The 72,089-nt window shown below is 43.1% G+C and overlaps 2 protein-coding genes across 6 annotated transcripts in view; one reads left to right on the forward strand and one right to left on the reverse strand.

Annotated features, from left to right (window-relative positions):
- The first annotated feature begins 2,126 nt into the window (after positions 1–2,126).
- On the forward strand, positions 2,127–49,064 carry ETFA (electron transfer flavoprotein subunit alpha). Its single transcript, XM_060755719.2, has 12 exons — positions 2,127–2,246; positions 8,709–8,858; positions 11,198–11,279; positions 11,374–11,456; positions 15,023–15,122; positions 19,154–19,264; positions 19,601–19,702; positions 21,822–21,890; positions 24,368–24,450; positions 35,356–35,421; positions 43,490–43,570; positions 48,790–49,064. Exons 1-12 carry the CDS (start codon positions 2,214–2,216, stop codon positions 48,823–48,825), a joined length of 996 nt encoding a protein of 331 aa, XP_060611702.2. The 5' UTR covers positions 2,127–2,213; the 3' UTR covers positions 48,826–49,064.
- A 4,374-nt stretch (positions 49,065–53,438) lies between these two features.
- The window catches only part of TMEM266 (transmembrane protein 266), a 112,244-nt gene continuing 93,593 nt past the window's right edge, over positions 53,439–72,089 (reverse strand). For all 5 annotated transcript variants that reach the window (XM_067471277.1, XM_067471280.1, XM_067471276.1 and 2 more), the window contains 3 exons: positions 70,823–71,012; positions 57,847–57,909; positions 53,439–54,783 (listed from right to left, as the gene is read on the reverse strand). In XM_067471277.1, coding sequence (XP_067327378.1) covers positions 54,143–54,783; positions 57,847–57,909; positions 70,823–71,012 — 894 coding nt within the window. In that variant the 3' untranslated portion in view covers positions 53,439–54,142. The remainder of the gene's footprint in view (positions 54,784–57,846; positions 57,910–70,822; positions 71,013–72,089) is intronic.

The raw sequence follows: 72,089 nt of genomic DNA on the forward strand, positions 1-72,089 counted from the left end.
CAGGGAGCTCTGGCGTGGACTGGTCCATGAGGTCACGAAGAGTCGGAGACGACTGAACGAATGAACAACAACAACACCACTATCTATATATATAAATTTGTTAGGGGCATCCAACGAGGAAACAAAACTCAAAAACCCCCCAACGAAACTTAACCAAAATTCCCATGCCCATAACACAACCCACAAGGTACAAACATATCTACTCAAAATGAAAAACAACACAACAACACACTCACAAAACGGCAAAACAACAAAACTCAAAAATCCCCCAACGAAACTTAACCAAAATCCCCATGCCCATAACACAACCCACAAGGTACAAACATATCTACTCAAAATGAAAAACAACACAACACACTCACAAAACGGCAAAACAACAAAACTCAAAAATCCCCCAACGAAACTTAACCAAAATCCCCGTGCCCATAACACAACCCACAAGGTACAAACATATCTACTCAAAATGAAAAACAACACAGCAACACACTCACAAAACGGCAAAAGAACAAAACTCAAAAATCCCCCAACGAAACTTAACCAAAATTCACTCCCCCAGCCGCCGCACACACACACACAACCCCACGCTCCATCACTCCCCCCACCGCCGCACACACATGCAACCCCACTCCCCCAGCTGCCGCACACACACACGCAACCCCAGGCTCCATCACTCCCCCCGCTGCCGCACACACACACGCAACCCCACGCTCCATCACTCCCCCCACCGCCGCACACACATGCAACCCCACTCCCCCCGCCGCCACACACACACACGCAACCCCAGGCTCCATCACTCCCCCCGCTGCCGCACACACACACGCAACCCCACGCTCCATCACTCCCCCCACCGCCGCACACACATGCAACCCCACTCCCCCCACCGCCGCACACACACACGCAACCCCACGCTCCATCACTCCCCCACCCCAATCTTACCTCCTTTTACTTCACGCCACCTCCAAACCCCACCCCGCCCCTTCCCGCCCTGTCAAAATCTAGGAAAGACAGGAAGGAAGGAAAGAAGGAAGAAAGAGAAAGGGAGGTAAAGAAAAAGGGGAAGGAAGGAAAGTTAGAGGAAGAAGAAAAGGAAAGAAAAGGAAAGATGGAAGGAAAGAAAAGAGAGACAGCAGAAGAGAACGAAAAAGGGGGAAGGAAGGAAAGAGATAGAGAAAGAAGAGAAGGAAAGATGGGAAGGAAGGAAGGAAGGAAGGAAGGAAGGAAGGAAGGAAGGAAGGAAGGAGGGGGGGAAAGAAGGAGAGAAAGAGGGAAGATTGGCCACAGCAACACGTGGCGGGTAAAGATTGTTATTTCTATTATTATTATGATGCTATTCCTCCTATGAGACCCTTTTAGGGGGAATGGGAGAGGTGTCAGGTCCCAGAGGCAATGCATTGCATTATTGTTATTGTTATGATTGTGGTGAAATAAAAGGAAATAAAAAGTGAAAGCAGGAAGCAAACAGGGAGGGAAGAAAGGCAAAGGAAGGAAGGGGGAGGGAATGAAGGAAAGAGGGAAGGATGAAACCAAGTAGTGAAAGAAGGAAAGAAAGAAAGAGGGAGAGAAGGAAGAAAGGAGAGAAAGGGGGAGGAAAAGGGGGAAGGAAGAGGTAGGGACCTCTCTTTCATAATAGTCCAGATATCTACCTCAACTTTGATAAGTTTTACTATAGGCCACAGCAACGCGTGGCAGGGCACAGCTAGTACCATTATATTGTAATATTATTAGTGACATTACATGTAATGTAAAATATATTATTATATTATTATTAGTAGGATTGTATTGCATTGCATTATAATATTATAAATATTATATGTATATACAATATGTTATATTGCATTATATTATATTTTTATCATAGCATATTAACATAATATTGACTCTTCACTTGATGCGTTGAAAGGAAAAGCAGCCAACTTTTGGGAACTTTTGCCTTCCCACCTCACTCTCTGATTGGCCAACGCCTCCCAGCCAATGAAAAGCGAGAGTGGGCGGGGCGATGCAAAGGAGGGCGTGGCGAGAAGGTTGCACTCCTGTCTTGCCTACTTGCCTTTGATTGGCCGGCGCTGCCGACCAATTAAAATCAAGGCATCGTCCGGGACCTCCCTTTTTGGGGGAAACCTCGCGAGGAGAGTGGAAGGCCTCGCGAGAGTTCCCCCTCAGCGTCCTCCCTGAGGTGAAAGTCCACTCGGGACGGAAGAGGCGACGGCGGAGCCATGTGGGCGGCGCTCCTCTCGCGGCGGAAGGCGGTGAGTGAGCAGCCCGGAGAGGCCGGAGAGAGGCCGGAGGAGCCTCCCCGCTTGGGGTCACAGACCTCGCCGAGAGGGAGGCCTCCTCGCCAGCCAGGAGTCACAAAAACAACAGCCCTGCGGAGTAGGCCGCACGCCGACCAGGCCTCAACCTCAGAACAGGCCGCGAGGGTGAAGAAGGCCAAAAGGGCCTACCGTCAACATCATAACAATATCATATAAACATAATACAGGATGTATTGTCGAAGGCTTTCATGGGCGGGATCACTGGGTTGTTGTAGGTTTTTCTGGGCTATATGGCCGTGTTCTGGAGGCAATTTTTCTCCTGACGTTTCGCCTGCATCTGTGGCAAGCATCCTCAGGGGTAGTGAGGTCTGTTGGAACTAGGAAAAATGGGTTTATATATCTGTGGGATGACCAGGGTAATGTTTCAGCTGATCACCTTGATTTGCATTCAATGGCTTGGAAGCGCCTGGGGGGAATCTCTTCTTGGGAGTGAATTGATGTGCCTGATTGTATATAATCAGCTGAAACATTACCCTGGTCATTCCACAGATATATAAACCCATTTTTCCTACTTCCAACAGACCTCACTACCTCTGAGGATGCTTGGCATAGATGCAGGCGAAACGTCAGGAGAAAAATTGCCTCCAGAACATGGCCATATAGCCGGAAAAACCTACAACAACCCAATAATACAGGATAATAATATTATACACACACACACACACACACACATACTACATGAGCCTAATATTGTAGTATAAATATGATACATTAGAGTAATAACAGAATTATAATATAAATATAATACATTATTATAATACAATATTATATTAATATTATATTATAATATTGATATAATACATTTCTATATCTTCTATATAAATAAAGGAGTGCCCGGTGGTGCAGTGGGTTAAAGCGCTGAGCTGCTGAGCTTCTTGACCGAAAGGTCACAGGTTCAAATCCGTGGAGCAGCGTGAGCTTCTGCTGTCAGCCCCAGCTTCTGCCAAACTAGCAGTTCAAAAACTTGCAAATGTGAGTAGATCAATAGGTACCACTCTGGCAGGAAGATAATAGTGTTCCATTCTGGCTACATGACCTTGGAGGTGTCTATGGACAATGCCGGCTCTTCAGCTTAGAAATAGAGATGAGCACCACACCCTAGAGTCGGACATGACTAGACTTAATGGCAGAGGAAAACCTTTCCTATATAAATAAAAGTGTAATGTTCGTTTGCGGTATTAATATAACTCAAAAACCACTGGGTAATAGTATGATAGCTGGGTCCGGAAGCTCTGAGCGTTCGAGAGCGTTGTTTGCACATAAGACCTAATGTAAGCCAGGCCGGAGACTGATAACATAGAAGGAATGTAAAAGTTCTTTAATGGTGAAAGCCTTTCCCTAACCCTGAACCATACCTAAGCCTAACCCCTAACCCAAACTGTAGACCTCTCCCTAATCCTTACCCAAAACCATACCTAAGCCTAACCCCTTACCCTAAGTGTAACCTAAACCCAAACTGTAAACTTTGCCCTAATCCTTACCCTAAACCGTTCCTAAACTTAACCCCTTATTCAAACCGTAAACCTCTCCCTAACCCTAAACCATACCTAAGCCTAACCCCTTACCCTAACCGTAACCCAAACCATAAACCTAACTCTTACCCCAAACCTTACCTAATCTAACCCCTTACCTTAACTGTAACCCAATCTGTAAACCTTACCCTAACCCTAAACCGGACCTAAGCCTAACCCCTTAACCTAACCGTAACCCAAACCCAGACTGTAAACTTTGCCTTAACCCTTACCCTAAACCATGCCTAACCCTAACCTCTTACCCTAACCGTAACCCAAACTGTACACTTTGCCATAACCCTTACCCAAACCGTAACCCAAACTGTAAACTTTGCCCTAATCCTTACCCTAAACCGTTCCTAAACCTAACCCCTTATTCAAACCGAAAACCTCTCCCTAACCCTAAACTGTACCTAAGCCTAACCCCTTTCCCTAACCGTAACCCAAACCATAAACCTAACTCTTACCCAAACCTTACCTAATCTAACCCCTTACCCTAACTGTAACCCAAACTGTACACCTTGCCATAACCCTTACCCAAACCATAACCCAAACTGTAAACTTTGCCCTAACCCTTACCCTAAACCGTACCTAAGTCCTAACCCTTACCCTAAGTGTCCCCTCCTTTCTATCCTTCCTTCGCATATCTAACACTCGGAGCTTCCGGACCCAGCTATCATGCTATCACCAACCACTGGACGAATGGACACCAAATTTAGTCACAATACACCTATCAGGCCAACAAGTGACCATCACTCATAAAAACACTGAAAAACTCAGCAGAACAGACTTAAAAGCCAAAAAACAAAAATTGCATTACAACGCATGCACAAAACCACATATATATATACACATATACACATACAGTATACACAAATATATAAACACACAAAACACATATATGCAGACTGGGTCACAGCAATGCATGGCAAGGGATGGCTAGTTATATAATAATAATAGGTAAACGTAAAGGTTTTCCCCTGACGTTAAGTCCAGTCGTGTCCAACTCTGGAGGTTGGTGCTCATCTCCATTTCCAAGCGGAAGAACCAGCATTGTCCATAGACACCTCCAAGGTCATGTGGCTGGCATGACTTGAATTTACTATGGAAATAAAAATGTGAATAATAGCAACTGGTACTTAGTGGCAAACTGGACTTTATAGCCACCACTAATCAGCATTGGTATGTGAGAACAATCTGCCGGAGAATTCAAAACATATATTAACACTTTTTTATATTCTAAGACCCCACAGATTGTAATATGCACACTAATTTCAGTTCCACCACCCTCAAAATGATATCTAAGGTCCACTCATGATTCTAAGATGCACCCTGTTTTCAAATATGTCTTAGAATAAAAAAATACGTTGGAAAATGCACCATTATAGTCATCTGTCTACTTCCTCTGCAGCAAACACTGGATTGAATTTTAAATGCCTTTTCCCCCTCTGATAACGTATGTCTGGGCACTTCAGCAAAACTGTGCATGTTGCCTTGTGACAGACTATAAATTTTGTCAAGTTTGGGCTTTTTGCCACCAAAGCATGGATTCATTTGTCACACGGTGCCTACAGCCTTGTAATTTTTATAGAAAATGAGGTCTGAAACATAATCAAAAATACAGTTTGTGATCTATGTTGGTATTAAGTCATTTGTTACTGGTAATTCATTTCAAATGATTTAAAAATCTTATATTCCATAGCATGATTTATTCTACGTAACATGGAACATGAATTGCCTTACAGGAACCCATCATGTTCTGGTCATTGTTACAAATTGTAGTTTAAACATTTGCTCCTGTAACAAATTATCTTCAATGTCTAGAGTTAGACCTCTATGTTATGTCAGTTTCCAAGAGGACAGTTGAATTAACCTGTTGGAAACAAGAAAAACTTCAGTACCTAAAATACCAGCAGATAGTGAAACTGGTAAAGTCCCATTGGTCTCAGTAGCTTATCACAAGAGTGTGATAAATTTATTCTTTTCTTACTGGAATATTTCATTTCAAAATGTTTTTGATTTATATTAATGTTAAAAAACTGTTTAATGCTCCCAATTTCAAAGAAAGTTGCAAAATATTAGGATGAAAAGGGGGGCTGGAAAAGTGAGAAAGACCCCAGTCTACAGTGGGGGGGGGGGGATTGGGAAACGCTGGGGAAATTGGAGTGGGAAAGAGGAGCAACTGGAAAAGATTGGGATGGGGGAAAGGAAGATTGTAAAATGAGCAAGACTGGGCTGCAAAAGGTGGGCTGGAAGGGTGGAAAGATTGGAGTGGGAAGGGGGAAAGTGGAGAAGGGGAAAGATTGTGGTGGGAAAGGGGGCTGGGAAAGTGGGAAAGACTGGCGTGAGAAAGAGGGGCTGGGAAAGTGGGAAACAGAGAGACAGGGCCTTCTTGGTGGTGGCCCCTCAGCTGTGGAACAACAACAACAAAACTTTATTTATATACCTCTCTATCTCCCCAAGGGGACTCAGAGTGGTTTCCAAATAACATAATCAATACATACAAAGAAAACAGCATAAACATAAAACTAACAAGACAATATCAGCATTAAAAACTACAATAGCACATATATTTAAAATAATATATTTTAAAATAAAATATATATTTAAATATATATATAAAATATATTTTAACATAAAATAATATATTTTAAATAATATATTTAAAATTGAATGTTTGCCATGTATACGCTGTGCTCCGCCCTGAGTCCTCTTTGGGGTGGGAAGGGGGAATATAAATGTTTTAAATAAATAAATAATCCTGCCTAGGGATATTAGATCAGCCCCTTTCCTCCTGACCTTCTGAAAAAGAATGAAAATTTGGCTCTTTGGGCAAGCATTCAGAAAAACAGCATGATTAGAGAACTGAAATTGGAAATGAACTTGGAAGGGCGATGAAGATGGAACGGCTGAGGATTTAAACAAGAAGACATAGTTTTTTATAATTTTATAATTTATTGCTTTTTATAGTTTTTAAATGTATATGGCATTTATATATTTGTTTATATATGGCATTTAATAGTTGCCGACCTGTACGTCGCCCTGAGTTGCCTTCGGGCTGATACAGGCGGGATAGAAATGATGTAAATAAATAATAAATAAATAAAAGGGGCAAGGCTGAAATAGGAAAGAGAGGCTGAAACCTGGGAAAGGCTGGGATGGAAAGGGAGCTGGAAAAGTGGGAGAGAGGGGCTAAGGGTAGTAAAGACTGGGGTAGGAAGGGGGATATGAGAAAAGGAAGACTGGGAAAAGGGTTCTGGAAAAGTGGGGAAGATAGGAAGTGAGAAGGACTGAGGAAGGAAGGAGTGCGGCCTCTCCTCCCCCCTTGGCACAGCGAACCAGCTGCGTTGCTATGCAAAGAAGTGAGGGTCTTGGTGGGAAGGCATGGGGCTGAAAGAAGAGCTTTTTTCAGCTCCATGCCTTCCTGCCAGAAACCTCTAATATAAGCCAAGTGGGAGTTTTTTTGGCCCTAAACAAGGCTGAAAAACTAGGCTTATACATATATATATGGTAAATTTAAATCAAATGAACATGCCCAGCCAGAATGCTCTTTCTAAGACCTTTGGAATTTTTCCACTCAAAAATGTTCTGGAAAACTCAAACAACTGTCAATAGATAATATTTTCCTTGGTTAATCTTTGAGTGCAATTCCGTTTGTGAATGGGATTTCATCATTTGCAGAAGATTTTGCAAGAAGGAGACGTTCTGGGATCTCTCTTCAGGCTCCATGTTCTGAAACGTTCTTCTTGCTACGTTGCCTTGGGGGAAAATCTGGGGCACACATATCCATCCATCCATCCATCCATCCATCCATCCATCTATCTGTTTATATATGTGTGTTTGCATATATAGATAGATAGATATAGATATATACACTAGGACGCAGAGACTAGGATGCGGAACAATGGCTTCAAACTACAAGAGAGGAGTCCTCGTGGACAACAAGTTAAATATGAGCCAACAATGTGATGTGGCGGCAAAAAAAGCCAATGGGATTTTGGCCTGCATTAATAGGAGCATAGTGTCTAGATCTAGGGAAGTCATGCTACCCCTCTATTCTGCTCTGGTTAGACCACACCTGGAATATTATGTCCAATTCTGGGCATCACAATTCAAGAGAGATATTGACAAGCTGGAATGTGTCCAGAGGAGGGCGACTAAAATGATCAAGGGTCCGGAGAACAAGCCCTATGAGGAGCGGCTTAAGGAGCTGGGCATGTTTAGCCTGAAGAAGAGAAGGCTGAGAGGAGATATGATAGCCATGTATAAATATGTGAGAGGAAGCCACAGGGAGGAGGGAGCAAGTTTGTTTTCTGCTTCCTTGGAGACTAGGATGCAATGGAACAATGGCTTCAAAATACAAGAAAGGAGATTCCATCTGAATACGAGGAAGCACTTCCTGACTGTGAGAGCCGTTCAGCAGTGGAACTCACTGCCCCGGAGTGTGGTGGAGGCTCCTTCTTTGGAAGCTTTTAAACAGGGGCTGGATGGCCATCTGTCAGGGGTGATTTGAATGCAATATTCCTGCTTCTTGGCAGGGAGTTGGACTGGATGGCCCATGAGGTCTCTTCCAACTCTTTGATTCTATGATTCTACACACATATACAAACACACAAAACATATATACAAACTGGGCCACAGCAACGCATGGCAGGGGACGGCTAGTATTACAATATAATGATATCGTACAATATAGTAATATATAATACTGATATTATGCTATGCTAATAATATAATATATTGTATGTATATATATCTTGTAAGCCACTCTGAGTCCCCTTTGGGGTGAGAAGGGTGGCATATACATGCCGTAAATGAATGAATAAATAAATAAGCAGCTGGTGCGAATAAACCTACATTTTCCTTTGCTCATCTTGTTTTAAAGGTCTTGTTGCTTCGTCGGTGCCAGAGTACCCTGGTAATAGCTGAACATGCCAATGAGACTCTTACACCTATTACATTAAACGCCATCACCGCAGCCAAACGTATTGGAGGCGAAGTGTCTTGTTTAGTAGCTGGTGCCAACTGTGAAAAGGTAAGCACAAGTTATATGATTTCTCTATGCTAAGTAATGGGAGGAAGGGACTCGGGCGCAGGTTGTGGGCTCGGGCGATAAGCAGCTGGTGCAGGTTGGAAGATAGAACTTGGTTTCATCTTCAGTTTGGGCACAAGCACTTCATTGGTATTCTGAAGCTCATGACAGATGTTCTGCTTTCATTGGTGGTACATCGATTTGTTTGGCAAACCATTCTGACAAAAAAGGAACGGGCAGTGCCATCACATTGTGCACTGCTGCATTTGACCTTTGTTGTAATTCGCAGCACACTATAACTGCAAAAGCTATTTGGAAAATGTGAGAGTAATTGCCTTTGCTTCCAAGAAACTAAAAAACAAGATATAGACTGAAAAGGGGATTCCCGACTACATTAAAAATGGATAGTCAATTACGGTATATTGGCTCTGAAACATAACATTGAAAACACCAAAAACATTAAATATGAGAATGCAGTATGAATATTCAGTTTGGGCTGTAGTTGAATGTTAAGATATTTGGGTGCAGATTTGACCCTGAGAAGATAGGCATTGAAGTCAGTCTGATTAGAGTTTGGTTCCTTTTTTTAAGAGTCTTGATACAGTACTTACCTTGTCAGTGAATAAGTTGACCCAGGTTTTGGGGAAATAGATTTTTTACTAACATTTCTTGACTTTGGCATGAAAATAATAATAATAATAATAATAATAATAGAAACAACTGGAAAAGCTAACACAGTACAAGGATTTAAGGGTTGAACTGCAAAGACTCTGGCACAAGCCAGACAAGGTGGTCCCAGTGGTGATGGGCACGCTGGGTGCAGTGCCTCAAGACCTTGGCCTGCACTTAAACACAAATGGCGATGACAAAAACAACCATCCGTTAGCTGCAGAAGGCCACCTTATTGGGATCTGTGCGCATTATTCGCTGATACATCACACAGTCCTAGACACTTGGGAAGTATCTGACGTGTGATCCAATACAACAGTCAGCAGAGTGATCTTGTTAGCTGTGTACTAATCCTGTTGTATATCAAATAATAATAATTTTATTTCTTACTCACAACTCCTTGTGACTCAAAGTGGATTACAGCATAAGCCATAAAGTTTTTCATGAGAAAGTATGGGACTATTTGTTGTGTACTAACCTTGTTTTGTATTATTATTATTATTATTATTATTATTATTTGATACAAAACAAGATTAGTACACAGCAAACAAGATTACTATACTGGCTTTTGTATTCGATCATACATCAGACACTTCTCAAGTGTCTAGGACTGTGTGATATATTGGCGGATAATGTGTGCAAATTCAAGTAAGGTGGCCTTTTGCAGCTGACATGGTAATATTGTCAATGCCAATTGTTTTTAAGTGCAGGCCAAGGTCTTTAGGCACTGCACCCAGTGTGCCAATCACAACAACAACAACAACAACAACAGTAGTAGTAAGAAGAAGAAGAAGAAGAAGAAGAAGCACAACAAGATGAGTCCACAGCAGACACTCTACTGGCTGTTGTATTGGATCACATGTCAGACACTTCCCAAGTGTCTAGGACTGTGTGATGTATCGGCGAATAATGCATGCAGATCCCAGTAAGGTGGCCTTCTGCAGCTGGCAGGTGGTAATCTTGTCAGTGCCAATTGTGTTTAAGTAAAAGCCAAGGTCTTGAGGCGCTGTACCCAGTGTGCAGATAACCACTGGGACCACCTTTACTGGCTTCTGCCACAGTCTTTATTATTGTTGTTGTTGTTGTTGTTGTTGTTGTTTTTGTTTTTGTTGTTGTTTGCGTCTCTGCGCATATATGTTATTATCTCAGCATGGGTCAAAAAGTTTTGCCTCCTGGGTCCTCAAAACGTTAGAAAGGAAGCTTAAGCAGAAGTTGCTCCAGATCCTGACCTGAACTCTCCTCTACACACAAAACTACCGAAATACAGGGAAACCATGATTTCAAAACTGTTTGAATGTCATTCAAGTCATTGAATCTTTCCCCTTGTTTGGACCTCTGAAACAAACAAACAAACAACAGATTCAGATTGGATGATATATTATTATTATATTAATATAATTATTAATATAATAATTATTAGTATATTTCTTACCTGCCTCTCCTTGAGGCTGTTTACAGAATAATTAAAACACATAAACATTGTAAAAATACCACAAAATACACGTTAAAAGTAAGTCTTTGCTGCAACCATTTTCTTCTCTTTTGTGGGGCGGTTGGCAGTCCTGTTTCACTGTTTATTTTAAAAGGCATTATTCCAGCCTTCAGCATCTGGTCCCTGCAATAAAGCCTAGCCTGTGCAAATGTATTCCATAATGATGCGCTTCTTGTCGCAGGTGGCCCAGGAGCTGAGCAAAGTGCAAGGGGTGGCCAAAGTTCTCCTGTCCCAGCATGACGCCTTCAAGGGACTTCTGGCTGGTGAGGCTTGTTGACAAAATACTATTTGCCATTTCAGACTCCCTGCAATCAGCTCTGTTTTAGAAAACTCTAACCGATCTGTCTTATTCCCCAGAGGAGTTGACACCATTGATCCTGGCAACTCAGAAGCAGTTCAATTACACCCACATCTGTGCCGGAGCCTCTGCCTTTGGGAAGGTAAGCAGACATCCAACCCACCCCCAGACCTTGTGTTCCAAGAATAGCGATCCCTAATAAACCAGTGCAAACGTGACTCAGAGTTAATGCAGGATTTTGTGCAACTTTGCTTGTTTGAAAACTGTAAAAAATTGGAGAATGATGACCAGGTTTTCCACATAGCGCTTAATGATTTTGGAATATTAGTATGATTTCAGTCAGGCCGCTCGTATATTTATTCCTCCGTTTTCTTTTCTGAAAACATTTTAATGCTACACCGATTGTGTAATTGCAACATACTTTATATAAAAAACAGATTTTAATGTTCCTAATGTAACAATGATGCTGTTATTTGACTATTGGATTACAACACTCAAATATTCCCAGATCAACTACTGAAATGGTCAAGTCACATTCTCTCAGTTTCGAAGAAAGGCAAGCAAGTCTGTTTATGTGCCCCCAAGGAACTTTGTTTACTCTGGGAAATATTCTTCTATTTTTATATTTTATGCTTCTTTTATGTTTGTTATGTCTGATATAATAGATTGTTAAAATTTTATTCTTATTTGCTAAGCTATAATTTGTTTTTATATGCTGTGGAGTTTAATTTTTGTTATTATGTGTCTATTAGTTATGTTCAGGCATTGAATGTTTACCTTTTTGTACTTGGAATCTGTCCAGAGTCCCTTTGGGGAGATAGGGTGGAATATAAATAAAATTGTTGTTGTTATTATTATTATTATTATTATTTATTATTTTACTGTCACAAAATCACAGTACGTCACAGCAAATGAGATATCTATGCCGGAACATACTACTACTACTACTACTACTACTACTACTACTACTTCTTCTTCTTCTTCTTCTTCTTCTTCTTCTTCTTCTTCTTCTTCTTCTTCTTTTATTATTAAGTTTCCTATCTCAGAAATTTAATTATAGATATTTGTTGATGATTTTAATAGTTTTAATCAATTGCTAGTCCCAGTTAGTGCAGACTCTTTCATAAAGCCATCATTTTGTAGGTTATGTTGATACAATAATAATTATTAATTATGATTATTTAAAAATTTTAAATTTTAAATTTTAATTTTAATTACATTTGGCCTACCCATAGATTTTAAAGTGCGTTGTCCTATTGTTAATGCTTATGTTATTGTTTTACTGTCTTGTTTGATTTTAATTGCTTGTATTGTTGTTGTTATTGCTTGTATTGTTGTATTCTGGACTCGGCCTCATGTAAGCGGCACCGAGTCCCCTGGGGAGATGGTAGCGGGGTATAAATAAAGATTATTATTATTATTATATAACGGGTCTGTTCTATTTGGGACAAGATGGATGGATGGCATCCTTGAAGTGACTGGACTGACCTTGAAGGAGCTGGGGGTGGTGACGGCCGACAGGGAGCTTTGGCGTGGGCTGGTCCATGAGGTCACGAAGAGTCGGAGACGACTGAACGAATGAACAACAACATTCCTTGGGTTGTTGTAGGTTTTTTCGGGCTGTATGGCCATGGTCTAGAGGCATTCTCTCATGACGTTTTGCCTGCATCTATGGCAAGCATCCTCAGAGGTAGTGAGGTCTGTTGGAACTAGGAAAAAGGGTTTATATATCTGTGGAATGACTAGGGTGAGACAAAGGACTCTTGTCTTCTGGAGCTAGGTGTGAATGTTTCAACTGACCACCTTGATTGGCATACAATGGGCTGATTGTGCCTGGAGCAATCTTTTGTTGAGAGGTAATTAGATGTTCCTGCCTGCTTCCTCTCTGTTGTTGTGCTGTTGCAATTTTAGAGTTTTTTAATACTGGTAGCCAGATTTTGTTCATTTTCATGGTTTCCTCCTTTCTGTTGAAATTGTCTACATGCTTGTGTATTTCAATGGCTTCTCTGTGTAGTCTGACACGGTGGTTGTGAGAGTGGTCCAGCATTTCTGTGTTCTCAAATAAAATGCTGTGTCCAGGTTGGTTCATCAGGTGCTCTGCTATGGCTTACTTCTCTGGTTGAAGTATTAAGCCTGCTTAAAAATCCATGTTTTTAGGCTGGGTTTTAATAAATAGACATGTTTTTTGGTGGTGCCTAAGTGAAAGCTAAAATTGCCGTCTATTAGGGAACACCACTTGACAGTTGAGGTGCCATGGCTGGCAAGGTCCAATTCTCAAGCCTATTCAAACAATAAGCAATAAAATGGGAATATCAATCAGTGAAGTTTTTCCTGAATTCCTAGCTCATTAGCGTTATATTATCATGTAATACAATATAATACTTGTAATAATAATACAATATTATGATTATAATTATATATTTATGTTACATGTAAATTAATAATAATATTACAATTTATTTATTTGTCGTGTCAGAGCAACCAGTCAATTATATTACATTTCTAACAGAACAAAGCAAACAAACAGACAAATACAAAACTTGTGAGTTTGATAGTTGGTTAAATGTCCTTTGACCAGTATCTGGCCACTTGGAGTGCTTCTGGTGTTGCTGCAAGAATGTCCTCCATTGTGCATGCAGCAGGGCTCAGGTTGCATTGCAGCAGGTGGTCAGTTGTTTGCTCTTCTTCACACTCGCATGTCGAGGATTCCACTTTGTAGCCCCATTTTTGAAGGTTGGCTCTGCATCTCGTGGTGCCAGAGCGCAGTCTGTTCAGTGCCTTCCAAGTCGCCCAGTCCTCTGTGTGCCAAGGAAGGAGTCTCTCATTTGGTATCAGCCATTGGTTGAGGTGCTGGGTTTGAGCCTGCCACTTTTGGACTCTTGCTTGCTGAGGTGTTCCAGCGAGTGTCTCTGTAGATCTTAGAAAACTATGTCTAGATTTAAGTCATTGACGTGCTGGCTGATATCCAAACAGGGGATGAGCTGGAGATGTCTCTGCCTTGGTCCTTTCACTATTGGCTGCTGCTTCCCGGCGGATGGCAGGTGGTGCAATACCGGCTAAGCAGTGTAATTTCTCCAGTGGTGTAGGGCGCAGACACCCCGTGATAATGCGGCATGTCTCATTCAGAGCCACATCCACTGTCTTAGTGTGGTGAGATGTGTTCCACACTGGGCATGCATACTCAGCAGCAGAGTAGCACAGCGCAGGGGTAGATGTCTTCACTGTGTCTGGTTGTGATCCCCAGGTTGTGCCAGTCAGCTTTCGTATGATATTGTTTCTGGCACCCACTTTTTGCTTGACGTTCAGGCAGTGCTTCTTGTAGGTAAGAGCCCGGTCCAGAGTGACTCCCAGGTATTTGGGTGCGCTGCAATGCTCCAGTGGGATTCCTTCCCAGGTGATCTTCAGAGCTCGGGATGCTTCTCTGTTCTTGAAGCAACCAGCATAATACAGGGTTAGTCAAAATGCATAGGCCAAACATACATACAATTGTATGTATGTTTGGCCTATGCATTTTGACTAACCCTGTATTACAATATAGTGGTATAGTGCAATATAGTAACCTATAATACTGATATTGTACTATGCTAATAATATATTGCATGAAAATATATCTTGTAAGCCGCTCTGAGTCCCCTTCGGGGTGAGAAGGGCAGCATATAAATGCCATAAATAAATATGTTACTAAATATATATGTTTTTCATGTTTAGAGTCTTCTTCCCAGAGTAGCGGCGAAGCTCGATGTGGCTCCCATCTCAGACATCATTGACATTAAGTCTCCCGACACTTTTGTCAGGACAATTTATGCAGGTGAGTTTGGGCAGACTGGATGTCACTCTATAAAGAGATATTGAGGTTCGTCCGAGTGAATGCAAACCTCACTTTGATAACAGGAACGGAGCAGCCAGAATGGCTCTTCTGACACAACTAATAGGATCATCCTTGGTACTATAGGATTGTAGTTCAAAGTCCCGAGAAACCAGATATAGCTTCTTAATTAGCAGAATCTGCTGACGTACTTCAAATGTATTATATTTCTGTTAATGTACTTTTGATAAGATTTTGCCAACTCTCAGGCATTGAGAGAGTTCTCTTTATTTAATATGGGTTACATTAGTTCTGATTGCAGCTATCCGCAGGGTTATTTTTCTTAGTTAAGAAAGACATTGATACAATTATTTGTAATATTTAATTGACTTTCCCTAATTATTTTGCGGCCCTTGTTTGTCTAGCCCCCATTGTGCTCATCTGATCCTATAATTTAATTTGGACATGAAAGCATTAGCCTTTATGTCTTCTAAATTTGTTATGGCAGGATATTCTTTTTTTTTTCTTTGTCGATGTAATCCTACCCTCAGAGATTGATGGCCTGCTTATAGGTTTTGATTTGCATTCTAATAATTCCCTTTCTGGAGTAATTTGTGCTCTATTACTGGCTTCCCCCATATCTTCCTATTCCCTGATTATGTCTTTGGAAGACATGAGAGGAACTATATCGATCAAGAGTTTGGTATAAAATATTTAATCGAGATCTTAACCTCTTAGTTTTCTCACTTTATATTCAGGATTGGTTTGCAATCCTAAGCATACATATGGTACATTCTATCCGGAAGAAAAATATATGGAAATCTGGCGACATCAAGGTTTAGGATTGAGTGTTAATCTAATGGCGAAATATCACTTACGACAAGCTTATCTATATAAATAAAAATGTAATGTTCGTTTGTGATATTCACAGAACTCAAAAACCACTGGGGGAATTGACACCAAATTTGGACACAAGACACCTAACAACCCAATGTATGTCCTTCACTAAAAAAAAAATGATTTTGTCATTTGGGAGTTGTAGTTGCTGGGATTTATAGTTCACCTACAATCAAAGAGCATTCTGAATCCCACCAACAATGGATTTGAACCAAACTTGGCACACACTTCTCCCATACCAAGAGAAAATACTGGAAGGGCTTGGTGTGCATTGACCTTGAGTTTTGGAGTTGTAGTTCACTTACATCCAGAGAGCACTGTGGACTCAAACAATGATGGATCTGGACCAAACTCTACACGAATACTCAATGTGCCCAAATATGAACACTGGTGGAGTTTGGGGAAAATAGAATCTTGACATTTGGGAGTTGTAGTTGCTGGGATTTATAGTTCACCTACAATCACAGAGCATTCTGAACCCCACCAATGATAGAATTGGGCCAAACCTCCCACACAGAACCCCCATGTGGGCAACAGCAATGCATGGTAGGGGACGGCTAGTCTAAAATAAACTCTTAACTGCTTCATAAGAGAGGTACTGTATATACTTGAGTATAAGCCGACCTTAATATTTATTTATTTCCTATATTTATACCCCACCCTTCTCACCTCTGAGGGGGGACTCAGGGCGGCCTCACAAACACCATACAGTGTCTTCATAATAAAACAACCAACAATACATTGAAATATTAAAAATATTAAAACAATAATTAAAACAATTGATTAACAAATGCCTATTAAAATCAGAGTCTAAAATCCAGTCTGGGTCAAATCATTGCCATAAGTGTTAAAATCTTCTTTTGCTTGCTGCTCACTAATCAACTGCTTGGTCCCAAAGCCAGGCACCTAATTTTACCACAAAAAACTGGGAAAGTGTATTGACTCGAATATAAGCCGAGGATGGGAAATGCAGCAGCAACTAGTCAATTTCAAAAATAAAAATAGATACCAATAAATTTACATTAATTGAGGCATCCATAGGTTCAATGTTTTTGAATATTTACATAAAACTATAATTTAAAATAAGACTGCACAACAATGATTGAATCTGGATTGTTGTAGGTTTTTTCGGGCTATATTGCCATGTTCTAGAGCAGGGGTCGTCAAACTAAGGCCCGAGGGCCGGATATGGCCCTCCAAGGTCATTTACCCGGCCCTTGCTCAGGGTCAGCCTAAGTCTGAAGTGACTTGAAAGCACACGACAACAATAACTATCCTATCTCATCAGCCAAAAGCAGGCCCACACTTTCCATTGAAATACTAATAAGTCTATATTTGTTAAAATTGTTCTTCGTTTTAATTATTGTATTGTTTTTAAGTGTTTTTGCACTACAAATAAGATATGTGCAGTGTGCATAAGAATTCATTCATTTTTTTTTTCAAATTATAATCTGGCCCTCCAACAGTTTAAGGAACTCTGAACTGGCCCTCTGTTGAAAAAGTTTGTGGACCCCTGTTCTAGAGGAATTCTCTCCTGACGTTTCACCTGCATCTATGGCGAAACGTCAGGAGAGAATGCCTCCACAGGGGTTCTCAACCTGGGGTCCCCAGATGTTTTTGGCCTTCAACTCCCAGAAATCCTAACTGCTGGTAAACTAGCTGGGATTTCTGGGAGTTGTAGGCCAAAAACATCTGGGGACCCCAGGTTGAGAACCACTGCTCTAGAACATGGCCATATAGCCCGAAAAAACCTACAACAACCCAGTGATTCCGGCCATGAAAGCCTTTGACAATACAATGATTAAATCATTATTCTCACCTTCAGTGGAAATGTGCTTATGTATCCTTCCAATAATAATAAAGGGAGTAAAATAATAAATGTAAGAAACATAATAATAAAGTAATGTAAATGTAATAATAACAATAATAAATAGATAAAAATAATAAATGTAATAAAAATAATAAAGTAATATAAATGTAATAATAATTAGAGTAAAATAATAATAATAATAATAATAATAATAATAATAATAAACTTGTGCACCAGCTGCGCCCGTACCTTGGGAAGTCTGACTTGGCCATGGTAGCTCACGCTCTGGTTACATCCTGTATAGACTACTGCAACGTCTTCTATGTGGGGCTACCTTTGAAGACTGTTCAGAAGTTTCAAATGGTGCAACGGGCAGCAGCCAGGTTGTTAACAGGAGCGGCATTCAGGGAGCACATAACTCCTCTGTTGCACCAGCTCCACTGGCTGCTAGTTTGCTACCGAGCACAACTCAAAGTGCTGGCTTTAGCCTATAAAGCCCTAAACAGTTGTGGCCCAACTTACCTGTCCAAACGCATCTCCCCTTATGAACCATCTAGTACTTTAAGATCCTCCGGGGAGGCTCTGCTCTCGATCCCACCCTCATCACAAGTATGTTTGGCAGGGACTAGAGGCAGGGCCTTCTCTGTGGTGGCCCCTCAACTATGGAATGCCCTCCCTGAGGAGATTAGATCGGCACCCTCACTCTTAACATTTTGGAGACAAGTTAAGACATAGTTTTATGAGCAAGCATTTACAAATATAGATTAACTGACATAGGAAATGGAATCACTCGACAATGGAACTTGGACGATGTTATTTAAGTAGGATATGCTGGTGATAATGCTGTTGGTTTTTATTGTTTTTATTGCTTCTATTGTGGTTTTATACTGTTTTAAGGTTTGATTTGTATTTTGTTGTTATGTGTAGTGACTTGTAAGCCGCCTTGAGTTGCCGATAAGGCTGAGAAAGGCGGTATACAAGTATAGTAGATAACAAATAAATAAATAATCCAGTAAAATAATAAATAACTTTGACTCAATTATAAGTCGAGGTTGGGCTTTTTCTGCCTAAAGAAAGGGCTGAAAAACCCGGCTTATACTTGAGTATATATGGCACATTATTCCAGAAAGTGGGTTGTGAGGATGTCTGCGATAGATGCAGGCAAAACATCAGGAGAGAATGCTTCTGGAACATGGCCGTACAGCCTGGAAAACTCACAGCAACCCAGTGATTCTGGCCATGAAAGTCTTCAACAACCTAGAGATTATTTCAACGTGCAGTTTGCAGTTGTGTTTTTCAATATTATTTGTGTGTGTGTTCCTTTTAGGCAATGCTCTGTGCACTGTGAAGTGTGAGGAAAAAATAAAAGTGTTCTCTGTGCGAGGCACTTCCTTTGAGGCTGCCCCAGTGAGTGGTGGCGGGGCTAGTGTAGAAAAAGGTGAGTGTTTTTGCTTCTTTTGTTGGAAGTTACACAGTTGGGCATTCACATATGTGAACCCTGGGCTTGACTTTTCTATGTTTGATTAATGGTGTTTTCTCTCGGAAATTTTATGTTCGCCAATGTGGTTTGTTGATAAACTTCCACCGGGGAAGGGTGGGATATAAATTAAAATAATAATTGAAAGATTAAACTTCAGAACTACAGTGTCGATGACTATGTTTGGATTGAAGACTTTGCCTTCGGTGAGGGTTTAATCTTCAAGGCAGTGGCTGTAGGAGGACTTTGCACCTTCGAGAAGCTTATGGAGTGTTTTTGTGTTTTTGATCGAAACAGTATCTGCTCCTTCACCGGTGGGTCAGTCTGAATGGATTGAACAAAAGCTGACGAAAAGCGACCGTCCAGAACTGACCAGTGCAAAGGTGGTTGTATCGGGTGGTAAGTGGTGGCTAATTAACTCAAATTGTGGTAAACATTTCCAGAAAAGCAGAACTTTCTTCTGAAATGAAAAAAAAAGTAGTCTCATAGTTTAAAAAAGCAGGGAAATGGGGAACCAGCTTATCAAATTGATAAGCTGGAAAATAACTGAAGACGATCGGATTTGTCTTTTGTCAGTTTGCAGTGGCCCTCCCTCCCTCCAGAACCATTAAGTAACTTTGACAAAGTCAGCCTAAACAAACAGTTTTAAAATCTCAGTTTCCCTTTCCTGTTAGTTTTAAAATCTCACGGTTTCCCTTCCCTGGTGGTGAGCTGCCATGCAGAGGGATGAGGTGGGCGTGGCTAAGCACAGCTCTCCTTGAAGGCCACGCCCCCAGCGACCTTCAAGGAGAGCTGTGCCTAGCCACGCTGTTGCAACCCAGAGCAGGAAACGAGACCCTAAGACAACAATCCATCACACTTGACTGTGGGAAAAAACAATCCCTTTTTATTGATGCAAAATGGTTACAAAATAGAGGAAAATGCAAAGTCAAAAAGCCACAGTAAAAATCAGCAATCAGAAATATCCATGAACTAGATCAAAAACCAAAAGCAACACTGTAAAATCCTGGAACCTGTTAGCAATCCACTAACCGTACTTGGAGCACTAGAAGCCTCTTGGGATGAAGGCCACGGGAAAAGGGAGATCTGCCAAGTCTAAAATGATGCCTGATCTAAAGAGTCAACCCGGTGAGAGGCACTTAAAGCCGAGGAATCTGTTTCGTCACACGTCTCCAGGCTTTGAAGCCCTTGTTTCTTTTTCTTTCAATCTGGCTGACCTTCGCAAACTCTGTGATTCACCCCTGTTTTGCCAAATCTGTCCTCTTCTATCCTCATTAAGGATCCCAGGTGTTAGCTTCTCTGGAGAGCTATCACTGCTTGGCTCTGAAACATTCTCATGAGAATGTGTACTTTCACTTTCCAAGCCTGCAGGAGTTTCTTCTACACTGACCTCAGAATCAACATTTTCATTAGCATCAGGAAATACATTTTCAGTAGCATCAGGAAATACAATCAGAGAATCAGGTTCAGGTTCAGGTTCACACCCAGGCTGAACCCCAACACACGCCCACCTCGTCCCTCTGCATGGCAGCTCGTCGCCAGGAAAGGGAAAATGCGAGATTTTAAGCAGTTTTAAAATCCCGCAGTTTCCCTTCCCTGGTGGCGTTGAAGAGGGACGTGGTGGGCCTAGCTAAGTGACAGCTCTTCCTGAAGGCCACTGGGGCCGTGGCCTTCTGGAAGAGCTGTTCTTAGCCACGTCTACCTCGTCCCTCTTCAGCGCCATGTTCACCGCCAGCCGGGGAAGGGAAACCCCGAGATTTTAAAACTAACAGGGAAGGGAAACTGTGAGATTTTAAAACGTGGCCTTCAAGAATGGAAACTGCGAGGCTTTGCCAAAGTTGCTTAATTGTTCTAAAAATCAAAATAACTGTGGGAGACATCCGAAAATAATTCCGAACAATGGGTAAGTGTATTGTCGAAGGCTTTCATGGCTGGAATCACTAAGTTCTTGTGGGTTTTTTCGGGCTATATGGCCAGTATCCTCAGAGGTAGTGAGGTCTGTTGGAACTAGGAAAAAGGGTTTATATATCTGTGGAATGACCAGGGTGGGACAAAGGACTCTTGTCTGCTGGAGCTAGGTATAAAGGGTTTTTTCGGGCTATATGGCAAGTATCCTCAGAGGTAGTGAGGTCTGTTGGAACTAGGAAAAAGGGTTTATATATCTGTGGAATGACCAGGGTGGGACAAAGGACTCTTGTCTGCTGGAGCTAGGTGTGAATGTTTCAACTGACCACCTTGATTAGCATACAATGGAGCTAGGTGTGAATAGCTACGGCCATGCCTCTAGAACATGGCCATATAACCCGAAAAAACCCACAAGAACTTAATGAGTAAGTGGTTTAAATTCGGAAGTACTCCTCCCACTATTTCTGCATGGCTCAAAATTGGATCAAAATTTAATTTTTTCTGAAATAATAACGATTTAAGAAGATAACAACTGTACCTACCTATGCCTAGTAAACAGTATATAAATCCCGTGTTGCAATGCTAAGAAATGTTGGTATTTTATTTTTTTAAGGCCGAGGCTTGAAGAGTGGAGACAACTTTAAACTGCTTTATGACCTGGCAGATCAGCTGCATGCTGCAGGTAAAAAGTGCTGGTTTGTTTGCTTTTTATTGTTGGTTCACTGAATATTTTTAACAGAGCAACTCATGGTGTTGATGCCAGTTAAAATTACTGCAAAAGTGACTTTTGCTGTAAAAATTATTTTTATTAAACTTTATTTGTAAAATTATTAAAATGCATAATAAAAAAATATATTTTTAAAAAGAATTACTGTCTCTCCCAAGGAAGTGTAAACTTAACTTTTGGTTTATTGGTTTATTGCTGTGACATTCCCCCTGTGGCCAAAACCAAGCGCAGCCTCCAAAAGATGCCGAATGAGGAGAAAAAGCCTAAATATACCTCTGTCTGTGGTCTGTCTTGTCATTGTATCATCGGCATTGAAAGCTTGCTGAATATGTGTTCTGTGATCTGACAGTTAATCTGCCATATATTAAAACATTAACATATAATATTATATGGCTTATATTATATGTTAATGTTTTAAATTAACAACCTGGATGTTCCAGTGTGCTTTGATTAAGCAGCTCACCAGTAACTTTCCTGTCTTTACTTGAAGTTGCACACTTTACACTTGTATATGATCTACCTCAACATGTGTCATGACAGTATTTCCTGCCCAGTTTACTGTATTGTAATTATATATTATATATTGTGTTTATATTGCTTTAAATTGTGTTGTATTTGTTTTATCTGATGTTTTAATTGGTTAAAATATTTTACTTATGTGTTTTAATTGTAATTTTGGGCTTGTCCCTTGTAAGCCACCCCGAGTCCCCAGGGGAGATGGATGGCGGGGTATAAAAATAAAGTTATATTATTATTATTATTATTATTATTATCTGCCCAGAGTCCCCTTTGGGGTGAGAAGGGTAGAATATGAGTACTGCTAATAAATGAATAAATAAATAATATATTGCACTCAGTGAGCCTGTCCCTCAGATATGTTCTTTTCCCCAGCCATATTGTTTTGATGTTGTTTACAATTGTGATTGTTTTTATATCTTATCTGATATTTTTAGTTGGTTGTGTTTTATTTGTAATTTTCGGGCTTGTCCCACTCTGTGGCCCCCTGACTCTGGAACTCATTGCCCGGTGAGATTAAGAAGGCCCCCACCTTAGAAACTTTCAAGAGGGATCTCAAAACCTGGCTTTTTCAATGCGCTTTTGGAGAGTAGCCATACTATCATACACAGTTGCTCCCCCTCAACGTTTTTTTTCTCTTTTGTCCCAGAGTATATTTCCCCACCTGTATTGAGGTCCATTTTTACGACCCCATTCCTTTATGAGTTTCTCCCTCACAAACAATCTTCTTCATCTGTGTCTCATCCTGATTTTAGTATTTTTAGTGTTTTAGTTTTTTATCTTGCACATGCAGCCCGTTCATTGTTATTATATTGTGTATGATTTTGTTTTTTCGTTTTTTGTACTTATACGTTGTATGTTTACTGCATTCTTATTGTGTTTTGGTTTTATTTTATTGTAATATGTTGTTGGGCTTGGCCTCATGTAAACCGCCCTGAGTCCCCATTGGGGAGATGGTGGTGGGATATAAATAAAGATGATGATGATGATGATGATGATGATGATGATGATGATGATTATGCTGCCCCGAGTCCCCTAGGGAAGATGGTTGTCGGGGTATAAAAATAAAATTATTGTAATTTAACAAAATGGCATAGTAGTTTTACATATGAGAGCGAGTAAAGAGAGGGGCCGTGAAGGCAGTTCCATCTTGCCTCCAGTGTCATCAGTTGGGAGCCCCCCCCCCCCCAAACACCAACCGCTACTTTGAAATCAGAGTGAAGAGAGGGGCTAGGAAGGCAGTTCCATCTTGTCTCCTGCACTGTGCTTATAATGTAATATAATATATTGTATGTACATATAATATTGATAATATAATGTAATACAATATATTACTACTAATAATAAAATGATACTATATCTATATATTTTATATTAAATGTAATATTACTAATAATATTACAGTATAATGTTCTAGTGTAATGTAATATATAATATTAATATTGTGCTATGATAATAATATAATATATTGTATTTATTTTTTTACTTGTAAGCTGCTCTGAGTCCCCTTCGGGGTGAGAAGGGCGGCATATCAATGTCATAAATAAATAAAAATAAATAAATTTACTTGACTCTGACATCTCATGAGGCTTTCCATCTTTCTTTCCACTCCTGTGGAAAACAACCAGATGACATTGGAACCCAATGAGATATGCTTTGTGGTGGAAGCTCCTTCCTTGGAAACTTTTAAACAGAGGTTGGATGGCCATCGGTGAGGGGTGCTTTGATTGTGCTTTGCCTGCATGGCAGGTGGTTGGACTAGATGGCCCATTTGGTCTTTTCCAACTTTGTTATTCTCTGAGATTCAGCCAAAATCCATTCCCCCATTGCCATTTGCGAGAATAAAGGGACATTTGGGGGGGCGGATTTACTGTTCATTTCTATTGTTCTTGAAATACTTTTTTGTTTGGCTCTAGTTGGTGCTTCTCGTGCAGCCGTGGATGCAGGTTTTGTCCCCAATGACATGCAAGTTGGACAGACTGGCAAAATCGTAGCTCCGGTAAGCATACAAGTGGCATTGATCAAAGATTACCAGAACAGATATGTCTTGCATAAGTAAACAAATGTTGTTATACCTTTAGAGACCATTTGAACGCTTCCTCCAAAATGCATTCCAGGATAATTTGTTTTCTTTCAAGAACCCCTATTTTTCTTATGATTTTCATTTTAGTATTTATCTGTGCTTTTTCAATACCTCAAATTAATCATTGAAGCAGACTGACTCCTTTCCTCCCTTCTTCCTGGTTTTCATACATGCCCAGTAAAAGCCTGGAGGCAGCTGCTGTTAGTTTTGCCTGCTGTACGTCAACACACGTTGCTACAATTGGGTTAAGTTAGAATACAGTCCCATTCTTTCTGATGAAAACTTTATGGTTTATGCTGTAATCTGCTTTGAGTCACAAGGAGATGTAAGAAATAAAATTATTATTATTTGATACACAGCAGGATTAGTATGCAGCAAACAAGATCACTATGCTGGCTGTTGTATTGCATCACACATCGGACACTTCCCAAGTGTCTAGGACTGTGTGATGTATTGACGAATAATGTGTGCAGATCTGAGCAGGGTGGCCTTTTGCAGCTGACAGATGGTCATTTTGTCAGCGCCAAGGTCTTTAGGCACTGCACCTGGTGTGCCGATCACCATAATAATAATAATTATAATTATAATAATAATTATAATAATAATAATATAATAATAATTCTTACCTGCCTCTCCTTGAGGCCCAAGGCTTTTTGGAGCTGACAGATGGTAATTTTGTCAGTACAGATTGTTTTTAAGTACAGACCAAAGTCTTTAGGCACTGCACCCGCTTTGCCGATCACCATTATTATTATTATTATTATTATTATTATTATTATTATTATATTTCCTACCTGCCTCTCCTTGAGGCTTGAGGCCTTTTGCAGTTGACAGATGAAAATTTTGTCAGTACCAATTGTTTTTAAGTGCAGGCCAAGGTCTTTAGGCATTGCACCCAGTGTGCCAATCACCAATGAGACCACATTTGTTGGTTTGTGCCTGAGTTTTAATGATGAAATTATTATTATTATTATTATTATTATTATTATTATTATTATTGCAATGTTTACTGCAGATATACTTCTGCAACCCAACAGTAAACATCTGTTTTTCCCAGCCTTTCTTCAACATCATCCTCCCAATGCCAATTCACATCTTTCTTTTGAATATTTTAAATGATGCCCTTCAGAAGTTTGAATCTCAGTTCTCATAATGCCTGATGACTGGCTATTCTGTTAGGAGTTACAAAAATTGTAGCCAGAGATACTTGTAGAGTGACAGGTTCCATATCCTTCTGGGTTGTTGTTGGTTTTTCGGGCTGTGTGGCTATGTTCTAGAAGCATTCTCTCCTGACGTTTCGCCTGCATCTATGGCAAGCATCCTCAGAGGTTGTGAGGATGCTTGCCATAGATGCAGGCAAAACATCAGGAGATAATGCTTCTAGAACATGGCCATATAGGCCAAAAAACCTGCAACAACCCAGTGATTCCAGCCATGAAAGTCTTCGACAAACCATATCCTTCTGTTTGTACCAAATACACCTGACAATATTCATGCTTTGTCTCAACAAGATTTAAATTTTTTCATTGACTGCTTCCTGCTGGAAAATCAGCTGGAATCTGCATTATATTTGATGGTGATTTTTTACTTTTTGTAGGTGTTTTGGCACAAACATGAAAACCAGTTGACTAGAATAGATCTATTTTTCCTAGTAAAACCAGAACTGAACTCTAGATTAGGCCACTATCTCCAACTGAATAAATACACGAAGAAGCAAATAAGGAGCGAGTAGACTATGAGAGAGGGTCCTCTTTGCCTCTCTTTCAGATGGTGGAGGGGGGGGGGTGTTTGTTACTGATGCCTTCTTGGCGTATTTATAGACTAATAAACTGGCCCAGTTGGGAATTTGGCTGGCTCTTGAGTGGTGGCTGCATTTGAGGTGGGATGGATGGAGTTTTGATTGATGATGCAGATTATCTGGCTTCATCATTGGGAAGCAGCTGAAGTAATAGTCTAGACTAGGAGTGAGCAATGGGGGATTTTTTTTTGCCCCTGTTAGTTTACACTGCTGTATTTTTACCATTTCACCATTTTATTCTTTCACTGTGATTTTGTGCTTCATTTTGTTCCCACTCAAAAATCATAACTTTTGGGTTTCTGTGTGAGGTGGTATATACGTCTGAATTAGTTAGTGACACTTTGGTGAGCGTTTTCACCTACGGAAAAGCTGAGTTGAGGAACACGTGACCCTCCAAAAGTGACCCCCCAGCCATAACATTATTTTCGTTACTACTTTCATAACTATAAATTTGCTACTGTTATGAATCATAATGTAAAAATATCTGATATGCAAGATGTATTTTCATTCACTGGACCAAATTTGGCACAAATACCCAATATGCCCACATTTGAATACTGGTGAGGTTTTGGGGGGGGGGGTTGATTTTGTCATTTGAGAGTTGTAGTTGCTGGGATTTATAGTTCACCTACAAACCAAGAGCATTCTGAACTCCATCAATGATGGAATTGAACCAAACTTGGCACACAGAACTCCCATGACCAACAGAAAATACTGGAAGAGTTTGGTGGACATTGATATAGAGTTTTGGAATTATAGTTCACTTACATCTAGAGAGCACTGTGGACTTAAACAACAATGAATCTGGACCAAACTTGATACAAATACTCAATATGCCCAAATGTGCACACTGGTGGAGTTTGGGGAAACTAGACCTTGACATTTGGGAGTTGTCGTAGCTGGGATTTATAGTTCACCTACAATCAAAGAGCATTCTGAACTCCACCAACAATGGAATTGAACCAAACTTGGCACATAGAACTCCCATGACCAACAGAAAATACTAGAAGGATTTGGTGGGCATTGACCTTGAGTTTTGGAGTTGTAGTTAACTTACATCCAGAGACTCAAGCTAGGATGGATCTGGACCAAACTTGGCACAAATAATATGCCCAAATGTGGACATTGGTGGAGTTTGGGGAAAATAGTCCTTGACCTTTGGGAGTTGTAGTTACTGGGATTTATAGTTCACCTACAATCAGAGTATTCTGAACTCCACCAAAGGTAGAATTGGGCCAAACTTGGCACACAGAACTCCCATGACCAACAGAAAATACTGGAAGGGTTTGGTGGCCGTTGACCTTGAGTTTTGGAGTTGTAGTTCACCTACATCCAGAGATCGCTGTGGACTCAAACAGTGATGGATCTGGACCAAACTTGGCACGAATCCCGAATATGCCCAAATGTGAACACTGGTGGAGTTTGGGGAAAATAGACCTTGGCCTTTGGGAGTTGTAGTTACTGGGATTTATAGTTCACCTACAATCAAAGATAATTCTGAACTCCACCAATGATAGAATTGGGCCAAACTTGGCACACAGAACCCCCATGACCAACAGAAAATACTGTATTTTCTGATGGTCTTTGGTGAATCTTCTGATGCCCCCTCGCAACCCCCCCCCCCAGGGGTCCCGACCCCTAGGTTGAGAAACACTGATCTATGGCAAGCATGCTCAGAGGTTGTGAGGTTGTGAGGATGCTTGCCATAGATGCAGGTGAAGCGTCCTTTACACTTGGGAGTTGTAGTTGCTGGGATTTGTAGTTCACCTACAATCAAAGAGCATTCTGAACCACATCAATGATAGAATTGGGCCAAACTTCCCACATAGAACCCCCATGACCAACAGAAAATACTGTGTTTTTCTGACAGTCTTTGGTGACTCCTTTGACACCCCCTCGCAACCCCTCCAGGGGTCCCGACCCCCAGGTTGAGAAACACTCTACTAGGGGTATATGCTTTGCCCCTAGGCCTGAATTCTTCCATTTCAAAGAAGGAGGGTTATTCTTCCATGCCTGGATCGTGTTACATTGGGAATGAAGGTGTGTGAACTTTCTTGCTAACTCCAGCTAAGTCTGTTGGATCCACACCTGCACATAATGAGGAGTGAGACATGTAACTAATATAACTGCAAATGGTGGCATTTGGGAGTTACTATCTCTGGATTTGTTATTATTGACAAGTGGTTTATTTATTTTTAAAAGAAGAGTATGTTCTGGAGCAAAATTATTGCAAATCTCAACTTGGATCAGCTCCATATATCCTCAGTTTGGTATTAAATCTACCCATTTGATTAATATTGGATCATGGGTCAGTGTGAGTTAACATGGTTAATTAAGCCAGTGATGTTAACTAGCTAAGAGTTTTGCGCAGAAACTGGCAGCGATTGGGAAACTGGCTGTTTCCTCTGAGCGCTTGGCAGCATTGAAAAGCAGTGTTTGAATCCCAGACTTCAAAGGGCTGTTTGTATGCAGCCGTGTCTGAATTTTCAGCCCCTTTTCTCTGACTTGCGAAAAAGCTGCCGACTGACAGCCCCTTTCATCCTGCATTATCCAGTGCGGCTTTTAAGTCCAAGAGAGCCGTGTTCTCAAATTGATGCTCTGCTCCTCAGGGGTTGGGGCAGAAACATTAAATTGTACTAAAATATTCATATGAGAGTGCATTTAGCTGAAAGCAATTGATGTGCTGCTCCCGGGAGAGCCCAAAAAGAAAGGAAGGGGGGAAAAAACTATGGCAATAGATGGGCCTGCACTCAAGCAGACCCCCTCAGCACACTTCTGAAGAGGCATCACGTGGCGCGGCTGATCAAAGGCCCCGATAAGTTCTTAAAGGGAAAAGGATTAGAAAGGGATGGAAATGCTTGACCTGCCGGTAACGTGAATGACTTCAATCCATGGGGTTAGATGAGTCTCTTCCAGGGCAACAAGAGCACACTGAACGTCCTTGTTTAGAGAGGACAAAATGGCTTAATTGCTTTTGATTGCATTTGTGAAATCCAGAGGTCTCTGCCACGTGTTTGGACCGTAGAACGAAGAGAAAGGCTGGTGGGAAGCTTACAAATCTTGCCTTGCTTGTGGTCCTTCTCTGGGACAGGATCTAGCTAAGGGTAGGCATGGCTGTGGAAGGAGGTCCAAAGATTTTGACTTCACTCTTTGTTTATTATTTGGGTTGTTGTAGGTTTTTCCGGGCTATATGGCCATGTTGTAGAGGCATTTTCTCCTGACGTTTCGCCTGCATCTATGGCAAGCATCCTCAGGGGTGGTGAGGTCTGTTGGAAGTAGGAAAATGGGTTTATGTATCTGTGGAATGACCAGGGTGAGAACACAGAAATGCTGGACCACTCTCACAACTACCAATTTGATTTCCTATATTAGCTACTCTGTATTGTCAACGCTTGCTCAAATAGCCATGTTTTAACTTGCCTCCAAAACGTCAAGAGGGAGGGAGTAGATCTGATCTCCTTAGGGAGGGCGTTCCATAGCCGAGGGGCCACCACTGAGAAGGTCCTGTCTCTTGTCCCTGCCAAACGTGCTTGTGATGAGCAGGGCCTCCCCAGATGATCTTAAAGTCCTCAGTGGTTCGTAAGGGGAGATATGTTCAGACAGGTAAGTTGGGCCAGAATACACAGAGAAGCCATTGAATACACAGAGAAGCCATTGTCAGAATACACAGAGAAGCCATTGTCAGAATATACAGAGAAGCCATTGAAATCCACAAGCATGTGGACAATTTCAACAGAAAGGAAGAAACCATGAAAATGAACAAAATCTGGCTACCAGTATTAAAAAACTCAAAAATTACAACAGCAAAACAACAGAGAGTAAACAATCAGGCACATCAAATCACTCTCAACAAAAGATTCCCCCAGGCACTTCCAAGCCATTAAATGCTAATCAAGGTGGTCAGTTGAAATATTCACACCTAGCTCCAGCAGACAAAAGTCCTTTGTCCCACCCTGGTCATTCCACAGATATATAAACCCATTTTCCTACTTCCAGCAGACCTCATTACCTCTGAGGATGCTTGCCATAGTTGCAGGCGAAACGTCAGGAGAAAATGCCCCTAGAACATGGCCATATAGCCCGGAAAAACCTATAACAACCCAGTGATTCCGACCATGAAAGCCTTCGACAATATATTTATTATTTATTTATTTATTTACTGTATTTGTATACCGCCTTTCTCAGCCAATCGGCAACTCAAGGCGGTTTCCAACAAATCAGTATACATAAAACATAATATAGATAAAAAACATCAAAAAATATAAGATATCACAAAAGCAATAAAAACAACATCATCAGCGTCTCCTTATTCTCAAGCATTGTCCTATTCCATTGTCAGGTCATTCGATTTCCTATATTAGCTACTCTGGGATTTGTAAACGCTTGCTCAAATAGCCACCTTTTAACTTGCCTCCGATATGTCAAGAGGGAGGGAGCAGATCTGATCTCCTTAGGGAGGGCGTTCCATAGCCGAGGGGCCACCACTGAGAAGGTCCTGTCTCTTGTCCCCGCCAAACATGCTTGTGACGAGCAGGGCCTCCCAGATGATCTTAACGTCCTCAGTGGTTCATAAGGGGAGATACGTTCGGACAGGTAAGTTGGGCCAGAACCGTTTAGGGCTTTATAGGCCAAAGCCAGCACTTTGAATTGGGCCCGGTAGCAAACTGGCAGCCAGTGGAGCTGGCGCAACAAGGGGGTTGTATGCTCCCTGAACACCGCTCCTGTTAACAACCTGGCTGCCGTTCGTTGGACTAGTTGGATTAGTTGAAGCTTCCGGACATCTTCAAAGGCAACCCCACATAGAGAGCATTGCAGTAGTCTATACGGGATGTAACCAGAGCGTGGACTAACGTGGCCAAGTCAGACTTCCCAAGGTACAGGCGCAGCTGGCGCACAAGTTTTAACTGTGCAAATGCTCCCTTGAAACCTGGGGTTCTAGGCTCAGCGAACCTGTGTCTTCAGGGGGAGTGTGACCCCATCCAACACAGGCTGTAACCCTATGCCCTGTTCGGCCTTGCGACTGACGAGGTGGACCTCTGTCTTGCCTGGATTCAATTTCAATTTGTTCGCCCTCATCCAGACCATCACAGCGGCCAAGTTCAGGACCTGCACAGCCTCCTTAGTAGCGGGTGGGAAGGAGTGACCGAGTTGGACATCATCTGTGTACAGATGACACCGCACCCCGAAACTCTGGATGAGCGGCTTCATGTATATGTTGAACAACATGGGACATCTGTTTGTGCTTCCCATCCACCTCTTTCCCAGCTTTGTGGGATGTGCAGAGAGATTGGGGGGGGGGGGGGGATAAAAATGAAATGCAAAGATACAGGTAGGGTGTCTTGAAAACAGTCCATGCGAAAGGGAGTTAGGAGTCTTAGGAGACCACAAGCTGAACATGGGTCAACTGTGTGATGCAGTAGCTAAAAAAACCAATGTGATTCTAAGCTGCATCAAAGGACTTTTTTTTATGTCAGGAGCAACTTGGGAAACTTCAAGTTGCTTCTGGTGTGAGAGAATTGGCCGTCTGCAAGGACATTGCCTACGGGATGCCTGGATATTTTTGATGTTTTACCATTCTTGTGGGAGGCTTCTCTCATGTCCCAGCATGGGGAGCTGAAGCTGACAGAGGGAGCTTTTTTGTCATGTCAGGAGCGACAAGGAAACTGCAAGTCGCTTCTGGTGTGAGAGAATTGGCCATCTGCAAGAACATTGCCCAGGGGACGCCTGGATATTTTTGATGTTTTACCATTCTTGTGGGAGGCTTCTCTCATGTCCCAGCATGGGGAGCTGAAGCTGACAGAGGGAGCTTTTTTGTCATGTCAGGAGCGACTTGAGAAACTGCAAGTTACTTCTGGTGTGAGAGAATTGGCCGCCTGCAAGGATGTTGCCCAGAGGACGCCAGGATATTTTTTGATGTTTTACCATTCTTGTGGGAGGCCTCTCTCATGTCCCAGCATGGGAAGCTGGAGCTGACAGGGGGAGCTTTTTTGTCATGTCAGGAGCGACTTGAGAAACTGCAAGTCACTTCTGGTGTGAGAAAATTGGCCGTCTGGAAGGATGTTGCCCAGGGGACGCCAGGACATTTCTGATGTTTTACCATTCTTGTGGGAGGCTTCTCTCATGTCCCTGCATGGAGAGCTGGAGCTGACAGAGGGAGCTTTTTTTGCTATGTCAGGAGCGACTTGAGAAACTCTTCCAACTCTGTGATCTGTGACTGGTGCGTACCTGTTAGCCGCCCAGAGTCCCTCTGCGGAGGTGAGATAGAACAGGATATAAATGCCCTATATGGTTCTGGCCCGGTTTACCTGTCCGAATGTATTCTCCCCTATGAACCATCAAGACAATTAAGATCTGGTTGGGCCCTGCTCTCGGTCCGGCCACTTTTGCAATCTCTTCTGGTGGGAATGAGAGACAGGGCCTTTTCTGTGATGGCCCCTTGGCTGTGGAACTCTCTCCCAATTGAGATCAGACCTGCCCCCTCCCTCCTGTCCTTCAGGAGGCTGGTGAAGTCCTGGCAATGGAAGGAAGCATTCCCAGAGTAATGGTTGAAACCGGCTACAGAACAAATTTATCGACCATACATACGGACTGAGTTGGACATGATTTTATCTTGGCGATTTGGCTTATTTATAATTTTAATCGATATGTATTTTCACTCATTATTATATGATGTTTTTAGATTGTACAATTAGCATTGAATCCTTGCTGTGAGCCGGTCTGAGTCCTTCTACGGAGGTTGAGAAGATCGGGATATAAAAGTTTTAAATAAATAATATAAATAAAATAAAATAAATAATAAATACATACCTTTGGACTAATAAGAGGCCATACTGGCTGTGCAATTCTTGACTTATAGTCTAGAAGGTATAGTTTCTAAATTCTGGATTGAGGCAGTACATTGGTGACTTGTGTGGCATTTCTGTGTCTTTTTACATGCCCAAGTTATGGTTTATTTTGAGGATATTGAATGCAGAGATGAGACACTAAGCCTCTTTTATATATTTTCCCCCAAATGCTGACCTTGAAGGGAGGCTCTCCCTTTTGCAAAGAGGGTCAATAGAAGGATCAGCCGAGAACTACATTCTCATCTAGAGAATAGAATGCGTTTTAGTTTCTCTGATGTTTTCACACCATTTGCATATTCATGACCGTGAGCAGATTGCGGCAACATGGTTTCATCCATGTGAGCAGCTTTAACTTGACTTATTCCAAAAAAATATTTTGATTTGTGAACAAAGATGGGAAAACGTGGATTTTTCTGATGTTTCCGAACGTGGGTGAGAAGTATGCAGCCTTTCAAAAGACGAGAAGGATAAATGATATTAAATTCTATGAAGTTAATGAGTTCTTAAAAGAAAGGACTGACGTGAGAAATTCAACAACAAACATACAGCACTTCTCTTATTACCTGGCCATGCTAGTGACGTGGATGTTGCTTTTAAATCACCATAAAGTGGAAAAATCCTCCTCCGCAAAGAATCTGTCTCTCTTTTATCTCGCCCGAGTTTTTAATTAGTTTTAATTAGTTTTTCTTTTAAAAACTTTTCTTTTTCTTTTCTTGTAATAATAACAATAATAAAGTAAAATGATAAATGTAATAATAATAATAGAGTAAAATAATAAATGTATAATAATAATAATAATAATAATAATAATAATAATAATAATAACGGAGTAAAATAATGTAGCCCACCCATTGTCATTGTGATTTGGCCTATTGTAATTTTATATTATGTATTCACATGTTTTAATTACCATATATACTTGAGTATAAGCCGACCCGAATATAAGCCGAGGCACCCAATTTTACCACAAAAAATTGGGAAAATTGATTGACTCGAGTATAAGCCGAGGGTGGGAAATGCAGCAGCTATGGATCAAATTCAAAATAAAAATAGATAGCAATAAAATTACATTAATTGAGGTACCAGTAGGTTAAATGTTGTTGAATATTTACATAAAACTGTAATGTAAGACTGTCCAGCTCTGATGAAACCATTATTCTAGACTCCTTCAATGTAAATGTGCTTACATATCCTTCCAATAATAATAAAGAGAGCAAAATAATAAATTTAATAACAATAATAGAGTGAAATAATAAATGTAATAAACAGAGTAAAATAATAAATGTAATAAAAATAATAGAATAAAATAATGCAAATGTAATAAAATCAATAGTAATAGAGTAAAATAATAAATGTAATAAAAATAATAATAGAGTAATAACATAAATATAATAAAAATAATACTAACAACAGATTAAAATAATAAATAACCTTGGCTCAAGTATAAGCCGAGGGGAGCTTTTTCAGCCTAAAAAAGGGGCTGAAAAACTAGGCTTATACTTGAGTATATACAATAATTATGATGTTGTTTATTGTGCGCGTTTTTGGTTTGTGTTTTCAGTTTTACTCTATTGTAATTGTCATTTGGGCTTGGCCTCATGTAAGCCGCTCTGAGTCCCCATTGGGGAGATGGTAGCGGGGTGTAAATAAAGATATTATTATTATTATTATTATTATTATTAAAAGTTTTATGTATTTGATATAATTGCTCAAAAGTCTCAGCTTGGGAGGAGGGGATAGTTCACTCCAAAATAAGCCCACAGACCTTTTGCAGGCAGCTACTGAATGTCTCCCATATTGGTCTTCTTGTCCCCTTGGAAGTGTTGAAGGATGGTAGGAGTGTTGAAGGATGATGGGAACAGCAGTCCAACAACTGAAGGTTCCTTACACCCAGCCTAAGGCACCAGATTGCAAAAATGGTTTCTAGACTGTTGAGATTGTTTTATGGTTTTAATAATTGTTTTTGATATTTGGTGATGCACTGTGTTAATATGATTTATGTCTAATGTGTGGTTTTATTATTGTAGTTGTACGACATTGAATTTTGCCATTATCTATGCGTAAACCGCTTTGAGTCCCCCTCGGGGTGAGAAAAGCAGTATATAAATACTATAAATAATAAATAGAAGGTATATTGTGAATGCTTCTTTCATTTTTTCCCCTGTGTGTTTATTTCAGGAGCTGTATATCGCTGTTGGAATATCCGGAGCTATTCAACATCTAGCCGGGATGAAAGACAGCAAGGTACTTTGCTTGTGTCACTCAAAGAAAGCAACATATAATCCTAAAAACAATAAAAATGTTGGGTTGCTTTGAGTTTTCTAGGCTGTATGGCCATGTTCCAGAAGCATTTTCTCCTGACGTTTTGCCCATATCTATGGCAGGAAACTAGGCAAGTGGGGTTTATATATCTCTGAAATGTCCAGGGTTGGAGAAAAACTTGTATCTGCTTGAGGCAAGTGTGAATGTTGCAATTGGCCACCTTGATTAACATTTAATGGCCTCGATGCTTCAAAGTTTGGCTGATTCCTTGGCTGGCAGTCTTCAGGAGGAATCTGAAAACCTGGTTATTCCAGTGTGCCTTCAGTGATTGAATGTAAGGTACTTCCTGACCAAAAACTTTGCACTAAATGACCTCAATAGCACCTTATTTATGGTTCGTGCAATTAAATCCTTCCTCATCCCCGGATCCCCCTTCCCGATGTTGGACATTGTCCTATCTCCTAGTGTTTTAAAATTTTATCTTCAATTTGGCCCTGCCTAGAGAAATCTTTTGTGATTCATTATGTTCCTGTGTTATATTGTGTATTGTACTGATGGGTGGGCCACACCGAGTCCTCTTGAGGGAGATGGTATAAATAAAGTATTATTATTATTATTATTATTATTATTATTATTATTTGGGAGTTGTTTGCTGGCCCTGATTGATTCTTGCTTTTTTAGTGTTGCTCTTTATTTACTGTCCTGATTTTAGAGGTTTTTTTTAAAAATACTGGTAGCCAGATTTTGCTTATTTTCATGGTTTCCTCCTTTCTATTGAAATTGTCCACATCCTTGTGGGTTTCAATGGCTTCTTTGTGTGGTCTGATGGTGGTTGTGAGAGAGGTCCAGCATTTCTGTGCTCTCCAATATTATGCGCTGTCCAAGTTGGTTCATCAGGTGCTCTGCTATGGCTGACTTCTCTGGCTGAATTAGTCTTTCAACTTCCTTGATTTGTGTTTGGGTGAGACTGCATTTGGAGGTCCCTACGTAGACTTGTTCACAGCTTCATGTTACACGGTAGGTGAGAGGATCCCTCTTGTCCTTTGGTGAATGTAGCATTTGTTGGATTTTCATGATGGGTCTGTAGATAGTTTTTAGGTTGTGTTTCTTCATCAGCTTCCCTCTGCGGTCAGTGGTTCCTTTGACGTATGGTAAGTACACTTTTCCTCTGGGTGGATCTTTGTCATGACTCTCATGGCTTGGTCTTGGCCTCTTCTGATGCCTTTGGTGAAGTCTCCATTGGCCTGGAGAGCCCAGTTGAGGTGGTTCAGCACCTTGAAGGAGGTGGGCTTTGCAGATTCTTTTTTAATGGTCTGCCAGGGCTTGAATTGTGCTTCTGTTTTGACCTGGGTGATGGTTGGAATTTTTATGTAGGTCTCTATCCGTGTGAGTAGGTTTTCTGTACACTGTGTGGCCCAATTGTTAATTGTGTTTGTGGATGACATAGAACATCTAGAAATGGCAGTTTTCTTTCATTTTCTTGATCCATTGTGAATTGGATGTTTGAGTGGATGCTGTTGAGGTGGTCCAGGTGACCACTAGGGAAACTATGTTTACAGGTAAGCAACCTATATTCCAGGAACTTGATGAGCTCTTCTTCTCCATGGCTCCAAATGGTGAAGGTATCACCCACATATCTAAACCATATAGTGGGCTTTTTTGTTGCTTTTTCCAGGGATTGTTTCTTAAAGTGTTCCATGTAGAAATTTGCTATGACTGCGCTGAGAGGGCTCCCCATGGCTGCTCCATCTTTCTGTTCATAGAATTCATTGTCCCACTGGAAGTGAATTGGATGTTTGGGCGCCTGTCCTTGTGGTGGTCCAGGAACTTGTTTCGTTCTTCTTCTCCTTGGCTCCAAATCTATATAAATAAATATAAATAAAAATATAATGTTTGTGGGATTAACAGAACTCAAAAACAAATTGACACCAAACTTGGACACAAGGAAGGAAGGAAGGAAGGAAGGAAGGAAGGAAGGAAGGAAGGAAGGAAGGAAGGAAGGAAAGAGATAGAGAAGGAAGGAAGTAGAGCAGGAAAGACGAGAAGGAAGGAAGGAAAGAGGGAGTGAAAGAAGAAGGGAAAGAAGGAGAGAAAGAGAGAAGGTTGGCCACAGCAAAGCATGGTGGGTACAACTAGTCTATATAAATAAAAATGTAATGTTTGTTTGTGGGATTAACAAAACTCAAAAACCACTGGGGGAATTGACACCAAATTCGGACACAATACACCTAACAACCCAATGTATTTCCTTCACTCATAAAAACGCTGAAGAACACAGCAGAAGGGACTTAAAAGCCCCAAAAGCTAAATGACAAAAAGCTAAAAGACAGAAAAAAAGGAAGAAAGAGGGAGGGAAGGGGAGAAAAAAGAAAGAAAGAAAAAAAAGAGGGAAAGAAAGGAAAGGGAGAAGGAAGCATGGAAGCAAAGAGAGAAGGAAGGAAGGAAAGAGGTAGAGAAGGAAGAAAGGAGAGAAAGAGGGAGGGAAAGAAAAGGGGGAAGGAAGGAAAGTTACAGGAGGAAGGAAGGAGAGAAGGAAAGAAAAGGAAAGAAGGAAGGAAAGAGGGAGTGAAGGAAGAGGGGAAGATGTAGAGAAAGGGGAAGGGAAGGAGAGAGACAAGGAAGAAAAGAGACAGCAGAAGAGTAAGAAAAGGGGAGAAGGAAGGAAAGAGATAGAGAAGGAAGAAGAGAAGGGAAGATGGGAAGGAAGGAAGGAAAGATGGAGTGAAGGAAGGAAGGAGGGAAAGAAGGAGAGAATTAGGGAAGGTTGGCCACAGCAAAGCGTGGCGGGTACAGCTAGTCTATATAAATAAAAACATAATGTTCGTTTGTGGGATTAACATAACTCAAAAACCAGTGGGTGAATTAACACCAATTTTGGACACAATACACCTAACAACCCAATGTATTTCCTTCACTCATAAAAACGCTGAAGAACACAGCAGAAGGGACTTAAAAGCCCCAAAAAGCTAAATGACGAAAAGCTAAAAGACAGAAAAAAGGGAAGAAAGAGGGAGGGAAGGGGAGAAAAAAAAAGAAAGAAAGAAAGAAAGAAAGAGAAAAGAAAGAGGGAGGGAAAGAAAGAAAGAAGGAAAGGGAGAAGGAAGCATGGAAGCAAAGAGAGAAGGAAGGAAGGAAAGAGGTAGAGAAGGAAGAAAGGAGAGAAAGAGGGAGGGAAAGAAAAAGGGGGAAGGAAGGAAAGTTACAGAAGGAACGAAGGAGAGAAGGAAAGAAAAAAGGGAAAGAAGGAAGGAAAGAGGGAGTGAAGGAAGGGGGGAAGATGTAGAGAAAAAGAAAGGGAAGGAAAGAGAGAAGGAAGAAAAGAGACAGCAGAAGAGAAAGAAAAGGGGGAGAAGGAAGGAAATAGATAGAGAAGGAAGGAAGAAAAGAAGAAAGATGGGAAGGAAGGAAGGAAAGAGGGAGTGAAGGAAGGAAGGAGGGAAAGAAGGAGAGAATCAGGGAAGGTTGGCCAGAGCAAAGCGTGGCGGGTACAGCTAGTCTATATAAATAAAAATATAGTGTTCGTTTGTGGGATTAACATAATCCAAAAACCACTGAGTGGATTAACACCAAATTTGGACACTTTACCCCTAACAGACCAACAAGTGACCATCACTCATAAAAACACTGAAAAACACAGTGGAAGGGACTTAAAATAAAAAATAAATAAAAAATTACATTACACTGCATGCACAAAAACCACATATATACACAGACACATATATATACGTATATACACAAATATATAAACACACAAAGCGTAGATACACAGACTGGGCCACTGCAACATGTGGCAGAGGACAGCTAGTTCCAAATAAGAATGCTGGTGGGGCCGAAGAAACGTATAGAAGTCATAGATTGATCCCATTCTATAAAAGAAGTCAATTATGTTCTAGTCAATAGTGGGCACGATTGTGTAGTAATAGCATAAACATTCAGAAATGCATTGGTTTCTCTCTCTGCATCCCCCGGTTAGGGTTTTGCAACCCAGACGACACATTCTCCTTGACAATCCTACACAGCCCTACCTTCATATATTTCAGGATCTGACACATGAATTCATGCATAACAATGCACAATTTGAATTATGGACTTGCTACTCCATAAAGTCAGAGGCGCCTTTGAACGTTCCAGCATTTATCCATTCAAATGGAAAGCTATTATAAAATGATGATAAAACTTTAAAAGGTTTAACTCGTTCGCAGCCGAAATGTTTCCGGCCAAAGCGAGGCGGGCGCCTTTCTCAGACCAAGATGCTCTTTGCGTGTTGCCAGGGGAAGGAGGCCCCAATTACACGTTTGGAATAAATGAGAGTTTCCCTTGCCTGTTTGGTAGGCAGTTGAAATCCTATACATCTTCTTCAGTGTGCTTTTTCTCCTTGAAATAATTTCTTCTTGTCACAAACAAGATTTCCGAGCCATTAAATACTACACTTTTTTTGGATCTGGTTTCATCAGCTTTGTAGAAAATTAGCATATTTACTGTATATACTTGAGTATAAGCCTAGTTTTTCAGCCCCTTTTTAGGCTGAAAAAGCTGCTTTGTTATTTATTATTTTACTCTGTTATTACTATTATTTTTATTACATTTATTATTTTCCTCTATTATTGGTATTATTACATTTGCGTTATTTTACTCATTATTTTATTACATTTATTTTACTCTTATTTATTATTATCAGTATTACATTTATTATTTTACTTTAGTATTATTGTTAATTACATTTATTATTTTACTCTGTTGTTGGCGTTATTACATTTGCATTATTTTGCTCTATTATTGTTTTATCACATTTATTTTACACTATTATTACCATTATTACATTTCATATTTTACTTTATTATTGTTATTGCATTTATTATTTTACTCTATTATTGGCATTATTACATTTACATTATTTTGCTCTATTATTATTTTATTACATTTATTTTACTCTATTTATTATTATCATTATTACTTTTATTATTTTACTTCAGTATTGTTAATTACATTTATTATTTTACTCTATTATTTGCATTATTACATTTGCATTATTTTGCTCTATTATTATTTTATTGCATTTATTTTATTCTATTATTATTATCATTATTACATTTATTATTTTACTTTAGTATTATTGCTAATGACATTTATTATTTTACTCTATTAGCATTCTTGCATTTGCATTATTTTACTCTATTATTATTTTATTACATTTATTTTACTCTATACATTATTATTATTACATTTATTATTTTTCTTTAGTATTATTGTTAATTACATTTATTACTTTACTCTATTATTGGCATTATTACATTTGCATTATTTTACTCTATTATTATTTTATTACATTTATTTTACTCTATTATTATTATATTTATTATTTTACTTTATTATTGTTATTACATTTATTATTTTACTTTGTTATTATTGGAAGGATACGTAAGCACATTGACACTGAAAAAGTTAGAATAATGGATTAATCAAACTTGGTCAGTGTTATTTTAAATTAGAGTTTTATGTAAACATTGAAAACCATTTAACCTACTGTTTCCTCAATTAATGTAATTTTATTGGTATCTATATTTATTTTGTATTACCAGTAGCTGCTGCATTTCCCACCTTCGACTTATATTCAAGTCAATAAGTTTTCCCATTTTTTGGTGGTAAAATTAGGTGCCTCGGTTTATATTCGGGTCGGTTTATACTCGAGTATATACGGTAAATCTTTTTTTATGCCTTTATGGATGTTTTTGAATTGTTTTGTTTGTGCATAAGCTCCTAGCACACTGCCTTTTGAATAGCACATTTGCTAGAAAGCTTGGGAAAAAAATAACTTTAAAAAAGTAATTTCTTCCCCTTGTTACACTGTTCAAAAAGTAATCTATTGTAGCATTTTGCAGAGTTTGTTTCCTTGTTCCTTTTTTTTTTTTTTGAGAGAGAGAGAGAGAGGTAAAAACAACGGTAAGAGAACAGTGGAAAACATTTTCTGTTAAAATGCTTTAAATCAACCTTCCGAATGCCGCGACCCTGTAATACAGTTCCTGATGTTGTGGTGACCCCCAACCAGAAAATTATTTTCGTTGCTAGAGAAGACCTATTGCAGTGTTTCTCAACCTGGGGGTCGGGACCCCTGGGGAGGGGGTCGTGAGAGGGTTTCAGAGGGGTCACCGAAAACCATCAGTAAAAACGTATTTCCGATGGTCTTAGGAAACACTTTGGAATAGTCGTTTGGGTTCACAGTGCTCTCCGGATGTAGATGAACTATATCTTCCCTAAATCATGGTCAATTCATCCTGAATCCCTCCAGTGTTTTCTGTTGATCATGGGAGTTCTGTGCGGGAAGTTTGGCCCAATTCTATTGGTAGGTTTCCAAATGCTCTTCGATTGTAAGTGAACTATAAATCCCAGCAACTAAACTCCCAAATGTCAAGTTCTATTTTCCTCAAGCTCCACCAGTACTCACATTTGGGCATACTGAATATTCGTGCCAAGTTGGTCCAGCTCTATCATTGTTTGAGTTCACAGTGCTCTCTGGATGTTCCTTCGCTCTTTACATCCATGCTTCCTTCTCCCTTCCTTCCTTCCTTCCTTCCTTCCTTCCTTCCTTCCTTCCTTCCTTCCTTCCTTCCTTCCTTTATTTCCCTCCCTCTTTCTTTCTCTTCCAAACTCAAGGTCAATTCCCACCAAACCCTTCCAGTATTTTCTGTTGGTCGTGGGAGCTCTGTGTGCCAAGTTTGGTTCAATTCCATCGTTGGCGGAGTTCAGAATGCTCTTTGATTGTTAGTGAACTATAAATCCCAACAACTACAACTCCCAAATGACAAAATCAATCCCCCCAACCCCACCAGTATTCAAATTTGAGCGTATCGGGTATTTGTGCCAAATTTGGTCCAGTGAATGAAAATATATCCTACGTATCAGATATGTACATTACGATTAATAACAGTAGCAAAATTATAATTATGAAGTAGCAATGAAAATAATGTCAAGGTTGGGGGTCACCACAACAGGAAGAGCTGTATTAAGGGGTCGCGGCATTAGGAAGGTTGAGAAACACTATTTATTTATCGTGTCATCAGCAACCATTGTATTACAATTCTAACAGAGCAAAACAAACAGAGATTAAAAAGAAAAAGAAAAAAAAGGGGGGGGGGAACCACACAGATTTTGCAAATTTGGTATTTGGTTAAATGTCCTTTGACCAGTATCTGGCCACTTGGAGTGCCTCTGGTGTTGCCGCAAGAAGGTCCTCCATCGTGCATGTGGCAGGGCTCAGGGTGCATTGCAGCAGGTGTTCAGTGGTTTGTTCTTCTCCGCACTTGCATGCCGAGGATTCCACCCTGTAGCCCCATTTCTGAAGGTTGGCTCTGCATCTCGTGGTGCCAGAGCGCAGTCTGTTCAGCGCCTTCCAAGTTGCCCAGTCTTCTGTGTGCCCAGGGGGGAGTCTCTCATCTGGTATCACCCATGAATTGAGGCTCTGGGTTTGAGCCTGCCACTTTTGGACTCTCGCTTGCTGGGGTGTTCCAGCGAGTGTCTCTGTAGATCTAAGAAAACTATGTCTTCATTTAAGTCGTTGACGTGCTGGCTGATACCCAAACAGGGGATGAGCTGGAGATGTCTCTGCCTTGGTCCTTTCACTATTGGCTGCTACTTCCCGGCAGATGTCAGGTGGTGCAATACCGGCTAAGCAGTGTAATTTCTCCAGTGGTGTGGGGCGCAGACACCCTGTGATAATGCGGCATGTCTCATTAAGAGCCACATCCACTGTTTTAGTGTGGTGAGATGTGTTCCACACTGGGCATGCATACTCAGCAGCAGAGTAGCATAGTGCAAGGGCAGATGTCTTCACTGTGTCTGGTTGTGATCCCCAGGTTGTGCCAGTCAGTCAGTCAGCCACAGAAACACTGATATATGGTATATACCGTTGTTAGGCATGCTTCATTGCAAGTTCTGGGGGTTGCTTTGAATTTATTTTCCAAGGGATGCATTGGTTGCCATCTACCTGCTAGAGAGGACCTATTGAATCCATTAAATGTCTGGAGTGTTGGCTTATCCTGGGTTCTTCTTTCAGACCATTGTGGCCATCAACAAGGATCCAGAAGCCCCCATATTCCAAGTTGCAGACTATGGTTTGGTTGCAGACTTGTTTAAGGTAAGATCCCTCTCTCCAAAGTTTTGGGGCCCAGGTTGCACTCAAAACCAGGACTTCCTCTTCTTTTAAAAAAATGATTTTATTAAATTTTCACATAGAAATAAATAAAACCACCACCACATCACCATAACAGACAATAAAAGAAGAAGAAAAAATTGACAAGGAAAGTGGGAGAACCTTGAAATATAGAAAAGTAGGAAATGTCAAAAAATTAAGCCTACAAAGTGGAAAAAGAATAAAAGAATAATAAAAATAACAAAAAATAAATGTTGACTTCCATTCTGTGTCTCTGCTTATCATATTAAGTATTCTTACTCAATTGTTGACGTCCCATCTATTCCTTCTCAGGAAATAATGTTATTTTATATTAGTAGAAAAGAGGCATTTTGCTATTTTTACATATATATCTATCATAGATCTCATACAAAAAAAGTTATTATTATTTTCCTGCCTCTTTTCTTTTAAGCACTTTTCAAAAAATGACCAATCTGTCTCTCTTATAGGATTTCCTGAGCTTTTTTTTAAGTTAATTTGTCCATGTCTTTAATTTCTTGAATCTTATTTATCCATTCCTCAATCTTAGGTATGTTGTCCATTTTCCAAATCTTTGCGTATATTATCCTTGCAGTGGTTACTATATAAGTAAATAAAATGTCTTTGTTTAGGTCCAGGATAATGTCCAAGTCAGTAATATTGAGTAAATAATACTCTGTTGTTGTTTTTTTTGGGAAAAAAATTCCCAATATTTTTTGTGTTTCTTCATGAATGTTTTTTCCAATATTTTTGGGCTTTCTTACATGTCCACCACTTCCTCTTCTTGAGGTATATTTGGTGCTTAACCCATGCTGAGTAAGCTCTTGTTTAAGGAGCTCCATTGGCTGCCGTTTATTTTCTGGGCCCAATTCAAGGTGCAGGTCTTGACCTACAAAGCCCTGAACGGTTTGAGACCCACCTACCTGCGCGACCCCATTTCCATTTACGAACTCACACGACCTCTTCGATTTTCCGGAGAGGCTCTTATCTCGCTCCCGCCTGTATCACAAGTGTGACTTGCAGGGATGAGAGAGAGGGCCTTCTCTGTGGTGGCCCCCCGTCTCTGGAACTCACTCCCCAGAAATATTAGGGACGCCCCCACACTGGCCATTTTCAGGAGGAACTTGAAAACCTGGTTATTCCAATGTGCCTTCAGTGATTGAATGTAAGATACTCCCTGACCAAACTTTGCACAAAATGTCCTTAGAAGCACTTTATTTTATGGTTTGTGCAATTAAATCCTTCCTCATTCCTGGATCCTCCTCCTGATAATTTACATTGTCCTATCTTCCAGTGTTTTAAAATTTTATCCTTGAACTAGCTGTACCCACCACACGTTGCTGTGGCCAGCCTCTTTCTCTCCTTCTTTCCCTCCTTCCTTCACTCCCTCTTTCCTTCCTTCATTCCCTTATCTTCTTTCTCACCTTCCTTCCTTCTCTATGCCTTTCCTTTCCTTCCCCCTTTTTCTTTTCCTTTCTCTTTCTCTCCTTTCTTCTCTACCTCTTTCCTTCCTTTCTTTGCTTTTCGCTTCCACCCTTCCTTCTCTTTCCTTCCCTCCCTCTTTCTCTCCTTCTTTCCCTCTTTCCTTCCTTCATTCCCTTATCTTCTTTCTCACCTTCCTTCCTTCTCTATGCCTTTCCTTCCCTCCCCCCCTTTCCTTTTCCTTTCTCTTTCTCTCCTTTCTTCTCTACCTCTTTCCTTCCTTCCTTCCTTCCTTCCTTACTTACTTAGCTTTTCGCTTCCACCCTTCCTTCTCTTTCCTTCCCTCCCTCTTTCTCTCCTTCTTTCCCTCCTTCCTTCACTCCCTCTTTCCTTCCTTCATTCCCTTATCTTCTTTCTCACCTCCCTTCCTTCTCTATGCCTTTCCTTCCCTCCCCCCTTTCCTTTTCCTTTCTCTTTCTCTCCTTTATTCTCTACCTCTTTCCTTCCTTCCTTCCTTCCTTCCTTAGCTTTTCGCTTCCACCCTTCCTTCTCTTTCCTTCCCTCCCTCTTTCTCTCCTTCTTTGTCTTCTTCCTTCACTCCCTCTTTCCTTCCTTCCCTTTCTATCTTTCCTTCTCTCCTTCCTTCCTTCCTTCTCTACCCCTTTCCTTCCTTCTCCCCTTTTCTTTTCCTTACTTCCTCGTTCTCTCTTCCTTCTCTACCTCTTTCCTTCCTTCCTTCGCTCTTTACTTCCATGCTTCCTTCTCACTTTCCTTCTTTCTTTCTCTTTTTCTTCCTCCCTTCATTCCTTCCTTTTTCTTTCTTTCTTCCCTTCCCTTCCCTTCCCACCCCACCCCACCCCACCCCACCCCACCATCTCCCCGATGGGGACTCGGAACGGCTTACATGGGGACAAGCCCGGACAACATAATACAGCAATAAAATCAAAACATATACAACAGACAACAAGAACATTATCAAAATGATGATGATGATGATGATAATAATAATAAATAAATAAATAAAAATTCCACAGTAAAGATGACAATTAGCGGGCCACATATTCCGAACTAAAAAAAATTAACAGACTATGATGAGATAAAATAGGAGCAGGGCATTTAAATGGAAGCATTTTTTCCTGACGTTTTGCCTGCATCTAGGGCAGGCATCCTCAGATGACCCCATGCTTACAGTTCTACCTGAAAAGAAAATTGGACTACAGATACGTGACCCAGAGGATGGCAAATTTTTTCAAATTATGACCTATAGTGTTATCATTAAATATCAGTTTGGTCTTTTTAGAGAATTATTTTTTAAATCCTTGCACAAAAAGCCTTAATACAGAAAACCATGCTACTGAAGTCTAATGTTTGAAAGTGTTTATTTGGTTGCTGTTGATGGTGCTTCCCTTTGGCCCTTCCTCTGTGCCAGTCTCTCGGCCTCTCCTTGCCCTCGACTGGCATGTAGGACTGGCAGGAATGGTGGCAAGGCGAGTAGGAGCCTTGCCAGCACTTAATGCCACGCCTGAGCAGATGCCCGCCGGCTTGGCAGTAAACACGGGCCTTTTAATAAGCTGGAGACAAAAGCGACATTCGGAAGAAACAACATGTAGACAATTTCCTTGATAAATTTTGTACGACCACATTATTTCCGCCTAATGGAAAAGTAGATCTCTTCAATAATTGAGAGGCTATATTCCTCAGCCTCGGGTTCAGCCGGGATCTCTCTTGAGCGAGGGAACGGAACGGAAAGGCGAGGGAACGGATAGCTGGCACAAGGGCTTCAGGTATAGCTGCGCCACCTGCTTTTATGCACTACTGCCCTTGAAACCGGGAAGGATCGCAGTGCGTGACACCATCTTTAGTTTAATCAAGTGGCTCAAAGGCAGCCCTTGCCAAGAGGTTGGCACAGGTCCCTCTTAGAGCAGGCATGGGCAAACTTTGGCTACGCTGTTGGGAATCTAGTGCTATGAAAACTTTGCAATCTATGACATACAAATGGACAAATATTCTTTCCCAGGTGTGGTATAATTTGAAACCAACCTTTAGACCAGGCATGGCCAAACTTGGGCCCTCCAGAACTTTTGGACTCCAACTCCCACCATTCCTAACAGCCTCAGGCCCCTTCCTTTCCGTTTAAGTGGCTGAGGGGGAAAAGGGAAGGGACCGAGGTTGCTGAGGGGGATAAGGAAAAGGGCTGAGGCCGCTGAGGGGGAAAAGAAAAAGGACTGAGGCTGCCAAGGGGGGAAAGGAAATGGACCGAGGCTGCCGAAGGGGGAAAGGAAAGGGATCGAGGCTACCGAGAGGGGAAAGGAAAGGGACCGAGGCTGCCGAGGGGGAAAAGGGATGGGACTGAGGCTGCCGAGGGGGAAAAGGAAAGGGAGAGAGGCTGCCGACGGGGGAAAGGAAAGGGAGAGAGGCTGCCGAGGGGGGAGAGGAAAGGGACCGAGGCTGCCGAGGGGGGAGAGGAAAGGGACCGAGGCTGCCGAGGGGGGAAAGGAAATGGACCGAGGCTGCCGAGGGGGGAAAGGAAAGGGATCGAGGCTGCCGAGAGGGGAGAGGAAAGGGACCGAGGCTGCCGAGGGGGAAAAGGAAAGGGAGAGAGGCTGCCGAGGGGGGAAAGGAAAGGGAGAGAGGCTGCCGAGGGGGGAAAGGAAAGGGACTGAGGCTGCCGAGAGGGAAAGGGAAGGGACTGAGGCTGCCGAGGGGGGAAAGGAAAGGGACCGAGGCTGCCGAGGGGGGAAAGGAAAGGGACTGAGGCTGCCGAGAGGGAAAGGGGAAGGAACCGAGGCTGCCGAGGGGGAAAAGGAAATGGACTGAGGCTGCCGAGGGGGGAGAGGAAAGGGACCGAGGCTGCCGAGGGGGGAAAGGAAAGGGACCGAGGCTGCCGAGGGGGAAAAGGAAAGGGACTGAGGCTGCCGAGAGGGAAAGGAAAGGGACCGAGGCTGCCGAGGGGGGAAAGGAAAGGGACTGAGGCTGCCGAGAGGGAAAGGGGAAGGAACCGAGGCTGCCGAGGGGGAAAAGGAAATGGACTGAGGCTGCCGAGGGGGGAAAGGAAAGGGATCGAGGCTGCCGAGAGGGGAGAGGAAAGGGACCGAGGCTGCCGAGGGGGAAAAGGAAAGGGAGAGAGGCTGCCGAGGGGGGAAAGGAAAGGGAGAGAGGCTGCCGAGGGGGGAAAGGAAAGGGACTGAGGCTGCCGAGAGGGAAAGGGAAGGGACTGAGGCTGCCGAGGGGGGAAAGGAAAGGGACCGAGGCTGCCGAGGGGGGAAAGGAAAGGGACTGAGGCTGCCGAGAGGGAAAGGGGAAGGAACCGAGGCTGCCGAGGGGGAAAAGGAAATGGACTGAGGCTGCCGAGGGGGGAGAGGAAAGGGACCGAGGCTGCCGAGGGGGGAAAGGAAAGGGACCGAGGCTGCCGAGGGGGAAAAGGAAAGGGACTGAGGCTGCCGAGAGGGAAAGGAAAGGGACCGAGGCTGCCGAGGGGGGAAAGGAAAGGGACTGAGGCTGCCGAGAGGGAAAGGGGAAGGAACCGAGGCTGCCGAGGGGGAAAAGGAAATGGACTGAGGCTGCCGAGGGGGGAAAGGAAAGGGCCTGAGACTGTTAGGAATGGTGGGAGTTAAAGTCCTAAGGTGAGTGCACCTTCATATTATATGAAGAAATATGTGAGCCCATATAGCCTAAAGTACTGACGTTTTAGCATCTGAAATGGCTTCTTAAAAGTTGGTATTCCTTTTTTAAATTTTGCTATTTTGATGTATTTTTCTCTGCAGGTTGTTCCCGAGTTGACAGCTGCCTTGAAAAAATGAAAATTCATCTTGGAAATGGGGTGCTTGAGATAATTTTTTTAAAAATAATATCTTAAATTATATTTTATCTACTGAAAAATAATAGCAACTGTTTAATTATTACCAAAAATGGGAACTCTGGATGACCTCCGGGATGCCTTATATCATATATCTATTTTTGCTTTCACCTGTAATTTAGGTTCTGAAATGGTCTTTTTTTCTAATTATGTAATAAATATGTATTTCATGGTGGCATCTTACACTTTGCTGACCTGATGTTTGTGTCCACTAACAATTTTGTGTGTCTTAACGGTCCCTTGTTGGCTTACCTCTCCATACCTCTCACCTTATATACATTGTGTTGGTGAAGGCTTTCATGCCCAGAATCCCTGGGTTGTTGTGAGTTTTCCGGGCTGTCTGGCCATATTCCAGAAGCATTGTCTCCTGACGTTTCATCCACATCCATGGCAGGCATCCTCAGAGGTTGTAAAGTATGTTGAAAACTAGGCAAGTGGGCTTTATATATCTGTGGAATAATGTCCAGGGTGGGAGAAAGAACTCTTGTTTGTTGGAGGTAAGTGTGATCGTTTCAGTTGGCCACCTTGATTAGCATTGCAGCTTCAAAGCCTCGCTGGTTGCTGCCTGTGAGGGATCATTTGTCGGGAGGTGTTAGGCAAGTGAGGTTTATATATCTGTGGAATGTCCAGGGTGAGAGAAAGAACTCTTGTTTGTTGGAGGCAAGTGTGCCACCTTGATGAGCATTGGTTGGCCTTGCAGCTTCAAAGCCTCACTGACTGCTGCCTGTGGGGGATCATTTGTTGGGAGGTGTTAGGCAAGTGGGGTTTATATGTCTGTGGAACATCAGGGGTGGGAGAAAAAACTCTTGTGTGTTGGAGGCAAGTGTGAATGTTGGCCACCTTGATTAGCATTGGTGGGCCTTGCAGCTTCGCTGGTTGCTGCCTGTGAGGGATCATTTGTTGGGAGGTGTTAGGCAAGTGTGGAATGTCCAGGTTGGGAGAAAGAACTCTTGTCTGCTTAAGGTACATGTGAATTTTGCAATTGATCACCTTGATTAGCATTGAATAGCCTTGCAGCTTCAAAGCTTGCCTGGGGGAATCCTTTGTTGGGAGATTATTAGCCGGCCCTGATTGTTTCCTTGTCTTGTCTGGAATTCCCTTGTTTTTTGAGTGATCAGGACAGTAAGTAAAGAACAACACTAAAAAAACGGGATTTCCAGACCAGAAACAACACTCTAACTCAGTCATCTCTACCTGAAAACTCTTATCCCAGTTATATCCTACCTTGTCTATGTCCAGCATTATTATTTTAAATTTTAAATTATTGGATTTGGCCCAGCTATAGGTTTTAAATGCTTGTTATTGTTACTGTTTATTGGGTTATTGTAGGTTTTTTCGGGCTATATGGCCATGGTCTAGAGCCATGATGGCGAACCTATGACACGTGTGTCAGCACTGACACGCGTAGCCATTTTCGATGACACGCAGCCACATGCAGCCGCATACAGAGAAGATGGGGCCGCATCCCAAGAAGGACATTTCATCCTCGGCTCCTACACCAGCATTTTTCTATAATGCCGAGATATATGGCATTATGGAAAAAGCAAGTAAGTTAAATAATTAGTTTTTGGTTTATTAAATACAGTTATATATTACAATAATATATTTTTGTTATTAAACTATAAATATCATGAAATTATTGTTTTTTTCTCAAAGTGACACCCCACCCGAGTTATGCTCGGTTTTTTTTGGTGAGTATTGACACTAAGCTCAAAAGGTTGCCCATCACTGGTCTAGAGGCATTCTCTCCTGACGTTTCGCCTGCATCTATGGCAAGCGTCCTCAGAGGTAGTGAGGCCATAGATACAGGCGAAACGTCAGGAGAGAATGCCTCTAGACCAGTGGTTCTCAACCTTCCTAATGCAGTGACCCCTTAGTACAGGTCCTCATGTTGTGGTGACCCCCAACCTTAACGTTAACGTTATTTTCATTGCTACTTCATAACTGTAATTTTGCTACTGTTATGAATCGTAATGTAAATATCTGATATGCAGGATGGATTTTCAGTCACTGGACCAAATTTGGCAAAAATACCCGATACACCCAAAATTTGAGGTTGGGGGTGATTGATTTTGTCATTTGGTAATGCTGGAGTTGCTGGGATTTGTAGTTCACCTTAAATCAAAGAGCTTTCTGAACTCCATCAATGATGGAATTGAATCAAACATGGCACACAAAATCCCCATGACCAAGAGAAAATATTGGGAAGGTCTGGTGAACATTGACCTTGAGTTTTTGGAGTTGTAGTTCACCTGTATCCAGACTGTGGACTCAAGCAATGATGGATCTGGATCAAACTTGGCACAAATGCTCAACATGCCCAAATGTGAAAACTGATAAGAGTTTGGAGAAAATAGACCTTGCCATTTGGGAGTTGTAGTTGTTGGGATTTATAGTTCACCCACAATGAAATAGCATTCTGAACCCCACCAATGATAGAATTGGACGAAACCTTCCACACAGAACCCCCATGACCAACAGAAAATACGATGTTTTCTGATGGTCTTTGGCGACCCCTCTGACACCCCCTCGCGACCCCCACAGGGGTCCCGACCCCCAGGTTGAGAAACACTGCTCTAGACCATGGCCATATAGCCTGAAAAAACCTACAACAACCCAGTGATTCCGGCCATGAAAGCCTTCGACTATACGTTACTGTTTATTGTTTATTTTTGTTTATGAGATTTATTTTAACTGTTGTAATGATTGTTTTCTTATTGCTTTTACTGTTGATGTATTTTGGGCTCAGCCTCATGTAAGCCGCACCGAGTCCCTTGGGGAAATGGTAGCAGGGTATAAATATATTATTATTATCATTAATAATAATAATAATAATAATAATAATAATAATAATAATATTAGACCTGGTTCGCACTCTCTTTGAGCAACACACCAGGACCTAACTGGTCTATAGAGGTTTGTTATAGATCCTGGGAAGAAAGGTTTAGATCCCATCCTCTTGATTTTCTTTTGCTGGATTTTGGTCTTAATTGTCCTGACGTGGGTATCCTGGGACTGGCGCTTGCAGAGCGAGTCTGATTGTGACGCAAGGAGACAGCCTCTATCGCAACGTGGTGCGGAGGAGGAGGTGTTAGTTGTAATCGGAAGAGAAACCTCAGGGATGTCCTGTCGAGGACACTTAGGCTGAGAAAGACAGAGTTGGAAGCGACAAGGGACAGTTTGGAAAATGGAAACCTAGGGATGCTTTGCAATGATGAATGGCTGCATCTGGTTGCGACAAACGGCTTGCACCATTGGGAGCGGGAGAAGTGTTCCAGCCCGAGGTATTGAGTTACAGAAAAGGGTAGGAGAGCTAGGACAGGGATCGAATGTCCCTTCTGTTTACCAGGCGAGCAGCAACATCTACTCCTTCTTTGGGATTCAGATCAGAAGTAGCACCAAAGTCGTACTCTTAACTCCTGCTTAACTTCTCGTACGACTCACCTGGGTGAGCTGGGTGTTCAAGCAAGCCCGCACAACTTGACTATAATAGGGGGCCAAAATTAAACACGTTTTTAGCACCTTACATTCCAAATTAGTTGGCGAAGGGTTTCATGGCTGGAATCACTGGGGAGCTTTTCTTTTGTCATGTCAGGAGCAACCTGAGAAACTGCAAGTCGCTTCTAGTGTGAGAGAATTGGCCATCTGCAGGGACATTGCCCAGATGTTTTGATGTTTCACCATTCATGTGGGAGGCTTCTCTCATGACCCCTTTGCATGGGGAGCTGGAGCTGACAGAGGGAGCTTTTCTTTTGTCATGTCAGGAGCGACTTGAGAAACTGCAAGTTGCTTCTAGTGTGAGAGAATTGGCCATCTGCAGGGACGTTGCCCAGGGGATGTTGGCCAGATGTTTTACCATCCATGTGGGAGGCTTCTCTCATGTCCCCTTTGCATGGGGAGCTGGAGCTGACAGAGGGAGCTTTTCTTTTGTCATGTCAGGAGTGACTTGAGAAACTGCAAGTCGCTTCTAGTATGAGAGAATTGGCCGTCTGCAGGGACGTTGCCCAGGGGATGTTGTCGTCTGCAGGGACGTTGCCCAGGGGATGTTGCCCAGATGTTTCACCATCCATGTGGGAGGCTTCTCTCATGTCCTCTTTGTACGGGGAGCTGGAGCTGACAGGGAGCTTTTTTTTTTGTCATGTCAAGAGTGACTTGAGAAACTGCAAGTCGCTTCCGGTGTGAGAGAATTGGCCACCTGCAAGCTCATCCACTCTTTCTCCGGATTCGAATCCGGAGAGAGAGTGGATGAGCTTGCAGACGGCCAATTCTCTCACACCAGAAGCGACTTGCAGTTTCTCAAGTCGTTTGTCAGTCTTCAGTCCTGCCGACACAAGGGTTTAACCCACTACTGAGAAAGTGGGACGTTCCTAGTCACCCAGCGGGTTGAGCTCCATGGTCCGAGGTTCAAACCTCTAACCACTTTTATTATCACTTGATGGCATCCTCAGAGGTTGAGGAGTCTGTTCCAACATCTCAGCGGTTTAATCTGCTGCGCCTACCAGAATAGGCCATCCCGGTATGCCTAGACAGCGTTACCCAATACTAGTTCCATTATGACCCAAAAAAGCACACTTTTTTGGTTTGTTTTGTAAAAAAAGACACCCTTTTAATGAAAACAACATTTGTAAAATGTCCATCTGTCGTGTTGTCTTGGAGGCAATTAGTTTTGTCAAAATATTTCCCCCCAAAGTTCATGCTAAAAATAAAAAGGGATTCTGCTCCCCTCCCCGATGTCTTTGATCCGCATCATTCAAAGTGCTCCCTGAAAAAATGTTTGTTTTTTCCCCCAGGAAGAACAAAAATAATTGCCATATTTATACAAAGGGGTATTTTTTGTTATCGCTGTCACGTACAAAGGAAAACCGTAAGAAATTGTGTTCGGAGAGATGTGTTTCCCCCTGTGGACGCCGTACCCTGCTGAAACCTGACCTGATAGAAGATTGTCCAGAGTTTCATAAAAATAGTGGGAGTTACGTATGCCGTTTTTGTTCTCTTTTTAGAAAAAGAAACGTGTTAAGAATCTATACATCTTTGAGGTCTTGGTTTGTGGCTCCCCCCAGCCCCATTTCTTCTTTGGGGGGTGACGCCTGAGGGCGGCTTTGTATGGTAGCAACGTCGACGTTTCTCGGGCTGGCTCACCCAACAACTCATGCATTTCTAAAAATGAATTTTCCGCTTACTCCGATCTATGGGATGGTTTGGCAGCCCCCCCTTAAAGCTCTAGAAGGCCCCCCTCCTCCCTCCCCATGGCAACAAAAGGACTATGAATCCGGGACCCTGTTTAACTTTTGCTCTTTGGATTCCAAAGACGTATACTTGTCAATCATGGGCGCGTTCTGCTGGAAGTGGATGACCGGCTTGATCTGAAACACGCCAAAGCTTTCCTGGTTCTTCTTGTTGTAAAGGTTCATGCGGTGCTCCAGTTCCGGGCTGGCTTTGGTCGACCCGGCCGGGCTGGGCAGCTTCAGGTTGACCGGGTCGAGTCTTTTCTGCGTCAAGCAGGAATCGTCGGACAGCGACGAGAGCAGTTCTTGCACCACCGCGTTGTTGACCCTGCTGTGGGCGGAGGAGGACGACGACGAGGAGGACGAGCCGGCCGGGTTGCCTTGGGGCGCGTGGGCACCGGCCCGCTCCAAGGGGCAGTACTCGGAGGACTCCTCCCGGGTGGTGCTGCAGTCCGTGGAGGAGCCAAAGGTCTGGCTGCTGTCGCTCTGCGCCCGCGTGACGGAGCTGTCCGTGGAGCGGGAGGCGCTGCCCGAGGCCACGCTGGTGGACGTTCCGTTGCTCCCCACGATCTTCATTGGCACTTCCACGGTAAAGAGGTCAGAGGAGATGTTGGGGTGGTGGACGTCGATGGCGGCCGTCGTGATGACACCCATAGCGCCTTCCGGAACGCCGCTGTCTGCACACAAGCAGGAAAAGGGGGAGAACCTTATAATAATAATAATAATAATAATAATAATAATAATAATAATAATAATAATATAGCGCCTTCTGGAACGCCGCTGTCTACACACAAGCTGGAAAAGGGGGAGAACCTAATAATAATAATAATAATAATAATAATAATAATAATAATATAGCGCCTTCTGGAACGCCGCTGTCTACACACAAGCTGGAAAAGGGGGAGAACCTAATAATAATAATAATAACAATAATAATAATAATAATAATAATAATATAGCGCCTTCTGGAACGCCGCTGTCTACACACAAGCTGGAAAAGGGGGAGAACCTAATAATAATAATAATAATAATAATAATAATAATATGGCGCCTTCTGGAACGCCGCTGTCTACACACAAGCAGGAAAAAGGGGGAGAACCTTATAATAATAATAATAATAATAATAATAATAATAATAATAATAATATAGCGCTTTCCGGAACGCCGCTGTCTACACACAAGCAGGAAAAGGGGGAGAACCTTATAATAATAATAATAATAATAATAATAATAATAATAATAATATAGCGCCTTCCGGAACGCCGCTGTCTGCACACAAGCAGGAAAAGGGGGAGAACCTTATAATAATAATAATGATAATGATAATGATAATATAGCGCCTTCCGGATCGCCGCTGTCTACACACAAGCAGGAAAAGGGGGAAAACCTTATAATAATGATAATAATAATAATAATAATAATAATAATAATAATAATATGGCGCCTTCTGGAATGCCGCTGTCTACACACAAGCAGGAAAAAGGGGGAGAACCTAATAATAATAATAATAATAATAATAATAATAATAATAATAATATAGCGCCTTCCAGAACGCCGCTGTCTACACACAAGCTGGAAAAGGGGGAGAACCTAATAATAATAATAATAATAATAATAATAATAATATAGCACCTTCCAGAATGCTGCTGTCGCACACAAGCAGGAAAAGGGGGAGAACCTAATAATAATAATAATAATAATAATAATAATAATAATAATAATAATATAGCGCCTTCCGGAACGCCGCTGTCTGCACACAAGCAGGAAAAGGGGGAGAACCTTATAATAATAATAATGATAATGATAATATAATATAGCGCCTTCCGGATCGCCGCTGTCTACACACAAGCAGGAAAAGGGGGAGAACCTTATAATAATGATAATAATAATAATAATAATAATAATAATAATAATAATAATATAGCGCCTTCCAGAATGCCGCTGTCTGCACACAAGCAGGAAAAGGGGGAGAACCTTACAACAACAACAACAACAACAACAACAACAATAATAATAATAATAATAATATAGCGCTTTCCGGAACGCCGCTGTCTACACACAAGCAGGAAAAGGGGGAGAACCTTACAATAATAATAATAATAATAATAATAATAATAATAATGGGACTGAGGCTGCCGAGGGGGGAAAGGAAGGGACCTAGGCTGTTAGGAATAATGGGAATTAAAGTCCCAAACTCCTGGAGGGCCCAAGTTTACCCATGCCATCTTTAGACTAATACATTCTCTCTTGTGTACTAAGACTCTTGACAGCTCAGTTTGGAGGATGGAGCCCAACTACTTGCAGTATTAAGAGATGGCAAATGAAAAATTGTGTTTTTGTAACAGAATCCCCCATCCGAGCACAAAATAAGGCAAAGTGCTTTGGGTGTATGACATTTCAGAATAATATCCATTGACTCTTCATAGACTTCTCAAGGTAGGTTTATGTATGGGACTGACGGAAAGGGGGGGGGGGAGAAATCCATTTGGATTGTGACCCAGTGACCACTGCTCTAACTGTAATCTTTGCGGGTGTTGCGTTATTTTATCCTCCTCTCGTTGGGCTTCACCCCTTTCAAAGGTTCTCAGCGTGAAGCTCTCTTCTCCTCCCCGGTGGAGACGCGCATTCCCTCCTGCTCCGTTTCCATCTGAGATGCCCTGCTCTTAAATGGAACTAGGCAGACCTCAAAGGGCAAATGAACCTTAAAATCATTAGGATTGGCTTCATGGGGAGCCCAGGGGTTTCCAGAAGGAAAAAGGAAGGAAGCCTCTGGTCCAGACAGTTCTGCACAAAACATACAAAAGCTCTCCAACTTCTGTTTAACAGAACCTTCATCCAAAAATACATCAGATGACTGGATCTGGCTGTGAACTGGATCTGTTAATGTGTTTGTGAACCTGATCTATTACATTAAAGTTGATGTCATAATAATAATAATAGTAATAATAATAATAATAATAATAATAATAATAATGTAAAGGTTTTCCCCTGATGTTAAGTCCAGTCGTGTCTGACTCTGGGACTCTGGTGCTCATCTCCATTTCTAAGCCGAAGAGCCAGCATTGTCCGTAGACACCTCCAAGGTCATGTGGCCAGCATGACTGCATGGAGCGCCGTTACCTTCCCGCCAGAGCAGTACCTGTGTATGTGTTTTGTGTGTTCATATGTGTGTGTGTGTCTATGTCTGAATATATTTGTCTATATGTGTATATATGTGTGTGTACATATGTGATTTTGCGCATGCGTTGTAATGTATTTTTTTTGGCTTTTTAAGTCTCTTCTGCTGTATTTTTCAGTGTTTTTATGAGTGGTCACTCGTTGGCCTGTTAGGTGTGTTGTGTCCAAATTTCGTGTCATTTCGTCCAGTGGTTTTTGAGTTATGTTAATCCCACAAACGAACATTACATTTTTATATAGATTATTATGCATCAGCTCTGATGGAATAGATAGGGTTTACAAACACATAACAGACTTGGCCACACTCTGGTTACATCCCGAATAGACTACTGCAATGTGCTCTACGTGGGGTTGCCTTTGAAGACTGTTTGGAAGCTCCAAGTAGTCCAATGGGTGGTCGCCAGATTCCTCACCAGAGCTGTGTACAGGGAGCACACAACTCCTCTGTTGCACCAGTTGCCCGTCTGCTACCTTTCGGTCAGCAGCTCAGCAGTTTAACCCGCTGCGCCACCATGTGTATGTGTATATTAGGGCAAGTCAAAAGTTCCTGATTCCAGACTTACCGCTACTGGGCTCATTGTAGTATTGACTGATGTAGTTGTTCATGTCGTCTTTGACCATCGCCTCTGAAATGTAAAATGAGAATGGTCAATTGCAAAACTCTGGAGAAATACTGGGTTTTTTGAGAACCAACACACATCATAATCTGGAGACTTCCAAAAACACAAACAGTATGCATTACTCAGGTGACTTTTGATGGCTATGTATGGATAGAGATATGTGTGTAGTAAGTATCCTAATGTCTTCATACTGATAAGACTGTACACGGAATATTGTGCAGGGTTGCAGCCTCAAAACCAACCCCACCAGATTGGAAAAGAGGGAGCAAACCCTTTTTGAAGGCCAGAAGGATTCTCCGAAAGAGGAAAGCAAGGGAAGACTTAACGGAGCGACATAGAAGAATTCATGGAGTCGAAAAGGCAAACAAGAAGGACATCTTCTGCCTGTCTCCTAATACGAGGTCCCTGTGGGGTTGCCCAAAATGATCACAGATTCAAGACATATTTCTTCACACAGTCTGCAGCTAAATAACGGCATTGACTATGTCTAGGGATGGATGACAAATGGAGGTTAGATATATTCCTCAAGAGTCAGGTTCTCACTGGCTAGGACCAGGTTACGTTCATCAAGGATTACAGCCAGTGATAATCTTACTCTTCATCAGTGGTTCCCAACCTTTTTTTGACCAGGGACCACTTTGACCAGGGACCTCTTGACCAGGGACCACTTGACCAGGGACTGCTTTGACCAGGGACCGCTTTGACCAGGGACCACTTCAACAGGGGCCACTTGGACCAGCGACCACTTTGACCAGGGACCGCTTTGACCAGGGGCCACTTGACCAGGGACCACTTTGACCAAGGACCACTTGACCAGGGACCACTTGACCAGGGACCACTTTGACCAGGGATCACTTTGACCAGGGACCACTTCAACAGGGGCCACTTGGACCAGGGACCACTTTGACCAGGGACCGCTTTGACCAGGGACCGCTTTGACCAGGGACCACTTTGACCAGGGACTGCTTTGACCAGAGACCGCTTTGACCAGGGACCACATGACCAGGGACCGCTTTGACCAGGGACTGCTTTGACCAGGGACCGCTTTGACCAGAGACCGCTTTGACCAGGGACCACTTGACCAGGGACTGCTTTGACCAGGGACTACTTTGACCAGGGACCGCTTTGACCAGGGACCCCTTTGACCAGGGACCCCTTTGACCAGGGACCACTTCACCAGGGACCACTTCACTAGGGACCACTTGGACCAGGGACCACTTTTTTTACTCTTTTTCTGAAGGTCAAGAGAGAGGGGGTCGATCTAATATCCCTAGGAAAGTTCCGCGGCCAAGGGGCCACCGCTGAGAAGGAAGGCCCTGTCCCTCATAATAATAATAATAACAACAGACCCAAAATGCAGACTGTGCAAGGAAGCTGATGAAACCATGGACCATCTCCTCATCAGCTGCAAGAAAATCACACAAAGGGACTACAAACAGAGGCAGAACTCTGTGGCCCAGATGAGTCACTGGAACTTATGTCACAAGAACCACCTGCCAGGTGTCAAGAACTGGTAAAGGGATCATCAACCTGTTAAGGTTGTGGAAAATGAACATGCAAAAATACTGTGGGACTTTTGAATCCAGACTGACAAAGTTTTGGAATACAGTATGCCAGACATCACCATTGTGGAAAAGACAAAGTCTGGATTATTGATGTCGCCATTCCAGGTGACAGTCGCATTGAGGAAAAACAACAGGAAAAACTCAGCCACTATCAAGACCTCAAAATCAAACGGCAAAAGCTCTGGCATCAACCAGTACAGGTGGTCCCAGTGTTCATTGGCGCACTGGGTGCCGTGCCAAAAGAGCTCAGCCAGCATTTTGAAACCATCAACATGGACAAAAATCACGATCTGTCAACTGCACAAGGCCACCTGACTTGGATCTGCGCACATCATTCGAAAATACATCACACAGTCCTAGACGCTTGGGAAGGGTTCGACTTGGGATTTTGTGATATGAAATCCAGCATATAGATCTCGTTTGCTGTGACATACTGTGATTTTGTGTCAGTAAAATAATAACTAGTATTGCTACTGCTACTTTGCAGGACTCTCCTCTCTCTTGCTCTTCCTCCAAGGGTGCCAGGGAAGCTGCGAGATGGCAATGGCACTGCCCTCCTTCCTCCCTCTCCTTCTCTCTTTCATTCTCCAATGGCACTGTTGAAGCTGCGAGAAGGGGAAGGCAACAGTGCTGCCTGCCTGCCTGCCTGCCTCCCTCCCTCCCTTCCTCCCTCCCTCCCTCCCTCCCTCCCTCCCTCCTTCTCCTTCTCCTCCTTCTCTCTTTTACTCTCCAACAGCACAGTGGAAGGAAGCCGTGAGAAGGAGAAGGCAATGGTGCTACCTTGCTGTCTTCCTTCCTTCTTTCTTTCCCTCTCCTCTCTTGCTCTCTCCCAATGGTGCCAGGGAAACCACAAGAGGGCAAAGGCAATGGCGCTGTCTTCCTTCCTTCCTTCCTTCCTTCTCCTCTTTCACTCTCCAACGGCGCCGTGGAAGCCGCAAGAAGGGGAAGGCAACAGTGCTGCTTTCCTTCCTTCCTTCCTTCCTTCCTTCCTTCCTTCCTTCCTTCCTTCCTTCTTTCCCTCTCCTCTCTCGCTCTCTCCCAATGGTGCCAGGGAAACCACAAGAGGGCAAAGGCAATGGCGCTGTCTTTCTTCCTTCCTTCCTTCCTTCCTTCCTTCCTTCCTTCCTTCCTTCCTTCTTTCCCTCTCCTCTCTCGCTCTCTCCCAATGGTGCCAGGGAAACCACAAGAGGGCAAAGGCAATGGCGCTGTCTTCCTTCCTTCCTTCTCCTTCTCCTTCTCTCTTTCACTCTCCAATGGTGCCATGGAAGCCGCGAGAAGGGGAAGGCAACAGTGCTGCCTTCCTTCCTTCCTTCCTTCCTTCCTTCCTTCCTTCCTTCCTTCCTTCCTTCCTTCTCTCTGTCCTTCTCTCTCTTCCTGTCCTCCAACGGCAGCACACACCCATGGCCGTGGATCATATTTTAGGTCTTGCAGCCCACCAGTGGGCCACAGCCTATGGGTTGGGAATTACTGTTCTTGATGAATCGGTCTCATAATCCTCATGACCCGAATATATTGGGAACCCACTGTTTTTGATGACTCAGTCTAATAATATTCATGACCCGAATATATTGCTTGGGAATGGGAACAAATGGAAATTGTCCATTTTTAACGCCTTGTCCAATTGGCACCAGTCTAGCCAACATGGACGAAGTGCTGGACAAGATCGGCCTTTGGTCACAGTTGCAAGATGTCTCTTATTCCGAGGAGCACAAAGCTTCTCTTTGGACACACCAATCGTAATTTAGAAAAAAAAAACTTGCTCTGAAATATATCCCAAAGGAAACGGGACAAAAACACTAATTGTGCAGAAATGTGGCAGAAAGGGAAGCCAGAAAAAAGGTAAAAGCACCTCAACTTTGGATGCAGTTATTGCGCATTCGGTATGGAAACTGAAAAAAGTGAACACGTTCCACCAGAAATACGCAAAGAAGATCAAGAGTTTCCGCATGCGGCCGAAATGGAAGTCCTTACACAGGATTACAAAAAGCACATTAAGGAACACCCAAGCCGACAAGCAACCCGGTTGGTTGGTCAGCCCCCTTTGTGGCATATCATGTTCCTTAAAAGCCTCTCCCCCCTTTTTAAGCGCTCCTTCTGATGCCGCGTTTCATCGCCGAGCCCCTTCCTTCCCCTTCCCTCCTTTGAGCGGAGCCTCCTCCTCGCTTGCCCCTGGGGCTTCTGTGGCTATGTACGGCTTCACTGTGGTTTGCAGGTGAAAGAAACAGATGTTCTCCGTGGCACACTTTCCCCGCAAAACAAGGCCCAAACCACTAAGCGCCGGGTACCTGAAATAGCCGCGCACCCAAGACGGCAATCGGAGCTGACACTGAAAGGGAACGTGGCCGCGTTCCTGGTTCCGTTGCCTCTCTAAAAGCTTTCCTGGCCTCTGTTGATCTTTAAATGCCTCCAGTCAGAGGTGGGCTGTCTGCTAATGTCGGAGTTTAGAAAGGAGCCTGGGTGTAGCTCAAGGCAAGAGCCTCCGATCGGGGGTCCCTGGCAAGGCTTTCCCAGTGCTCTGCGGTCCAAACGCGCCGCGTTTCCATCATCCATAATTGATACTCTAAATGCCGTGTAGCCGCCAGGGTAGACGTTGCTACAAAAGGATGCTCGGGGGTTATCCATGACTGTCAGCAAATGCAGGGAGAAGGCTCTCTCAAACTTAAGAAAGGTGGGCCACTCACAACGTAGACACTCCGACCCACTTCTACAAAAATCATTATAGAGTGAGCCCCTTATCTGTGGATTCAGTATCCACAATTTCACTTCCTCGTGCTCTACAAAATACAGTATTAATGGGCCTCTCAAGGACCTCCAATGTAACTCTATGGCAGTGTTTCACAACCTGGGGATCGGGACCCCTGGGGGGAGGGTCCACGAGGGGGGTGTCAGAGGGGTTGCCAAAGACCATCGGAAAACACAGTATTGTCTGTTGGTCATGGGAGTTCTGTGTGGGAAGTTTGGCCCAATTCCGTCATTGGTGTTGTTCAAAGTGCTCCTTGATTGTAGGTGAACTATAAATCATAGCAACTACAACTTACAAATGTCAAGGTGTATTTTCCCCAAACTCCACCAGTGTTCACATTTGGGCATATTGAGCACTTTAACGATTAGATCTCAGTCCTTTGGAATTATGGAAGCTATAGTTTGCAAGGAGCAAGGACAAAGGATTGCCTATCCACAGATGGCTTCCAATATCACTAAAATGCTAGGTGCGCAGTGCATTCTTCTGCCCATATCCCTGATTGTGTCCATGGTCCTGTTGCCAAGGCCTGTGTCTGTGGATGTCAACCCTTCACTTGACTGAAGGTCGCAGGCTCGAATCCGGGGAGAGCACCTATGAGCTCCCCCTATCAGCTCCAGCTCCTCATGCGGAGACACGAGAGAAGCCTCCCACAAGGGTGATAAAACATAAAAACATCTGGGCAATGTCCCCTGGGCAACATCCTTGCAGTGATCACATTTGGGCATATTGCAGATTTGTGCAAATTCGTAATCAGCTTTTCCTCCTTCGTCCCTCCTTATCTCTGCTGCTGAGTACGCATGCCCAGTGTGGAACACATCTCACCACGCTAAAACAGTAGATGTGGCTCTTAATGAGACATGGCGCATTATCACGGGGTGTCTGCGCCCTACACCACTGGAGAAATTACACTGCTTAGCCAGTATCGCACCACTTGACATCCGCCGGGAAGTAGCAACCAATAGTGAAAGGACCAAGGCAGTGACATCTCCAGCCCATCCTCTGTTTGGGTATCAGCCAGCATGTCAACGACTAAAAAAAAAAAGTTTTCTAAGATCTACAGAGACACTCGCTGGAACACCTCAGCAAGCGAGAGTCCAAAAGTGGCAGGCTCAAACCCAGGCTGATACCAAATGAGAGACTCCCCCCTGGCCCCTACCAACAATAGACCGGGACTAAACTTGGCACACAGGACCACCATGACCAACTAAACATACTGGAGGGTTTTTTGGGGGGGGGGGGGTGGACGGGACTGACAAACCATGATGGGAGCTGTAGTTCACTCTGCAGTCAGAGACCATATAGACCCCACTGATGATGCATCTAGAGAGCAGAGTTGAAGGCAAGGATGAATCCAGAAAAACCTACTGCATGGTCTGTTTGTGGCTTCACATGTCTTGGGTGAACGTCAACCCGGTTGGACACTCTCTGAACCACCAACTCTCTCAGAATAAGATTTCAGGTGCACTTTTCGAAGCAAACAAGTATTTAAACCTATGAATTGTGGCAGGGATGAAGCAGAAGCAACTGCAGAGATGTGGGATTTTGGCCTGCATCAATAGGAGCATAGTGTCTAGATCTAGGGAAGTAATGCTACCCCTCTATTCTGTTTTGGTTAGACCACATCTGGAATATTGTGTCCAATTCTGGGCACCACAATTCAAGAGAGATATTGACAAGCTGGAATGTGTCCAGAGGAGAGCGACTAAAATGATAAAAGGTCTGGAGAACAAGCCCTATGAGGAGCAGCTTAACGAGCTGGGCATGTTTAGCCTGAAGAAGAGAAGGCTGAGAGGGGATATGATAGCCATGTATAAATATGTGAGAGGAAGCCACAGGGAGGAGGGAGCAAGCTTGTTTCCTGCTTCCTTGGAGACTAGGACGCAATGGAATAATGGCTTCAAACTACAAGAGAGGAGATTCCATCTGAACATGAGGAAGAACTTCCTGACTGTGAGAGCCGTTCAGCAGTGGAACTCTCTGCCCCGGAGTGTGGTGGAGGCTCCTTCTTTGGAAGCTTTTAAACAGAGGCTGGATGGCCATCTGTCAGGGGTGATTTGAATGCAATATTCCTTCTTCTTGGCAGGGGGTTGGACTGGATGGCCCATGAGGTCTCTTCCAACTCTTTGATTCTATGATTCTATGTGTCGAAAGTTATCTGTGTAGTTGTGAGTTTTCTGGGCTGCCTGGCCATGTTCCAGCAGCATTCTCTCCTGATGTTTCACCCGCACCTATGACAGGTATCCTCACAGGTTATGAGGTCTGTGTTATCTGTGTTGCCGTACTGTTTTGCAGTATATACTGAGCTGCTGTTACTTGCCGCATGCACCACGCGATGCCAAAAACGTTGAAAACAAGGTCCTATGGAAACGCAACACCGCAAACCAGAGCCGCTCCCTCTGGAGCTTTAACTTCTGGGTTGTGCCATAAAAATATCACGCGAAGGAGGCGGCGCCGGGAGAGGAGAAATCAGGCGAAATCTAATATTTCTCTTGGAATCTCGCAAGCCTTCATGGTCAAGTGGTCGAGGCTGAATGTGGCCATTGTTCCTTGCGAGGAGAGGGAAAATCTCGCTGGGCTCGGGAGGGAGTATCCCGTTTCCCGTGCATTCGGTCGCTCCGCTCTCTAAAAAGCCCATTGTTCAGGCCGAAGGGAAGGACTCCAAACCGGGAAGGGGTTCCAGGGGCTTGGGCTTGGCACCGCAAATCGCTGCCTGTTTTATGCTTTTGCTTGTAATGTTTTGTAGGCCCAGGTGGAGCTGACATCATCTTGGAGGCCCAATTTCGAGGCTCAAAGTCTGGCAGGGTTTTTTTTTATCGTGTCAGGAGCGACTTGAGAAACTGCAAGTCGCTTCTGGTGTGAGAAAATTGGTTGTATGCAAGGACGTTGCTCAGTGGATGTTTTTGATGTTTTACCATCCTTGTGGGAGGCTTCTCTCATGTCCCTGCGTGAGGAGCTGGAGCTGAGAGAGGGAGCTCATCCGCGCTCTCCCAAGATTCAAAGAGGGTTCTCTCACGTCCTTGCGTGAGGAGCTGGAGCTGAGAGAGGGAGCTCGTCCGTGCTCTCCCAGGATTCAAAGAGGCTTCTCTCACGTCCCCACGTGAGGAGCTGGAGCTGAGAGAGGGAGCTCATCCACGCTGTCCCAGGATTCAAAGAGGCTTGTCTCACGTCCCCGCATGAGGAGCTGGAGCTGAGAGAGGGAGCTCATCCGCGTTCTCCCAGGATTTAAAGAGGCTTCTCTCACATTCCCGCGTGAGGAGCTGGAGCTGAGAGAGGGGGCTCATCCACGCTCTCCCAGGATTCAAAGAGGCTTCTCTCACGTCCCGGCGTGAGGAGCTGGAGCTGAGAGAGGGAGCTCATCCATGCTCTCCCAGGATTCAAAGAGACTTCTCTCACATCCCCGTGTGAGGAGCTGGAGCTGAGAGAGGGAGCTCATCGGCGCTCTCCCAGGATTCAAAGAGGCTTCTCTCACGTCCCCACGTGAGGAGCTGGAGCTGAGAAAAGGAGCTCATCAGTGCTCTCCCAGGATTCAAAGAGGCTTCTCTCACATCCCCGTGTGAGGAGCTGGAGCTGAGAGAGGGAGCTCATCCGCGCTCTCCCAGGATTCAAAGAGGCTTCTCTCACGTCCCCGTGTGAGGAGCTGGAGCTGATAGAGGGAGCTCATCCGAGCTCTCCCAGGATTCAAAGAGGCTTCTCTCACGTCCCCGCGTGAGGAGCTGGAGCTGAGAAAAGGAGCTCATCCGCGCTCTCCCAGGATTCAAAGAGGCTTCTCTCACGTCCCCGCGTGAGGAGCTGGAGCTGAGAGAGGGAGCTCATCCGCACTCTCCAAGGATTCAAAGAGGCTTCTCTCACGTCCCCACGTGAGGAGATGGAGCTGAGAGAGGGAGCTCATCCGCGCTCACGCAGGATTCGAGCCTGCGACCTGTCGGTCTTCAGTTAAGTGAAGGGTTGACATCCACGGACAACAGGACCATGGACACAATCAGGGATATGGGCAGAATAATGCACTGCACACCTAGCGTTTTAGTGATATTGGAAGCCATCTGTGGATAGGCAATCCTTTGTCCTTCCTCCTTACAAACTACAGCTTCCATAATTCCAAAGCACTGAGATCTAATCGTTAAAGTGCTCAATATGCCCAAATGTGGACACTGGTGGAGTTTGGGGAAAATACACTTGCCATTTGGGAGTTGTAGTAGCTGAGATTTATAGTTCACCTACAATCAAAGAGCATTCTGAACTCCACCAATGATGGAATTGAAGCAATCTTGGTACAAACTCCCATGACCAACAGAAAACACTGGAAGGGTTTGGTGGGCATTGACCTTGAGTTTGGGAGTTGTCGTTCACCTACATCCATAGAGCACTTTAGACACAAACAATGATGGATCTGGACCAAACTTGGCACTAATACTCAATATGCCCAAATGTGAACACTGGTGGAGTTTGGGGGAAATAGACCTTGACATTTGGGAGTTGTAGTTGCTGGGATTTATAGTTCACCTACAATCAAAGAGCATTCCGAGCTCCACCAGTGATGGAATTGAACCAGACTTGGCCCACAGAACTCCCATGACCAATAAAAAATACTGGAAGGGTTTGATGGGCATTGACCTTGAGTTTTGGAGTTGTAGTTCACCTACATCTAGAGAGCACTCTGGATTTAAACAGTGATGGATCTGGACCAAACTTGGCACAAATACTCAATATATCCAAATGTGAACACTGGTGGAGTTTGGGGAAAATAGACCTTGACCTTGTAGTTACTGGGATTTATAGTTCACCTACAATCAAAGGGCATTCTGAACCCAACCAATGATAGAATTGGGCCAAACTTTCCACACAGAACCCCCATGACCAATGGAAAATACTGTGTTTCCTGATGGTCTGTGGGGACCCCTCTGATGCCCCCACATGACCTCCCCGCCTCCCGGGGTCCTGACCCTCCGGTTGAGAAACACTTCTCTAAAACGCCTCCTAGAGAGTGATTGTGTTGGAGGTTGTGCAGTGACTTTTTGAGCTTTAGCTTTGATTCCTTGCTTCTATAGTGATTGTGTTGGATGTTGTGTATATGTGTGTGTGTGTGTGCACACAGAGGCTTAAGTGATTGACAATGGCAGCCGCATGCTGTTTTCTTTCCTTGTCAGCCAATCATATAGTTTTCTGCAAAGGGGGTCTCCTCCCCTCAGCCTCTGTGTTTCTTTGAGGAGTTAGTAGTTTAGTATTAGTAGTGTGTGTGTATATATGTGTGTGTGTGTGAACAAAGGCTGAAGTGATTGACAATGGCAGCTGCTTGCTGTTTTTTTCCTTGTCAGCCAATCACATGGTTTTCCGCAAAGGTGGTCTCCTCCCCTCAGCCTCTGGGTTTCTTTGAGGAGTTAGTAGGTTAGTACTAGTAGTGTGTGTGTGTAATGTTCGTTTGTGGGATTAACATAACTCAAAAACCACTGGACGAATAGACACTTCAAAGGTCATGTGACCAACATGACTTTATGGAGCACCGTTACCTTCCCCCCACAGCGGTATCTATTGATCTACTCACATTTGCATGTTTTCAAACTGCTAGGTTGGCAGAAGCTGGGGTTGACAGCGGAAGCTCACGCCGCTCCCCGGATTCAAATCACCGACCTTTCAGTCAGGGGAGGGTGACACTGAAGGGCAGAACTCCCATTTTCTGGACTAGTTTCCCCTCTCGCACCAACATCAGTACTTGGAAAAAAAGTCCAGACTTGCCTCGAAGTGCGACTGAGCATCCGAAGCGCACTTAAGTGTGCTAATGCAATGCTGTGTTGTGATTGTGTTGGGTGTTGTGCAGTGTCCATTTGAGCTTCAGCTTTGATTCTTTGCATCTTAAATGTACAGAAGCGTGCCGTCATTTGGGGAAGTTTCTCCGAATGCTATTTTCCTCTTTATCTTCCCACAAAACGCCTTTTCCCTCAAGTTTCCACAGCAGAGAGCTTTTGTTGTGTTGTGCGATCACATCCAGTTCCTTTCCAAACTGAGTTTACGCAAACGCCTCCTTTAATCCATTTACCCCCCCTTAAAAAATATACGATTTCGTAGCGCTTTCCTCCCGAGGATACTTTATAATTTATGCATATGTTCCTTGAGGGTTACATTAGGAATGGACACGAGCGAGGCGCACTTCGGAGCCGCGAGGAGGAGGAGGAGGAGGACGGCGCTTCGGAGAGAGCCGGGGCTTTTAGATTTTCGAGACGTATGTTTCCAAGTTGCCACCAGCATATAAAGGGATTTCTCTCTCTCTCTTTGCAGAGGCTTGGTCATGCATAAAACATAATAGGTCTGCAAGCACAATAAATCATTCCTGAGTGTCTGTACATTGCATTAGCACACTTAAGTGCGCTTCGGATGCTCAGGCGCACTTCGAGGCAAGTCTGGACTTCTTTTCCAAGTACGGATGTGGGTGCGAGAGGGGAAACTAGTCCGGAAAATGGGAGTTTTGCCCTTCAGTGTCACCCTCACCTGACTGAAAGGTCGGTGGTTTGAATCCGGGGAACAGCATGAGCTTCCGCGGTCAGCCCCAGCTTCTGCCAACCTAGCAGTTCGAATGTGAGTAGATCAATAGGTTCTGCTGTGGAGGGAAGGTAACGGTGCTCCATACAGTCATGTTGGCCACATGACTTTGGAGGTGTCTATTTGTCCAGTGGTTTTTGAGTTATGTTAATCACACAAATGAACATTACACATACACACACATATATACACACACTACTAATACTAACCTACTAACTCCTCAAAGAAATACAGAGGCTGAAGGGAGGAGACCACCTTTGCGGAAAACCATGTGATTGGCTGACAAGGAAAAAAAAACAGCATACGGCTGCCATTGTCAATCTGTCATTGTCAATCACTGGCATTCAGCTGCCATTGTCAATCTGCCATTGTCAATCACTTAAGCATCTGTGCACACACACACATATATACACACACACACACCACTAGTACTAACCTACTAACTCCTCAAAAAACAGAGGCTGAGGGGAGGAGACCACCTTTGCGGAAAACCATGTGATTGGCTGACAAGGAAAAAAAAACAGCATGCGGCTGCCATTGTCAATCACTTCAGCCTCTGTGCATACACACACATGTATACACACAGACTACTAGTACTAAGCTACTAACTCCTCAAAGAAACACAGAGGCTGAGGGGAGGAGACCACCTTTGCAAAAAACCATGTCATTGGCTGACAAGGAAAGAAAACATCATGCGGCTGCCATTGTCAGTCACTTCAGCCTCTGTGCAGTCATGCCAGCCACATGATCTTGGAGGCGTCTACGAGTAACACTGGCTCTTTGGCTTAGAAAAAAAACAGCATGTGGCTGCCATTGTCAATCACTGAAGCCTCTGTGCACACACATTACTAGTAGTAACCTACAACTCAAAGAAACACCGAGTCTGAGGGGAGGAGACCACCTTTGTGGAAAACCATGTGATTGGCTGACAAGGAAAAAAACAGCATGCGGCTGCCATTGTCAATCACTGAAGCCTCTGTGCACACACACTACTAGTAGTAACCTACAACTCCTCAAAGAAACACAGAGTCTGAGGGGAGGAGACCACCTTTGTGGAAAACCATGTGATTGGGTGACAAGGAAAAAAAACAGCATGTGGCTGCCATTGTCAATCACTGAAGCCTCTGTGCACACACACTACTAGTAGTAACCTACAACTCCTCAAAGAAACACAGAGGCTGAGGGGAGGAGACCACCTTTGTGGAAAACCATGTGATTGGCTGACAAGGAAAAAAAACAGCATGCGGCTGCCATTGTCAATCACTGAAGCCTCTGTGCACACACACTACTAGTAGTAACCTACAACTCCTCAAAGAAACACAGAGTCTGAGGGGAGGAGACCATCTTTGTGGAAAACCATGTGATTGGCTGACAAGGAAAAAAAACAGCATGCGGCTGCCATTGTCAATCTCTTAAGCCTCTGTGCACACACACACACATATATATACACACACTAATAGTAGTAACCTACTAACTCCTCAAAGAAACACAGAGGCTGAGGGGAAGAGACCATCTTTGTGGAAAACCATGTGATTGGCTGACTAACCTACTAACTCCTCAAAGAAACAAAAAGGCTGAGGGGAGGAGACCACCTTTGTGGAAAACAAAGTTATTGGCTGACAAGGAAAAAAAAAACAGCAAGCTGAGGGGAGGAGACCACCTTTGTTGTGTATTAATCTTGTTGTATATATAATAACAACAACAACACTTGGGAAGTGTGATTGAATACAAAAGCCATCATAGTGGCCTTGTTTGTTGTGTATTAATCTTGTTGTGTATATAATAATAATAATAATAATAATAATAATAATAATAATAATAACACTTGTCTGACGTGTGATCCAATTCAACAGCCAGCAGAGTGTCTGCTGTGGACTCATCTTGTTGTGTTTCAAATAATAATAATAATAATAATAATAATAATAATAATAATAATAGAGCCAGAAGGGCAGAGAGCGGCCCTGCAGTGCGCCAAGACAAACCCAAAATATTGGCGACATCGGGGATGCAACATCTCCCCTGACATCGGAAGACCGGCAGCCAAAAGCAAAGCGGAGAGGACAGGCTGTCCGGTGCTCACCTCGCGCTGGTCGCAGCTCCATGATGTTCTCGGTGGCTTCGTCGTCCGAGTCCCCTCCCGCGGCCACAACCTTGTACCGGTTGCTGGACTGCTTGTTGAGCATGTGCGGGACCTGCAGTGCGGCCTCCCTCTCCGCGGCCAAGTCCAGGTCTTGCTGAGCCAAGTGAGCCCGCAGCTGCCGGATTTCAAACTGTGGGAAAGAAGGGAAAGGCATGATGAGGACACCCAAAGAGAGACAGCGGCAAATGCGGGGAATCACACTCATTGAAAAGTAGTCACACTCAGCGCATACAAGAAGCACCGTTGGCGCTTCCAACATCCAGGAGACATCCAATCTCTCTAATAAACATTTCCATGTATTGCTGAAAGCTTTCATGGCTGGAATCACTGGGTTGTTGTGTGTTTTCCAGGCTGCCTGGCAATGTTCCAGAAGCATTCTCTCCTGACATTTCACCCACATCTATGGCAAGCATCCTCAGAGGTTGGGAGGTCTGTTGCAAACTAGGCAAGTGAGATGTGTTGTCGAACGTTTTCATGGCTGGAATCACTGGGTTGCTGTGAGTTTTCCAGGCTGCCCGGCCATGTTCCAGAAGCACTCTCTTCTGATGTTTCGCCCACATCTACGGCAGGCATCCTCAGAGGTTGGGAGGTCTGCTGCAAACTAGGCAAGTGAGATGCGTTGTTGAACGTTTTCATGGCTGGAATCACTGGGTTGCTGTGAGTTTTCCAGGCTGCCTTGCCATGTTCCAGAAGCATTCTCTCCTGACATTTCACCCACATCTATGGCAGGCATCCTCAGAGGTTGGGAGTGTTGGAAACTAGACAAGTGAGATGCGTTGTCAAACGTTTTCATGGCTGGCATCACTGGGTTGCTGTGAGTTTTCCAGGCTGCCTGGCCATGTTCCAGAATCATTCTCTCCTGACGTTTCACCTCTATCTATGGCAGGCATCCTCAGAGGTTGGGAGGTCTGTTGCAAACTAGGCAAGTGAGATGTGTTGCCGAAGGTTTTCATGGCCTGGCCATGTTCCAGAAGCATTCTCTCCTGATGTTTCGCCTCCATCTATGGCAGGCATCCTCAGAGGTTGGGAGGTCTGTTCGAAACTAGGCAAGTGAGATGTGTTGTCAAACGTTTTCATGGCCGGAATCATTGGGTTGCTGTGAGTTTTCCAGGCTGCCTGGCCATGTTCCAGAATCATTCTCTCCTGACGTTTTGCCTCCATCTATGGCAGGCATCCTCAGAGGTTGGGAGGTCTGTTGGAAACTAGG

This window comes from Anolis sagrei, chromosome 9 (genome assembly GCF_037176765.1).
Source record: "Anolis sagrei isolate rAnoSag1 chromosome 9, rAnoSag1.mat, whole genome shotgun sequence".
NCBI lineage: Eukaryota > Metazoa > Chordata > Lepidosauria > Squamata > Dactyloidae > Anolis > Anolis sagrei.

Excerpts from the sequence above, each read along its gene's own strand:
- ETFA (XM_060755719.2), top strand. The coding sequence starts at position 2,214 with ATGTGGGCGGCGCTCCTCTCGCGGCGGAAGGCG. Across the intron at positions 11,457-15,022 it reads GAGCCTCTGCCTTTGGGAAG|AGTCTTCTTCCCAGAGTAGC; the intron begins GTAAGCAGACAT and ends TTTCATGTTTAG. Across the intron at positions 19,265-19,600 it reads CGGGGCTAGTGTAGAAAAAG|TATCTGCTCCTTCACCGGTG; the intron begins GTGAGTGTTTTT and ends TGATCGAAACAG.